This window comes from Lygodium microphyllum, chromosome 29 (genome assembly GCF_053477565.2).
Source record: "Lygodium microphyllum isolate KBCC chromosome 29, Lygodium_microphyllum_v1.1.10, whole genome shotgun sequence".
Taxonomy (NCBI): domain Eukaryota; kingdom Viridiplantae; phylum Streptophyta; class Polypodiopsida; order Schizaeales; family Lygodiaceae; genus Lygodium; species Lygodium microphyllum.
This window is the reverse complement of record NC_141163.1, coordinates 121,996,460-122,068,548: the sequence shown is the minus strand read 5'-3', so window position 1 is coordinate 122,068,548 and position 72,089 is coordinate 121,996,460. Positions and strand designations below refer to the sequence as shown.

Sequence of the window (72,089 nt, the reverse complement as noted above, 5' to 3'; positions counted from 1 at the left end):
TTAGCTCACCTTTCCAAAAACCATCCATTTGATTCAACCTTTTTTTATGCCTATCAAAGAAGATCTAACTTAGGTCCCTCTGTTCCTAGCCTACTGTACTACCAACAAATGGCTCATCGTTATGATACCTATCTTTCCCTTTATCAAACTAATTCAACATCAATTTTACCCCTTCTTTTCCAACCTCAATCTTTTCCTCAAATTCCAATATTTACATATTGCTCTTTTATCGAAGATAGAGTATTTTCCCCTTCCACACCATGCCCTTCTCCATCTATCCATGTACCTTCTACCTTTCCTATTTATCAATTGACACCCTTCCTAATTGATTCCCTAAAATTTTCAGCCACTCATTCTTTAACTTATTCCTCCTTTTATGATTTTTCCTACCCATCTCTTCATCCTCTTTTACTTATTCCACTTCCCTCTCCTGCCACTTCTATCTCTCAACCCCCTCATTTGGTTAGTGAATATGAAGGGTTTGATCAGCAGATTACCAGAAGATGAGGATAGAGCTCGACTGATTCTCTTACAGGACCTCAGATAAAGTGGCCAATAATTCTCGGAGATTGAATAACTTCCAGTCAAGCATACTAGAACTACCTTCATTTTGCTCATCAATATTCACAATCTCTAGATCCTTCAGTGAGATTGACAGCTCATTTTGCTTGGTATCTAGCATACATGCATCGCCATTCCCATAATGATCAAAAGGCCATTCCAAAACTTTGTATGAATGTCAATGTGAACATTGACTCCCACCAGTTGGATGTCCTGTATTTTCATGCCCTATGTCTCCCTAGCAGATACCTTGTTTTGCTAGAAAGGATGTGCTGCCTGCAGTTCTTTCAAAATCCTCCAAAGACATTTGTAGATGAATCCTTCTCCATGGATCGCTTTCGAAACCATCAAGCCTTCAAAAGGGATTATCTTCATTGATGCCTTTGCAATGTATCTTGGATGATTCTTAATTATAAATATCTCTTTTTGGAGGTGTCATTCATATGGTTGTGTTAGTGTTTGTGTGTGTGTTGTAATAATTGTATGTGATAAGTTCGTGCTGATTGAGAATAACTTGTTCAAGAGCTCTTTTCAAAAGATTGATGGTGGATGGAAAGCCTATGGTGGAAAGCTGAAGAAAACCTATTATATCCTTTACAAATTTGTTATGGTTTTTAAATGATTAATCAAATGAGTTAATGAATAATGGAAGTTTTCCTTTAGTAGTTTTTTCTATTAGATACAGGTAATAAGTTGGGGTCGTGGTTTTGGAGAGATTATTGAAGATCTGACGAAAGATCCAAATTGAGCTCTTTAATGAACTTATATTCTTCTTTTCCTTAGGTCGCGAGAACGCTTCCTTTCTAAGTGTGGGGATATGTTGAGAGTGGAAAAAGACTGAATTTTTTACTGATTTTTGTTGTTTTTGAGGTCTGAATGATCGATTTTTTATGGATTTAGAGTGATGTATAGTTGTTAATGGAAGTATTTGAGAATGTTTTGGATGATATTGATTATGTTTTGGAAGTTCATGATGATTCTTAGTGGAGATATGAAGCTTTGTGATGTTCTAGTAGGTTCTGTTGAGCTTCTAATTGGTTCTGTATAGCTTCTATTTTGTTCTAATTGTCTTCTGTATGAAGGAGGGATTGATGATTGATGAAGATTGAGATCTTTTGGAAGCATATTGAATAGTTTTTGATAGTTTGGAATGGTTTGAGTATGAGTTATGAGGTTCTGATGACCTTCTGTAACCCTCTCTAGACCGTCTATAGAGCCTCTGTCTCTGCTCTGTCTCTATACTGTAACTGTACTGTAGCTGCTCTAGTACTGTACTGTAACTGTTCTGTAGACCTTTTGTAAGTGTTCTGTAGAATGTATGTGTGACTTTGAAAAAGTTTTCTAACCTTTGGAAAGGATAAATCTAAGTTCAAAAGAGCTAAAACAAGTGGAAGAAGCAGTTGCTAAAGACTGAAGAGAAGACTAAGTGACAATGACAATAGTGAGCTGTGAAAAGACACTGTAGTGGCTCTGGTGACTCTTCATATCAGACATACCTCTTGGGAGGTGCATCCCCGACCTAAGAAGGATTATTGAGAGTTATTAGGAGAGCATTATAGTGAGGAGATGATGTACTATTGAGAGAGAGAGGGAGAGAGAGCCAGAGATTGTCAATTCTATCAAAACAGTGTAACTGTATATGAGAGATTGAGAGAGAGAACTATGAAGACATTGGAAGATGAATAATATGTGATTGATTTCCATTCAAAGATGGTGTATTTCTTTGTGTTCTTTGTTATGTTGATGGATTTCATGAAGATGTTGAAGATTATGGTTGATTCTATCAAATCCGTGGGAGAAATCTACTATGATACTACATGAAGAATTGTTGTTTTCTTTGTTTTGATGATCAAAAGAACGAAATAAAATCTTGTTGATGTTAAAAGATAGGTTTTCTTGGAAGAGAATTCCATTTTCCTTGGTGTTCCTCTTGGGGCACCAGGCATCCCCTAGGTAGGACCCTTGCCAACTACCAGAGATAATCTCCTTATTACCACAACTAGTCCCTTTGACCAATACATGGATAATGTGCTATATCGCCATAGCTAAGTTTTTTTCCTATTTTTGGCACTCACAATAACTCTTGCCTAGTGTAGACCACTCTAGTGTGTAATGTCTAATCCTGAGCATCTCGATCATGAAGTTTGCCAATATAGTAGGCCCAAGTCTATTGCAAGATTCTACCTTAGCTTTCAATCACAGGATTCATTCAATTAATACATCAACATTCATTGATCTACACCACTACTAAAGGAAAACAACACCTCAACTGAGTTAGAAACCTCATAGTGTGTCATTGTATAACAACATAGAACCTTGTGTGCTTGAGGAAAATATATTGTAAGTGCTAGATGACCCAAGTGTGTTTGAAAATTTGAGATCTTGTCTTAGCAATCAATCTCAATTTTTAATGAAGTGTGTTTTATTTGAGTGCACTTTGACCTTGGAACTAGTACACTATGCCTATTTAGCAAAATGTTGCGTCATCACATCCTTTTGGTAGAAACCTTGCCAACTCCTAATATAGTCTCATGATCACCACAACTGTTCCATGGACCACATGATTGATCTTCCACATCATCACACCTAAGTTTTTTACCTATTTTCGCAACTCTAAACAACTCTTGCTATAAAGACAACTCTACTGTATGATATCTATCCTACCATCTTAGACAAACTCAAATCTACTCAAAGGACCTTTCAAAAAACACATTTGCACAACTAAAGGATCAACTCTTCTTGCTTTAGGAGATTTCAAATCTATGCTAAAGAAGGGCCCACTTATCTAATAGGGATGAAAGCAAGTTTCAATGAATGGGAATATTGTGGGTGCAAATTGGCACTTGTAGAAAATCTTCTAAGTTCGCAGACTCCATTAATAATTCTTTGATGTGTCAAACACAATCATACTTTGAAACAAAGCTTTGCTACTAGCATGAGATTGAAAGATGACAACTACTATTCACACGTTTAGCACAATAAAATAATGCACCGAAGCAATCTTGTGAGGGCATCCATGAGACCTTGCCAAACATCTGCTTTAAGCATCAAAAATTGACTTGGGCCCTATGTGCAAGGAGCCATTCCAACACTCTCAAAATGGCTCCATGCACACCGTGGTGTCTGACTCCATGCATATACTTTATTAAATATGAACTTTTTTAAATATGCAAAGTTCATAGCATTCTAGGCATTGGGAAGAGAGACACCTTGCAAAACCAAAACATTACATTTCGACACCACAAGAATCCAAAATAATCTGCTTGATAATCTTTGATGTAAATCAATAAGACATTAAGAACTACGTGAAAATGATTATTTTCAATTATTCTTATGTTATGCCTATAGTTCAGTGAGCCTTCTGTATAATAAGGAGCTAATTAAGGAAGTTGTTTTCATGTGTCCTCATAGTGTGGTAGGACCATAATTCAATAAATAAAAATGTCAGGTGGATTGGGTTGAAAAGTATGTGGATAGCATCATTATGACACTGTCCTAGGAGTGGTTGGACTCGATGAAACAAGTGCTTTCTTGACGAAACTTATAGAAATGACCCAATATTTGACTTATTGAGTTATAGATCCCTATTAGCATTATTTTAGGGGGCTAGGGTGGCATTATGTCAAGGAAGAAGGGTCGATGCTCAACTCTCTCTCTATCTTTGAACAAACGTGTTGCTAGTTTGCCCTAATCATTAATCAATTGCAAACTGACCTTTCTTGACCAGGCACTAAATTGGTGGTGACAAAGATTGATAGGTCATAGATTCTAGAAGTTTGTCCTAGTGGGTTGAGGCTGTGGCATTCAATTGCAATGTAGGCTCAAAAGTCACTTGAGTAGTTAGGTTTATGAATCCTAAGGGGTCTGGATGGCACTACTCAAGAGAGGCATTTGAGTGATTATCAAACATCTCCTCCACTAGCTTGGATAGGGAGACGGTATATCACACACAATATTGGAATTAAAAAAGGATAATAACAAATCAAAGTATAATAAATTTTAGCACTTAAGGGTTGGGGAGCTAACAAAAAGTGAAATTTGTTTATTGTCATGTACCACCCTCGACCAACAATACCAATTTTCAAAGTTCATCTTGAAGCAAGTGAAATTGTTGAATTTGATGGCAATATGAAGGTCTAAATTGAGAGGCCTAGAAGGCCATTTCTCCACAATGCACTAGTATTGCAAATTACTCAATGATCGCTTGTCTTTGACCTACAAGAGAAGCATGTCTCTCATGGAAGAAATGGTGTCACGACACGACAAGGTTGTCACTAAGTCTTTCCAAACATGGGAGCAAATAAAAGCCACTATGCATGTTAGATACTTATCTCCTTCTTACTAGACTCTCAAAATAAATGAGTTCTTCAGCTTTAAGTAAAGAGGCCTACTTGTAGAGGGTTGCTGGTCCCAATTAATCACACTTCAAAAATATTCTTCTCAAATGTCTATGACATAGCAAGTAGCACACTTATGTCAAGGTCAAAATCCACCCCTCAATGCTAGCTTAAAGCAATGAGGCACATTGATGTAGAAGATGCTCTTAGTTGAGCTAAAAGCCTTGTTAGGATTTGATGGGATACAACTTGGCCTCAAAATGGAAGAGGAAGAGCAAAAATAACATCTACACTATGAAGGGGAAGAGTAACACTATCTTGATGATCTAGGAAGTCAAGTTAGTTATCATCAATGCTTTGAGTATTGTGAATTTGGACATGTGCAAAGGGGATGTCCCAATTGTTAATGCTTCTAGTTTAGTGAGTAGGGAACTTGGGAAAAGAATGACTTGAGTTTTCCTAAGAATATGGAGGGCAAGCAACCAAAAGAAGCTCTGGAAATGAAGCACACAACATGGCATGGAACTTTGCCATCCTACATAAATCAAACACTAGACCAACACTTAAAGACATAATAGATCCAAAAACCTAGAAAGGAACCTTGTGTATATTGTAAATAGATAGCGATAAAAATATAACATAACTTGAATGGAATAAGTAACCCTGTGCATCTTGTAAATAGGTAGTGAGCAAAATATAACACAACTTGAATGGAATAAAATGCGTTTCAAACTTCAATGTCCTATTTTCAATTGAGATTATATCTTGATTTCTCTAAGGGGAAGAGAATATAATACACATATCTCCCCCTCATATAAGATAATTACATGCATACAAACACGTTGACAAATTCTACAAACGCTTTCAACACATGTGAGCATCTACTCTTGAAATCATCATGGTTAATACTACAAAATATATAAATATCCGATAAAGTGAAAGCACCTCATAATGTCATATACAAGGGGCACAGACTACACATACAAACATACAAATTTAAAAGAAAGAAAAATAGAAGATTATTAAGTTAGTTAAGTTAGTTGCTAACTTAGTTTAGTTACTCAATAATATAGGTTAGTATTAGATTAGTAATATTAGTTAGCTAATTTAGTAATTAACTAAATCAATAATAGTAACAATAATTTATCTATTTATTTATAATTACTAATATCCTATGCTCCTCACATGTGAATGGGGGCTAAGGATAAAGATTAATAGTAGTAAAAATTCAAAATTCAAAAGCTTTAAATATTTTCTCTAAATTTCTTCATTGTCAACTCCTCCATGGGCTCTAAAAAAACATTGCCATGAACACAAGAACAAGAGGAGACGATTGATTGGCCACCATAAATTGAGAGATAGGACGGCATTGATTAAAAATGAGGAGCAACCAAGGGAAAGAGAACAAGAGGGAGAGGCAACTTTACACACCTCCCCATTGCAGCCTCTTGTCCTCATCACAACACTGAAAGGCAAAAAAAGCTATATAAGCAACCTTTCATGGGCCATTAAGGTTGATCCATCCATTTTTCCAAGTACACACACACATCTATGTATGTAGAGGGAGAGAGAGAGAGAGAGAGAGAGAGAGAGAGAGAGAGAGAGAGAGAGAGAGAGAGAGAGAGAGAGAGAGAGAGAGAGAGAGAGAGAGAGAGAGAGAGAGAGAGAGAGAGAGAGAGAGAGAGACATTAACTTTCATTAGGGAGAGGAGGCCTTGGCTTGTGAAGCAAGGCTACATAGGCTGATTATATCAAGCCTCCACCCACTACCATATTTTATTCCCTTCTTTTTCATCATTACCACATCATATGGACCCTTCTTTTGCCATCAATATAATTCAACCCTACTCTTGAACACCCTATAATCAGCCTCCACCCACCACCATATTTTACTCCCTTCTTTTTCAATGTCGTCACTACACCATATGGATTCTCATTTTTCCATCAACATATTTCAGCCCTACTCTTGAACACCTTGTTACATGGCTCTTACTCTACTATTGCTTAATGGGTACCCAAGTATCAAAAATACCTATGACCACCAAGGCAATAACTAGTAGTATTGATAGTATACAAGATTGAGGTCACAAACATAAAGGGAAAAGAGTATTATCAAAGGGAGCTTGCTTGGATGTGCTACTCTTGCAATTTTTGGAAGCTACCAAGATCATCCAAGGCCCTATATATGGAGTTAGCAAAGAGACAATAGCATCAAAGTAAGGAGCACAAGATGGCATGCAAATGGAAAGTTTTGGGTTTGGAGCATCCAACCACAATGGCAACCACTTCCCTAGTCACAATGCTAGACTCTCAAATACTTCTCATAAATTCGGACTTTCTTCTACTTAAGCAAATTGCTTATCCTTCTAAGAAAATGCTTAGAAGGATAAGTAACATAAAAATGAGAGATAATATATTTTTTGGCAAGGAAAATGGTTATTTTAGTTTTCCTAAAAAGTTGTTATGGTGGTTACATGCATGACTCACTTGAGTAGCCACTTAGTCATTGATTACATGATACAACTACTAGGGATGGCTTTACCTTGAAGAGAATCCCAAGAGACTAAGATTATTTACCAAACACCAACTAGTGTGAAATAAATTATGAGATCTTCTAGGGGTAAAGAGGATCAAGGACTCTAAAATAAGGCCTACTCAAGTTTCTTAAATAATTTTATTATACTTTTAGAAGAGGATTATAACATACAACCTCCTTAGAGATATGGAATAGATTGTCCATTAGAAATTGATGGTAATATCTTCCTTAAGGATATAGCTACTAGAAACTACATTCAAGTGGTATGCTTTCCTTGAAATTTTGTAAGAAGAAATTAAGAATTTGTAAAGAAATGCTAAAGGTATTGAGAGGTCATCTAAGAAGGGGAAAAAGTGAGACTAAAGAATGGGAAGAGTTATGCTCCTTTGACAATTTATTGGACAAGGGTTTGATGTAGGGGTGGATTACCTCCCTGATCACACCTTGAAGATGCCAATAAAGGTAAGAAACTTAGCAAAGTGCTACCTAATAGTAAATACATTAGCCAAAAATCAAGTGTTGATGAGAAGACCGCTACAAAAGGTAAGGTTTGCTCCTACACAGCATTTGAATCAAGAAGCCTTTGGAAACCCCACGTTGCGCCTAGGATAGAGATAGAAACCTTTGTAGCCTAATGGCTATGGACATTAGAAGGCCCTATTCTAGATAAAGGCAGATTATATGGATGGTATCTATGGGATTTTGGCAAAGATATCGAGGTCCTTTGGATATAGGTCCCAATGTAAGGGACAAAATATTGATTTGGAAGAATACCTTGGAGAAGATATAAGTACTTTGTTTGCCACTATTTCCTAGAAGACTATTTGATATTGTTTTGTGTATAGCATTCCTAATATTCTATGAAACAATGTGTATTAATGGATTCATTAAGGAAGTTGTCTTTGTATACTTAACATTATTATGATAGAATGTAATTAGTTAACTAAAGAATACATTTCAGGGAAGCGAGTGGGTGAGTCCCCAATGGAAGTTTTCTATAGGCAGGTGGTCTCTATTAGCTAAGAGGCTTTTGCAAAAGAAATAATAGATTAAGAATTCGAGAAGAGCTGAATGTTGACCATCTTGAAGAAATATGGTAGAACCCTAACTCAGTGCCATCTAAGGGGGCCAGGGTCTGCTGACTTTAGTGTTAATTGCAAAAGGAAAAGACCCATCATTTTTGGGAAAGAAGGATTGTTGTATAAATTAGTTGGATGTTTCATTGAGATCTAGTCTCACTCCCATGTGAATTATATCCAATTGAGTAGCACCATGTAGTTACCATGTGTGTTAGCCAATTTTTAGATTAAGGCTAAGATCTAGGTGCATGCAATAAGAGGGAAGACTTGTCATATAGATCCCTATGTATGATGATACCATGCGCTCAAAGGTATAACACCAAAAAATGTCATGTGAGCCATGTCTCAAAATGTCATCTAATAATTTGCCATTTCTTGCTAGATGCTCTAGTGGTGAAGAGGTTGGACTAAAATATTCATCTTTTCAAATGGGCCAAGTTGCAAGCAAAGCAACAAAAGGGATTGGGTACCCAAGGGGGATGGGAAAGCCCTAACTCTAGAATCTGTGTATAAAAGAGATGAAAAATAATAAAACAAGCTATTCATGTGTGCAGAAACTTTTCCTTCTAGCCTTCTTACATCGCTATCTTGGAGTGAGAGTGAAGGAGAGGGAGAGTGAGAGTGTCTGTGGAGTGAGGGACATGGCAATGAGAATCTCCTTGCATTCTTTCCTCTTTTTTTCCATTCCATCCTCCTTGTGAGTTGTGAATGCAAGCAAGAGTGTGAGAGAGTAAGGGATGTGGTACATGAAGCTTTCTTCTTCTCTTCATCTCCTCAAGCTCAATGTTAGAAACTCATGTTGATCATGGAGAACCACAAAAGAAAGGTTAGGATTGAGGAGTCTACATGTGGATTGTGGAATGTGGCTTATTGTGGAAAGGACTACAATGCGGTGAATGAAAAGTGCATTTTTAATGAGTATCGAGTTGTTATATTCGTTAGTGTGTGAGTAGGTTAAGTGAGAGATATCCACATGCTTCTTCGGCCAAAATCTTTGATATAATAAGAATATGTCAAATGGTCCTAATGTTGAGCTTGTAGAGTGCAACATCTTGGTTTCATCCTTGGGACCAAACACATTGGCTAGTGAAGTCATTTGCACCCTTCGTACTGTGGATTAGAAGGGGTGCACAAGTGCAGCTTTGAAACATGTACGTATAGTTAAGTGATATTGATTCTCATGTGTTGATGTAAAACTTTGATTATGTGAATCATGATATGACTTTCAAGTGTAGTTAATGGTAATTAGCAATTCATTTAAACTTTGGAAAAAATAATAATGTTGGGCACTTGAGGGCAAATAGAGAATGAAGAGAGATGCATTCAAAATATCATACATTTTTCAATGCACAATAGGTGCTTTTGCATTGGTGAGAGAGTAAAACCTCCTTTGGAGTTGGTGCATGTTAACTTGTGTGGTAAAATGCGTGCACAAGCCTTGGGAGAATCTTCTTATTTCATGTTGATCATTGACAATTACAATAGAAAGATGTGTATATACTTCCTTTCATTATACGACTCAAGCTTTTGGTAAGTTTAAAAAATGGCTAACACCGTTGAGAATGAAACATGAAAAAAGTGTGAAGAAATTTAGAACAAATGGTGGTGATGAACTCAACTCACAAAAGTTTGAAGAATTTTACTAGAGCAAAGGGATTAAGGGTCAATTGATGATGCCTTCATACACCTTAACAAGTTGGTATTGTTGATGCCCAAATTGCACAACTATGGAGATAGAAATGTGCATGATTAAATTCAAGGGATTGCCTAACAAGTTTTTGGCTAAAGCTATCGAATAATATAGTCTATATACTCAATTGGAGCTAGACAAAGCCTATCAAAGGAAATACTCCTCATGAGGCCTACACTAGAAAGAAACCATTTGTCTCACTCAGAACTTTTGGATGTGAATGTTATGCACATGGTCCAAAGGATAAGAAGAACAAGTTTAAAGGAAAAGCACCAAATGTATCTTCTTGGTTTATATTGATGGATAAAAGGCTTACAAATGTATCTTCTTGGGTTTTAGTGATGAGAAAAAGGCTTACAAATTGTATGACCAAGAGAAAAGGAAGATCATAGCAAGCCATGATGTTGGTGTTCAAGGAGTAGTAACATACAGTAGAGGAGGAAAAGAAAAGTTCTTAAACTTTATCATTAAGTGAATAAGTAGTACACTATGAACTTGTCTGAGCCAACTAACTTGGAAGAAGCACTTACTGATCCAGCATGGCAAGCAACTATGGAAGCTGAGCATGATAGGAAAATGAAGAATGACACTTGGGATCTAGTGGATTGGCCAAAGAAGAGGAAGGTCATTGGCACTAAGTGGGTCTAGATGGTAAAGTATAAGGCTAATGTCAATCTAGAAAAGTGCAAAGCTAGATTGAGTGTACATGGATTTTCACAAGCTAAACGGTTTGATTTTCAAGAATCATTTTCTCAAATTTCCAAAATGACCATTATTCATGTAATACTCATAGTGGCTCCTCAAAAGAGGTGGAGAGTCTACCAAATGGATGTTAAATCAGTATTCTTGAATGGTAGCCTCAAGGAGGAGGTGTATGTGGCTTAGCCACTAAGGTTTGAGCCCCCCCATTCTAAGACCAAAGTTTGTAAGCTAAAAAATGCATTGTATAGGTTGAAACAAGATCCTAGAGCATGGTATTAATGGATAGATAAGCTATATTTAAGATTGGACTTCAATAATCTATTAGTCTTGAAAATGCTTTGAGATTTGAGTTTAAAATGACAAACTTGGGCTTGCTGCACTAATTTTTGGGGATTGAAGTTAGGAAATTTATTTATCTCTCATATGAAGAATACATGGGAGATATTTAAACCATTTTACATGACTAAGTACAGGGAGATATAGAAGGTTGGTTTGCATTAATCTCCATAGACCACATCCAAAAGAGATGGACATCAACCAAAAGATTCAAACTCATCGCTTTCATGAGTATGGAAGTCAATTTAGTCAATTGATATGCATTCGAGGAAGTTTTGACTACACTAGAATAATTGTGTGAAAACTTATGAAGGATAAAGCATGGGTAATCATGGAAAAACAAGGATTGTAATATAAATTAGACGAAGTTACAAAGGCTTAGCAAGAGTGCTTGGGAGAAATTGAACCATAACAATGAGACCTCCATGGCCAATTGGAGACTAGGGATAAGGAGTTGGAATCCAAGGGTAAGAAGGCTTGACAAAGTTGCAAAAACAAGGGGAGGAAGCTAAGGTGCAATTTAGATGAATGCAGAGTATAAACAAAAAAATAGAAATCCAAAGTAGCAATCCCAACAAGGGAATTTGCAAACATTCAGCAAGCTCACACACACTCAGCTCTACAAACTACCTTCACTAGCCTACATATCAGACTAGAGATAAATCTTACATGAGCAATAATCAAAATGCAAGGAGAAGCTGAGTAGGCTCACACAACAACACTTCATCGCATGGCTAGAGATCTAGCCAACACCCTCTTCTAAGACAGTTAGTACAAAGAGTAGGTGGTCGTGTGCCAATATGTCATCTCTCTCCACCAAGAGATATGCAACAAAGCCATAAAAACTGCCTTGAGAGTGCAAATGTAAACGCCCTGAACAACGTAGTATGCTTAACAATTATGATATTTGCTTGTTTTCGAGATTTAATAGAAAAGAGAATGAACACTTAAAGCTGAAAATGAAAATTACTCACAAAATTACAGCCATAAAAATGTAAAAGTAATGGAGACAAGATTGAGGGTTGAAGATGGGCAACCCCCCCCGAAGGAATGTATTTCTGCTCAACCCAAGTCCCTTAGGGAAGAGCTCAGTTACAATCAACCTGAGAGTGAGAAGAAGTAATTCTCACTCTCACAAGATCATGCAAAGATGTACAAACACACATGCATTATCTATTATGCAATGATAAGAACTGATTTCTTTACAGTATGAGAGAAGAAAAAGGGGAATTCAGCCTTTCTCCATCGTTGATCAACAGTATAGGGATAGAGCTTGCTTCTTGTAGCTAAAATGGAAGAAAGAGCTCAAGAAGGAGGTGCTGTAATGAATTTACAGGCTTGCTGTCTTGTAAAACAGCAGTGATAGAAGAGGGAATATGGAGGAATTTGATAATGGAGAAGTGGGGGATGATGATGGGGATGGATGGGGCCAGTTTCTGGCTATCTGTGGGTGTTGTACATGAGTTTACAGCAAAGAAAAATGATGCTCAATGAAGAAAAACGAGCTCTTATTTATAGGAGAGGGGAGAGCTAGTACAAAAGGGGAAAGTGGAGTAGCACAAGACAAGTGTCCAGCCACATGTCATGAGATGTGACAAGTGGTGGGACACTTGGAAACTTGTGTGACAAGTGTCTTGACACTTGTCTCTTCTTTATGGCCTTCCTTTTTGGGTTGAATACTGTCAAGAATAGAAACAACCAAATTTAGTAAGCACAGTCAGAGTACAGAACTTACTATTTTTAGAATGACACCCCTATTTTTTAGGACTAGCATTTTTAGGCTAATTCGAGGCTCCTAAAATTTAGGGACCTCCTAAAATTTAGGGATCTCCTAGAATTTAGGGACCCCCCCAATATGGGTATCATATGAAAGCTTTTTCCGTGTACATCGCAAAAATGGTATCCGAATCTTCATGTGACTTTCCTATGCAAAGAAATGTGCATTTCAAGCTTTCAGCCCACACATGCACATTATACAAGCATTTCATGATCATGCCATCTTGTTGATTGTAACTGCCTGTTCTGGTGGATCTAGCCCACACTTCAAGGCATCAATCCTTTCTGTGTGCGAGTCTAACCCTGATATGCGTGAGTTCTAGTCACAGGCGCCCAATCGGGTCATATAGGTGGAAGTGTGAACTATCTTTTCTCTAACCCACCGTGTGGGTCCACCATAACCTGTGACCACTCATCAGTGGCCAACTCCAATGCACTTTTCTTTATATCTAATTAGTGCAAAGGAAATAAATTTAATAAATCATTATATAGATAAATTAATGAAAAAGGATACAAATTCTGTTTCTATAGAGTTGTGACAGCCCTCTGGCTTTTATTCAGCTGTCCTCAGCTGAAAATCTTCTTGATATTGTTGTAGAATATTTGGGTAATCCTTCATGAATTTTTCATCTACCCACTGTGCATCTGTGGTGGGTAGATTCTTGAATTTTAGCAAGAATTTTCGTGTCACAAGGCCACTTCTCGTGGTTCGATCCTTGAGAAACAAAATCTTTTCAGGTTCCAAGAGTTGCTCTGTTTCTTCAACTTCTGGGGGATCTTCAGTAATGGGTTCCTTTGGTTCTGGTCCTATGTAAGGTTTTAGCAAACTTACATGAAAAGCATTGTGTATTTTCCAATGAGTAGGAAGCTCAAGTCGATAAGAAACTTCATTTATTTTCTCAATCACTTTGAAGGGTCCAAAGTATCTACTGGAGAGCTTTGGAAAAGATGAATTTTGACCAGAACCTTGTTTGAGCCTGCTTTTATCAAACTTTAGCAAGACATATTGACCTTTTTCAAAAGCCAAAGGTCTTCTTCATTTATCTGCTTGCTTCTTTTGTCGCTCTTGCGCAACTTTGATAGTGCCTCGAACTTGATCCATTGTTGTTTTTAAATCTGAAGCAAACTCATCAGCAGCAAAAATCTTATCTTTAGTGCGAATAATTGGAGGAGGAATCACTTTACCCTGTACTATTTCATTTGGAGCTTTCCCTGTGGATGAGTGCATTGTATTGTTGTAAGCAAACTCCAATAATGGAAGATATTTCTCCCATTGTGACTTATGTTCACTAACATAAGCTTTCAACATATCCAAAAGAGTGAGATTCATCACCTCTGTTTGGCCGTCAGTTTGAGGATGAAAAGCTAAGGAGAACTTTAAAGTGGTTCCCAAATTCTCAAATAAAGCACGCCAAAAGTTACTTGTGAATTTGGAGTCTCTATCTGAAATGATCTCAGAAGGCATACCATGTAATCTGAAGATATGTTGAATGAAAAGTCTTGCAGCTTGTGCAGATTTCAATGTTTTATGACATGGAATAAAATGTGATTGTTTGCTGAATCTATCAATTATGACCCAAATCATATCATGACCTTGAGGTGTTCTTGGAATACCTGAGATGAAATCCATTGTGATAGATTCCCATAGATCTTTGGGCACTGGAAGAGGTTGCAACAATCCTGGAATCTTCTGCCTATCATATTTGGATTTTTGGCATACCAGACAAGCCTCAATGAAGTTATGTGTATCTTTTCGTAATGTTGGCCAATAAAAGTAGCGCTCAATTGCACTTAGAGTGGCTGCCCTCCCTCTATGCCCTGCATAAGGGGGTTCATGACTTTCTTTAAGCACCTTTTGTCGAACAGGAAGAGTGACACAAAGGCGATTGTTCATGAGAAGGTAACCATCTTTGATGGAATAATCTGGATGAGAACCTCCTTGCTGTAAATTTGACCAAATTGCTGCAAAATCAGTATCTTCATCATAAGTATTCTTCATCGTTTGAAAATCTTCATGATGAGCCACTGTAATAGTTGCAATGCGAGGCACTCTAGAAAGTGCATCAGCAACTACATTTTGTTTCCCTGGAGTGTACATAATTTGAAAATGAAACATAGACAAAAAATTTTCCCATCTTGCATGTTTCTCCTGCAAATGCTTTTGAGTCTTGAAATACTTCAAGCTTTGATGATCGGTTTTAATAAGGAATTCATTGCCTAAAAGCATGAACCACTACTAAGAGCTCCTTTTCATAAATGTCATACCTTTTCTCCACATCATTTAGACGGCGACTTTCAAAGGCTACGGCATGGCCTTCTTGATTTAGCACTGCACCAATACAATCACCGCAAGCATATGCTTCCACCACAAATGGTTTTACCAGATCTGGAATGATAAGAACAGGTCCAGAAGTAAGAGCTGTTTTCAACCTTGTGAAGGCTGCCTTCTCTTTTTCCTTCCATTGGAAAGAGATCTTCTTCTTTGTAAGGTCATGAAGTGGAGAAGCCATATGTGCAAAATGCTTGATGAAGCGGCGGTAATAAGAACATAAGCCAAGAAACGATCGCACCTCATGTACATCACGAAGATGAGGCCATTCTTGGATTATCCTGATCTTTTCAGGATCCATCTGAATCCCTTCAAAAGAGATGACATGCCCAAGGTAATTTATTTTATGCATGAAAAATTCACTCTTTTTACCATTTACCAAGAGTTGATTTTGTTGTAGTAATTGTAGAACAATTTCCAAGTGTTGATGATGCTCCTCTTCATTCTTGCTAAAGACAAGAATATCATCAAAGAAAGTACCGACATATTGTCGATGCTCTCTAAAGATGCGCTCCATCATTCGATTAAAGGTGGCTGGTGCATTGGTTAATCATAGGTATGGTGTCTCCAGAAACTCCAGCTTGGATCTCGTACTTCTTGCCTTTGTTGGTGAGTTCTACCTTCTTTTTCTGAGAGAAGATGGTTGAATCTATTCTATGATTCTAGGGCATGCCAAGAATCACATCGCAACCATCAAGGTCTCCGATACAGAAGGTATCTTCGTCACTGTAGCCTTGAATTTGAAACTTGAGCTTGCCAATGTAGGGTATCACAGTCTTCATTGTGTCACCTTCATCAACATTTAAAGCTTGGCGAACTTCTACCGGAGTGTCCATCTCTTCATTCTTTAATCCAAGCTCTTTAGCTAATTGCAAGGAAATAATATTTTCATTCGCCCCAAGATCTATCAAGAATAGTGCTTGCTTACCTTGCAACTGTCCCCAAGCTTTTAATAATTTGCGCGTCTCTAGAGGGTGAGTTGTGTTTGCAATTACATCACTGATAGCATTGATTTTCACTGGCGACTTAGGCTTGTTGTCAGAAACCTTGCTTTGTCCTTTGTTTGGACATTGCTTCGCTATGTGGCCTGTTTGTCCACGTTTAAAGCACTTCCCTTCTTTCATGAAGCGTTGCTTTTCTTCTTCGGAAAATTGCTTTGCTTGTGGGTATAGATTGGAGCGAAATTGAGGAGCATTAGGAGGTGCATAGGGCTTCATCTTCTTTTGATTTGATGGCTGCTTTTGCCAGTGTTTTTGTCCTTCATTTGGGGCTGAATACTCCTCATCATCAGTTACTCTCTTCTTATCATTCTTTTGGAATGATTTGTTGCCATTGTGCTCCATTTTCCATGTCTCAGCATGGTCAATGAGTTCCCTGAGACTAGAACAATGATAATGATTAAGAGCAGTACGAAGTTTAAAATGCAAACCTCCTTGAAACTTTCTAAGCTTTTCCGAACTGCTGATCTTCTTGAAATGTTGGACCTTCAAAAGTAGCTCCCAAAATCTCTTGGTATAGTCACCAAGTGACTCATTTTTCCTTTGCCAAAGCCGATCCCATTCCATTTTTACATCTCTTTTGAAATGAACAGGAAGAAATTGGCTTTGTATCAGGCGAACAAAGGATCGCCATGATTTTGGGGCAGCATGATCATATTCCAACCCCGTCCACCAAGTATGGGCTAAGTCGGTTAAATGTAAAGCTGCAAACTTAATCTTTTCTTTTAATTTATACTTGTCACGACCATACAAAATTTGAAATTGGTGAATAAACTTCAGAAGAAGATCTGGATTTCGGGAACCATCATACATACTGAACTTGATCTTCTTTTCAAGTTGAGATAGTGACTTAGTCTTCTTCTTCTTCTTATTCCTTCGTCCATGCTCGGATCTTGAGGTTGAAGATGATGAAGTGCTTGATGGGGATGAAGATGGAGACGAGGGTGAAGAATGTCGACGCCTTTGACGATGATGAGGTCTTCCACGAGAAGGGTGTGACTCTTTATTACTAGAAGAGGATCCATCAGAATAGGCGCCAGATGACTTTGAAGAAGAGGATGAGCTTCGACGCGATCTCTTTCTTTGTCTTGAAGTAGAATGGAACTGCCTCTTAGAAGTAGTTGGACTTCTTGATCGGCTCCTTTCATTGGTATGGCTTTGTCTCCTTGAAGTAGATGGGCTTCTTTCCTTGAATTCTTTGGGATTCTCAACTTTTTCTAGTTTGAGAAGTTGCTCACGAATTTGCTAATTCTCCTCTCTAAGACTTTGAATGGCTTGAAGGATAGCACTCGATTGATCCATTGAGACTAAAGAAAAAAAATATGCTCACGCACTCAATGCAAGGGCTCAAAACAAACAAACTTATAGTTGTAAGCACTACCAGTGTTGGGGGTGAGGACCGAGCCAAAGCTCTGATACCACTGTAAACGCCCCGAACAACGTAGTATGCTTAACAATTATGATATTTGCTTGTTTTCGAGATTTAATAGAAAAGAGAATGAACACTTAAAGCTGAAAATGAAAATTACTCACAAAATTACAACCATAAAAATGTAAAAGTAATGGAGACAAGATTGAAGGTTGAAGATGGGCAACCCCCCTCGAAGGAATGTATTTCTGCTCAACCCAAGTCCCTTAGGGAAGAGCTCAGTTACAATCAACCTGAGAGTGAGAAGAAGTAATTCTCACTCTCACAAGATCATGCAAAGATGTACAAACACACATGCATTATCTATTATGCAATGATAAGAACTGATTTCTTTACAGTATGAGAGAAGAAAAAGGGGAATTCAGCCTTTCTCCATCGTTGATCAACAGTACAGGGATAGAGCTTGCTTCTTGTAGCTAAAATGGAAGAAAGAGCTCAAGAAGGAGGTGCTGTAATGAATTTACAGGCTTGCTGTCTTGTAAAACAGCAGTGATAGAAGAGGGAATATGGAGGAATTTGATAATGGAGAAGTGGGGGATGATGATGGGGATGGATGGGGCCAGTTTCTGGCTATCTGTGGGTGTTGTACATGAGTTTACAGCAAAGAAAAATGATGCTCAATGAAGAAAAACGAGCTCTTATTTATAGGAGAGGGGAGAGCTAGTACAAAAGGGGAAAGTGGAGTAGCACAAGACAAGTGTCCAGCCACATGTCATGAGATGTGACAAGTGGTGGGACACTTGGAAACTTGTGTGACAAGTGTCTTGACACTTGTCTCTTCTTTATGGCCTTCCTTTTTGGGTTGAATACTGTCAAGAATAGAAACAACCAAATTTAGTAAGCACAGTCAGAGTACAGAACTTACTATTTTTAGAATGACACCCCTATTTTTTAGGACTAGCATTTTTAGGCTAATTCGAGGCTCCTAAAATTTAGGGACCTCCTAAAATTTAGGGATCTCCTAGAATTTAGGGACCCCCCCAATATGGGTATCATATGAAAGCTTTTTCCGTGTACATCGCAAAAATGGTATCCGAATCTTCATGTGACTTTCCTATGCAAAGAAATGTGCATTTCAAGCTTTCAGCCCACACATGCACATTATACAAGCATTTCATGATCATGCCATCTTGTTGATTGTAACTGCCTGTTCTGGTGGATCTAGCCCACACTTCAAGGCATCAATCCTTTCTGTGTGCGAGTCTAACCCTGATATGCGTGAGTTCTAGTCACAGGCGCCCAATCGGGTCATATAGGTGGAAGTGTGAACTATCTTTTCTCTAACCCACCGTGTGGGTCCACCATAACCTGTGACCACTCATCAGTGGCCAGCTCCAATGCACTTTTCTTTATATCTAATTAGTGCAAAGGAAATAAATTTAATAAATCATTATATAGATAAATTAATGAAAAAGGATACAAATTCTATTTCTATAGAGTTGTGACAGCAAATAATCCCATGTGGATGAATTGAAGGCTCAATTAGGAAATGACAACACTGCCTTAGAATAGATTGGCTTTGGCATCAAATTCAAGGGTGATAGCCTATGAACTAGTCAAATACAGCTTGGTGATCTGCCTTTAATATTCTAACTATGATGACTAAAATTTGAAAGAAATGGGTTTCCAATAACCCACCTCCCCTCTCTGTCATATAGTGAACATCACCAACCACTAGCAAAAATAGTTCTAGAACCACACTTAGTCATGACATCTTCAATAGATATAGCAAAGTCCCAAGATTATAATGTAGAACCTGAACAAACCACAAAAGAAGCCCTAAATATGTAGCCATGGAAATCATACTAGGGTAACAAGAGGCCTATGAAAGAATGCTTAAGATCTTAAGGGAACAAACATTCCACCAGACATACTAGTCCCAAAAGAGTAAGAAGGAAAGCCATTATACATTATATACATACAATTTCCTTCATAGGTAGCCTTAAGCCTTGTCTACTCTCAAGTCTAGTCATCTCACTTTTGCATGCTAGTAGCTTTTAGAGTTTTTGGCATGGACATGTCTAATGACATGCTAACTTGCATGTGGATATTCATGACTTGTGGGCCTTTTATGCATTTAAAACATACATATGTGGGAGATATTACAAGTTACATGCGAGTGAGCTTGGCTCTCACTTTTATAACAACTATTCTCCGTGTGAACAGACTTTGAAATACAATGTATTTGTCTCAAGAGTCGAAAATGACTAAAAGTATAATCTCACGGATTATTGCGGCCTTAAATATCTTGAAATTTTCTAGGTTCTATCTTAGTCACTATTTGTTGTTTCCAAATGTTGAGATTGTCATTTACTATTTTCTAGGTCCTTCTTCCTTAGTCAACTCTTCTTGCTATTTCCAAATTTTGAGACTATCATGTACTCTTTTCAGCATTTAGTATTTATGAAGCACTTGGAAGATGATGAACAATCACTATTTTTTATGATTGCCATTGTTAAAAAATCCTACAAGCTACATTTTAGCAAAACTTGAATGTGCTTAACCACTAACAAAATGCACTATCCCCTTTTTAATCCAAGCACATTGTGGAGAAGAAGTTCCCTAATGACAAGGGATCTAAGTAGAATGAAGAACCCGAACCCCTTTGAGATGTATTAGTATTGAGTGATGGTAGCCCTTGCCTTGAAGGTAGAGGTGGACCATCGTTTGAGCTACCTTTCTGAGGAGACCTTAGCCATGAAGTACAAGAAGAAATCATTAGCAATAGCATAAGAATAGCATCTCTCTTTTATATGCCCTAGTGAGAAGGCAAGCGCTTGAATGACCTTCTTGCTTGCATTCTACGAGGTCTTCTTCCTCCTTTAATCTCTGAGGGTTTCTTTGTTACCTTTGGTGCACCATTGCCAAACCGCATACCTCATGCAAGAATTCAGAGCTAGCCTGCTGACTATTCTCCTTTGCCAAAAACCAGCATAGCACATGTAGAACACTTTATCCATATCTTTTTCTTGCTTTGAGAGTGAAGGAAACCTGCAAACCCTTATCATGAAGGCACCCGAGGTAGTAGAAGCACTGTGGATGTCTATAAAAAGGCTACACTCTTTGTGCTAAAATGCAGTGGGCAGGAGCATGAGAGAGAGAGAGAGAGAGAGAGAGAGAGAGAGGAGTAGAAGAAAAAGTCATGTAGGTTTTCATTGACGAGCTTGGATTTGCGCATCAAGGTCCTTAGATTGGCGGTCTTGCGGGTGGTGTGATCCACTGACTTGAGAGGCGAGAGTGTTTAGAAGAATGTAATAGAGAATGGTTTTGCAATGTCATGAAAACAAAAATGCACGCATGTCTTATACGTGTGGGATACTAATATGTGTGACCTTTCCTTGGTGAGCAATTTCGAATCCCGATAGATCATTTATCGATTACCATCTCAAACACAAGAATATTTGAGGTGGGACTTTGCATCATCTTATGCTAAATATACATTGAATCTGAATTGTCAATTGTGGCCACTTTGAGTTAGAACCGTTTTTGAAGGAAATTAGTAATTTTTGAAACCCAAAGTTCCAATAGTGGTTGGGATGAGAGACAATGTGAGGTATTCGCTAGTCTCAATCCACGCGACACACCTTTTAGTAGTCTATTAGTAGGTTTTCCAAAAATGATGCCACCTGGTGCTCCCTTGGAACATCACGGGGTTTGTCAGTTAGGCCCTAATGAGTCTACTTCGCAACGGGAGAGTTTCGGTCGAACCCACTAGTATTAACTTAAATTTTCGGGTTCCTAAAATCAGATGGGTCTCCTAGCAGCCAGCTAGCGTCAGTAATTTCGAGCTCCCACTTCTACAAGATTACTTGATTTGAAGCGGACTTGCTATTACACTTGGTTCAAAGAAAATGGGAGATGGAGGGGAGTGGGGTGCGTCAATCCTCTTGCCCATAAGGCAAAATCCCATTCCGGCCCCCTAAAACTTTTTGCACTTTTTAGCTCTCTCCAATTTTCCTCTCCCTCTCTCTCTCTCTCTCTCTCTCTCTCTCTCTCTCCCAACTCTTCTTCTCTTCTCTCTATCTCTCTTTTTTAACTTTTCCTTTTTATACATTTCATCTCTCTCTCTCTCTCTCTCTCTCTCTCTCTCTCTCTCTCTCTCTCTCTCTCTCTCATTCTCATTTTCTAAGTTGTTGTACTTTATTTGTTCTTTCTTTCTTTTCTAGAGCTTTCTTCTCTCTCTATATTTTTCCCAACTCTTATTCTCTTCCTCTCTGTCTTTGTGTTCTCTCTCTATCTCTCTTTTTTAACTTTTCCTTTTTTGTACCTTTCATCTCTCTCTCTCTCTCTCAGTCTCTTTGTGTCTTTGTGTTATATATATATATATATAGAGAGAGAGAGAGAGAGAGAGGGCACATCTCTTGTGTTCTGCCCGCTTCCCACACATCCCCACCCATCCATCACTCACGCCTTGCTATGCTATTTAAGGTGTCTCTCTAGAGACATACCTTTTGTCAAGTGAGAGAAAAATAGATTTGAAAATTAAATTTGGTTTGGGGTTTGGTAGAGGCTTGGGAACATTTTGAAGGTTTGGGAATCATCAAAGCAAACAACTAAAATAATATAGTATAGATAGATTAATGTGATGAGAGAGAATGATAACTTATTAGGAGTTAGAGAAAAATATTTATGAGAAACTTGTTTTTTCGTAGAATGTAAGAGAGAGAGAGAGAGAGGGGGGGAGTCTTCACACATTCAATATCTCACAAGTGAATGCATTATTGCATGTAGACAAACAATTGTTGTTTATAATAGTGCACAAGTATATATGATTATTTACATGCTTCGATGACTAATCTCAATCAATAGCTTAATCATATTCCTAATTTTATACATTACGTGCAAATTGTCTCATATTCTGCTTGTGGAGCACCATTGCTTTCCTTTGATCTCATAAAAGTGCAAAGTGAATGAGACGAAGCCTCGTGAGCTTTGCAAGTTCGTGAATCCCTCAAACGCACAGTCAACGGGCTACACCAGTTAGACTAGCTAGTCTTTTGGGAGCTTATTCATGAAGGTGTTTCCATTTTGAAAACAATTTATTGATTGGCACGTGGTATTTGAATTCATTATAAGGTCACATGAGGGCTAGCCATCACCAATTCTTTACCTAGGGTGGTTACACACCGCCATTGCACGCCCAATCTGTGCCCTGCTTGTGGGCACAGGAAAAGTTGACTTGGGTTGCCACCTGCTTACACACTGGGCAGTGGACACTTTTTGTTATCAATAAGTGTCCGTCCATCTTCCGTCCACAATCGTTTACACACCGGCCACCACCTACCACCGGACACTTCTTGAATCGCATGCGAATGAAGGGACGCTACGGATGTTGATCATCATTCTCATAATAATTATTTTTAGAATACTTGATTAAACACTTTAAACCGACTAATAAACCTTTAAAAAATGTCACCAATAAAACTAAAAGCATGAATCTGAAGTTTTTCCTACCAAAGAACTCCAAGATTATGACCTTATTGCATCGTTGCTTTCTGCGCCAATATATTTGTTTCTATGGTGACTACTATTCATGCTTTTGGAAGCTCATTCACTTCCAAGAGAGCAGGGGAGTTGAACCCCTTCGCCATGTTATTGAGGCATGGCTCTACCGAGCTCTCTGCGGAAAGGTGGAAAGAGGGAAATTTTTTTAGCACGCCACCCCTCTTTCCACCTTTCCACCTACGCTGCAGATGCAAGGATGACTGAAAACTTTAAAAAATCATGCAAGGATGGTTGAAAATTACTTACTTGGATGTGATTGTGCTTAACAGTATGGGCTGAACAATAGGCAGAGTCGGAATGTGTTTACTCACCATTGTCTTCGTCGTCCATCTCCTCCGCAGAGTCAGAATCACCAAATATTGTTCTCACATTTTCGCTCTCCCTCTCTCGATACATGGCTTGAGCAATGTTGTCTCTTCGAGATGCCCCCCCAAGATGGATTGCCTCTTGTGTTGGCTCCGCTGCTTGAGCTCTTTGTATTGCTTGTGTGGTACCTGTGTTAGTTAGCATAGCAACCTCTGCTAATCCATTTCTCAAACTATTTTGCTTGTCCATGTCTTGATGAGCCGTATTACTTTCTCTATCAAGTTCTGTTGTCGCTTCATGTATCCATGCATCATCAAAACCATCTCCATGCACAATGCATATATTATGTAGAACAATGCATGCTGCCACCATCTTTGGGACATTTTGTAAAAGCATGTCACATCTCTTTAACAATATACGAAATCGTGCTTTAAGGATGCCAAATGCCCTTTCAACTGGCATACGAGTACTTGGTTGTATATAATTCCAATAATAACATTCCAGAGATAGCCCATCCTTACTACCCTTGAAAGGAGGAACCATCCAAAAGCGTGCAGGATAAGCACAATCGCCTAGTAGACAGTATTGTCCCAGAGCTTTGTTTGTGCATCGTTTTCCTAGGTCTGAAAGTTGAAAAACATTCCAATCGTGCATAGAACCTGCCCAACCAACGTAATAGTCCCAAACAACACAATTGGCTGCCATGCTTATCTGTAGAATAATAGAGTGGAAGCCCTTCCTATTAAAATAATCTTCGTGGTTCTCCCTTGGGGCAATGATGGGTATATGACTACCATCTATTACACCAATAACATATGGTATGCCTCGAAGGGCTTGAAATGCACCAGCATATTTTTGCATTTGTTGTGGGGAAGGCCACTTTACATACATAATATGCAATCCAGAAGCACCCAGTGCATCGCAAAAGTCCAAAACAGCCAGATGTGTAAATGAAGTTGAGACTCCGTACAAATCGGCTATTAGTCCCAAACTTGAGCCGCTTGCCAAGCAATGCAGAGCCACACAGACCCGCTTCTCCACAAGTACTGCCCTTCTATAGTTCGTATTCTTGTGTCGCATTTGTGGTGCTAATTTCGCGACGAGACATTCAAATTTACTCTTGCTAACTTGTAACCTGCTTTTAAACATTTGGTTTGTATAACTCCCCAGATGCTCCATAAAAGTTTGTGGTCTTGGATAGGCCCAACATGACCATCGATCGTGCCTTCACTGACCTATCCTGGCTTGACGTGCAATGTAACCTTGAGCCATGCACTCCATCAAAGTATGCAATAGTATGCTGTCATCGTCCCCGTCATCCAAATCACTCAACAATAGTTGAAACATTGCTATGGCAGCGACTACAACACCGATGACACACATTATCAAAAGACTTTCGTCGTCCATTCACCTGTCAAAAGATTTGACGAAACTTTATGAGACAAATGAAGAGAGATGTAAAGGCAGAATTAAAAATTTGTTTTTTAAAACGTTCCAAATTCATCTACAGTTGAATTCACCATTCATTTTTAAGACTTTTGATTACATCTAATAGACCAGATACTGAGGAGGCAAGTGTATCCATGATAACGAGCTTGCGCTCTTCAAATGTTTTTTTTTCCTGCAGGTTTGATTTTTGGTTGGCTAACATTGATCGGGCGGTGCTAGCCATGTCATTGAGAGACTCCTCTATCTTTCTACCCTTTTTATTGCGTGCTCCTTGGTTGGTTGTTTAATCATGCACAATCTTCGAAGGCTCATTGGAGCCAATGTCTTCTTGGGTGTGGTCACCCTGATCATTGGAGACTGATGTATTGTTGTCTTCTGACAAAGACAACCCACCAACAAACAAGGCATGTGCATCGCTAACAACATTGGCACGATTCCACATATATTCATCCACAATATCATACCACTGACAAATGATCTTGCGATCATTGCCTGATATGGCATTGTGGGCCTTATCCTTTCTATATGACTCATAAACACATCCCCAACTTTTTCTGCATGCCTCACCATCTTTGTCAAACTCTAGAAATAACGATGCTAGCTGGGTGGCAACCTTGGATCATATATCCACTCCTTGCTTCGGTGGCTTTGAGAACTCCACACTCATGGATCCTCGGATGTGAATGAGTTGTACTGTCCATGCATCCTTCCATTGCGCAAATGGTTTTTTTGTGGCTATTGAATGATCTTGTGTCTCAGGACCATCATTTTGATTCTTTCCTTTTCGCGCCCTCTTTGGTTTAGGAGGTTTAGGAGCATCAGACTTCGATGATGTTCGTCATGGATGTTGTTTGGTGGCATTCTCGGAAGATGGCACCATTGGTTCTTGAGCCTGAACCAAGTCAACCTCTTCACATGTGTCCTGGTTGGCATCACCAGAACTTATTGCTTGTGGTTCTTGTTGTCGTGGTGCCGAGGGACCATGTTGAGGACTATGTGCAACTAGACGAAGAATTACATTATTGTGTACTATTGTGGGTCTCTCTATACCTAATTGTCTTGGTCGTTGGAACGGTACGAATTGAGGAGGACGGGGATTGATCAAAGGAGGGCGGTTTGGAAACACATTTACAGGGATATTGCCAACAGCAGTGTGGCTTGGCATGTGGTTTGGAACACCCGCACTTTGGCTCGAAAAGTACATGAAGTCATTATTGCATATTGCATCTTGGCTCATTTGAGACACGAACTGGTGAAACTCTTCCATGGGAGTGCTCTCTTGAGAATTTATCGAGCTCCACCTTACGCATGAAAATTGATCCATCATTTACAATATGTGAATGGACAAACAGGTTTATTGTTCTTTACATAATTTATCCATTTTTATTATTTACATATCAATAATTGATTGTAAGGTGACAACTATAGGATAACTCCAATTACATTGCAAGTTATCTTACAATTAGAAAACAATATGGTTAAAGAACAATAAAGAAAAGGAAATGTTATATAGATACATTGATTCAAACAAAATGATGGGATGTATGTATAGACAAGAAGTTTTAACCATTGTCAACCTGTAATAGATGCCAAACATATATAGCGGAACTAAGAAAGGATTCATTGCAATGATGAACAATTAGAAAATAATATGGTTAAAGAACAATAAAGAAATGTTATACAGATACATTGATTCAAACAAAATGATGGGATGTATGTATAGACAAGAAGTTTTAGCCATTGTCAACCTGTAACAGCTGCCAAACATATATAGCGGAACTAAGAAAGGATTCATTGCAACGATGAACAATTAGAAAACAATATGGTTAATGAACAATAAAGAAAAGGAATACAGATACATTGATTCAAACAAAATGATGGGATGTATGTATAGACAAGAAGTTTTAGCCATTGTCAACCTGTAATAGATGCCAAACATATATAGCGGAACTAAGAAAGGATTCATTGCAACGATGAACAATTAGAAACAATATGGTTAAAGAACAATAAAGAAAAGGAAATGTTATACAGATACATTGATTCAAACAAAATGATGGGATGTATCAATAAAGAAAAGGAAATGTTATACAGATACATTGATTCAAACAAAATGATGGGATGTATCAATAAAGAAAAGGAAATGTTATACAGATACATTGATTCAAAAAAAATGATGGGATGTATGTATAGACAAGAAGTTTTACCCATTGTCAACCTGTAATAGATGCCAAACATATATAGCGGAACTAAGAAAGGATTCATTGTAACGACGAAATACTGTTAAGCAAACAAAAACCCTCCAATAAAACCTAAGTCAAATTGAAACTAGACCACCTAGCAAGAGTTTAGGATACTCAAAATTTACAATAATACATTCCTACAAATACAATTAAATAAATTAATTGGTAGAATAGCAGTTGTAATGAGGGTCCACTCAAAAAGTTTCAAGATATTGTGGTGTTCCAAAGACGTTGGTGCAGAAAGTATGAAGATAAATAAAACAGGCAGTCAGCAAGGAATTCAAAATTTCAACTAATAATAAAACAGGCAGTCAGCAAGTGTTCTACTTCAGAAAGTTTCTCAATGATATTCATTTATGTTCATACAATTCTCCATACCATTATTTTCAATTGAAGCTTGATTGATGATTCCTGCAATGATTGCTATCAGAGATGAATAGCTATCAGAAATTGCTATCAGAGATGAATAGCTCACTCATATGTATCAGAAATTGGGAGAAGCCAAAGACAGTGGGGCAGCAGCACATGGAGGTAGAAACACAGGCATTTTGAAGTGTTGCAGGCTTGAAACACATGCAACTAGGCATGCAAATGATGGAAAAATGACCTACATGAACTAACCAGACCCAGAAATGTAGCAATATGCATGCACAACAGGCAAGACACGATATGAAAACACAGCCCAATTAATGTTTCTGACTGATTAACACTTGCTGCAAACTGGTCAGTCAAGGTCAAAAATTGGGCAAATACTGCAGCGATCAGCAGCCATGAGTTGGGACATCAAACATGATGGAGACCACCACACACGTGCACACTTATTAGGAACACACTTAAGGCACACACAAGGTACAATTACACTAGTCAATTATAATCAATAGAATCACTTATTGTATCCCCAACATTCGATGGTTTATAAAACATTACATGAATTCCCCAACATTTGATGGTTTATAAAACATAACCAAGTCAATCAAAAAGAGAGAGAAAGAGAGAGAGAGCATACCTGTGAAGGCTATGATTCACAGCTCTGATAAAGACCTTTGCCTCCGAGCCAGAGCTCTGATAAAACCCTCCGTTGAAGCTTGCGAATCACGTGTGAAGCCTGCAAATTACATGCAACCAATTGGCCATGATCAAACCCTGAACCGTTTTCTGCAATAGAGAGAGACCTGGCTGGATGCATGATCATCAAAGATGCCTTCCCATCTTCATGATGTGTACATTTTCATGTGAAGAGAGGGATGATGAATCCATAAAAACACGGAGAGATGAACCTTCACGATGTGTATATTTATGCATGTGGAGAAACGGGCAACACAGGGAAGCATCCTGTGTATCAACGGCTCCCTATGTATCAACGGCCACAGGGTGCTTACACCTACCTGGAGCCCACTCATGTGGGCAGAAAATAGAGAGAGAGCAAGGCGGCCAGAGAGATACTTCATCACAGGAGGTGGAGAAATAGGAACATCGCAACGGGCTGTAGCCAAACGCCGTCTATAGCAATGGGTTTTGGAAGAAATCAGGGAAACCCTTCCGGCTTTCTCGGTTAACAATTGAAAAACCTCCCCAAAAGCTCTTTACATGAACAGCTCCTTAGTACGCTTGGTTCATTTCTGAAGCGGGCCAAGACCTCTCTCTCTCTCTCTCTCTCCCGCGCGCGCATCCCAAACCGAAAAAGAAGTTCGAACGAGCTCCAGGCTGCATTGGCGTCTAGGAATCCCGTGAGTCGTTGACACATGTCCTGACTCGGCTAGCTGTTGTTGTTACGGAATCGGCGAGCTCCTCTCATGGCAGTTCCCGGCGGGAACGTCGACAGAAAATCATTCAGGGTGAAGGACGTCTTCCTAGCAGACTTTGTTCTCTCTTCGGCGGACCTCCCCTTAGACGGCTCAGACGAGGTCCATCGGGAGCCACAAGGCAAAGAAGACGACCAAGGAGCAAGAGGCAGAGGAGAAGAAGAAGCCAAAACAGAAGAAGCAGATGAAGAAGAAGAGCGTCAGGCCTCGCGATTGGATTGGCAGGATGTCTCAGTGACACAGTTGTCTGCATTAGGGTTGCCTACTTCTTTTGCCAGTTCAAGTGCCTATAGAGACAGCAGGAGAAGCCAAAGACAGAGCGGGTTGGGAAATGGGTGTAATACCCGCAGCTTCTGGCAGTTATGTGATTACCTTGCTAGCCTTTCACAGGATGATGCCCTTCCAGTGCAAGTAGCACCTCCAGGTTCAGCAATTGTGGAGCATTATCAGAGTTCACGCTCCACACAGCCCGATGATGCAGTACTCGGCATCCCTCAGCCGGATTGTAGTGCTGCCAATATCGCCGATAGTAGTCACTTTGAGGGCTCACTGTCAGCTGGGATTGAAGTTAAAGTGTCAGATGCCTGTCAGGTTACCTTGCATAGACACAATGATGCGCATCAAGGATTAAATGTGCAATCTCCATTCGAAGAGGGTGCTTGTCAGGAAACAGCTGTGTTGCAAGCGTGGACACCCATCTGGGATGATTATTATGGAAGGTACTATTTTTACAATAACAGGACCTTGGTGTCAACATGGGATCCTCCTGACGGCTTTGAGCATTATGTTTATGCCTGTGAAAAAACTGATGTAGTGATGCAGAACGGTACAGAACTGTCTGTGCAGGTGCATATGCATGATGGACACTCGTCTTTTACTGTAGATAAAGTGCTGCCAGGTGACACAATCACTGACTTCGGGTCAGAGTCTGATCTTGCACTTGTGAACTGTTGTAATGTCCATAGTGAAGGGAAGGTGATGATGAGACATACTTCTTCAGGATTGGAATCATTACATAAGTCAGATGATAGGCACTTGCCATTCTTCAACATCTCATCAGAAAAGGAGATGACGTTTGATGAGAGGCTACTTGCCAAAAATCTGGAACCTGACAAAGAAGTGGAATCAAGTGTGATAGCTTATGACTGTCCTATTAATGATGATAATAGAATTTCTGAATCAGTTTTTATGATGGCAAACAAAGCAGCAAGCTCTATCACACCTGGAGCTAATAATTTTCTGAAAGATTTACATGATGGTGGACACTCTTCATCATGTGTAAGTTCCTTGATTTCTGAACCTGATATACCGGTAACAGATGAAGCCATCAAGGAACATCCAGATGGTAGATGTAATATGATCTGCGTGAGTGCAGGAACAGAAACTACAGGATATAGTCAGTTAAGGATAGAGGAGGCAAGTGACAAGCAGTCCAGGTTATTGAATCTTTCAGAGACAGTAGTTGAGAATGTACCCAGTGACTTGTTAGAGATGGGCCTTGGGCCAGTTGATTTACCTGCTCCTAGTGGTAGTAGTCTCAACAATAATCAAGGCACTCTGACTGGCATTGTTTCTGGAATGAGCACTGCAACTTCCACTGACACTCTGGAAGATTTGGACAGTGCATTATTAGTATGCAATGATCCAATGCAGTTAAATGTTGGGCCTTTGCAGGCTGTTGGATCCTGCACAGAATTGGTTGCCATAAACAATGCCAGCCCTAACTATAGTGGAGTTGGATCTGGCAGAGGCTGCATAGGTAAGAGAGGCAGTAGGCGCAAAAAGAAAGCTATGGCTATAAAGTTGAGGCTAGAAAATCAAGTGACCACCTCTGAAGTTACAAATGCAGGTGTTTACAAATATTGGTTACAACGCTTCCACCTTTTCTCAAAGTTTGATGCAGGAATCAAGATTGATTTGGAAGGCTGGTTTTCAGTCACTCCTGAGGCAATTGCCAAGCATCAAGCTGCTCGATGTGGCAATGGTGTTGTGGTTGACGCATTCACTGGTGTCGGTGGCAATGCTATTCAGTTTGCTCTTGCTGGACATTACGTAATTGCCATCGATAACGATCCAAATAAGATTGCTTATGCCCGCAATAATGCAAAAATCTATGGGGTTGCAGATTATATTGACTTCATTGTTGGTGATTTCTTTGTTGTTTCTGCTTCTTTACAAGCTGATGCCATTTTCCTTTCTCCTCCATGGGGGGGACCAGAGTACTTGGATGTCAAGGTTTATGACATTCAGACCATGCTTCAACCTAGGGATGGGTTGTCATTGCTCAAAGCAGCACAGAAAGTTGCATCCAACATTATGTTATTTTTGCCTCGCAATGTTAACCTGGATCAACTTGCTGAACTTTCACAAATCTCAAAGCCACACCTTGCCTGCGAGATAGAAAGAAATTTCTTGAATGGGAAGTTGAAAGCTGTGACTGCTTATTACCACAATGAAATTTCTGTTATGAACGGTACCACCAACAATTAATAATTGTGAGCTGTAATGGGTTCTACCAGCACAGGTTCAGTTTTCTATTGGAACTTCATATTCCCATATCAACTCTTTAGTAATTTGTCAACCTGCTTTAGATAAATGTACAGTCTAACATTTGAATAGTTATGTATATAATAAGGGGTGAGTTATTTACCTGTTTGAAAATTTTTACTTGCTATTTTGGATAAATGGAATTTGAAAGGCCACTTTTGGGTGCATGATGCTTCCAGAACTTTTTTGTCTGCAAGTTTCAGAGGGAATGCTTGGAGCAAAGGTGTATGAGAGTGAGAATATTCCATATAAACTAGGGGCAGGCTGTTAAAAGCTTGTTGAATTTTGCTTTGCAATCAAAGGTGCCTTAAACAAAGAAAAGACCTATTTTGCTTCTCTTGGAATGTTTCTTTGCATTGCTATATGCATGAACATGAGATTGTGGATTCTTGGAATGTTTCTTTGCATTGCTATATGCGTGAACATGAGATTGTGGATTCCAAACTCAGTATATTTCAGATCCCTTACCCTTTCACAACTTTTAAGTTCCATGGCTGCAGTTTTGAAAGAATCCATGAGCAAATATGTACATCCCAAAGCGGATCGCTAGTTTTAGGCCATTGTGAGTTTCCCAATGATGTCTAGACTAATTGAACCTTCAAGTTTGCATGCGCAAAGAGACAATCATGTAATTCTGTAGCATTTGACTTTGGGTGTCCATGGGCCTATGCATGGTACAAGCACGAAGGCCTTGGAGCACATAATCCTCCATATTAAATGACTCATCTTGAGGACAAGCTAACAAAATGAGTAGCCCTAGGCTAAACTCCATTTGCATTAGAGCACATGGCAGGTTAGATGGTGGTACAATGAGGCTAGAGTGCATTCTTTTAATCATTGATAAACCACCCATGTGATTAGTAGCCTTAATTTCCATTTGTTTTTGTTGAGACTTGCTTAAGTTCTACAACATGTGAATACTCAAAAGAGGGTGGGAGTGAAACATCCTAACATGTGTGGAAGCTTTTTGAAAGTAAGGAAAGGGTTCTCACCATGCATAAGCGAAGTTACATGAGCTGTTGCCTCCCTCCTAATTTCTTACACTATTTCTTCTCTTCTCTTGTGGCTATGCAGATTATCATCACTCTCTTTCATATATATGGAGGTCTTTTGGTTGGTTTTATTGAAACCCATAGTTAAAACTACAAACATATGATATGTATTTGGGAGATTCGCACAAGGGTCACATTGCCGAGTCTACTTTAATTTATCGTATGATTTGTATCCATCAATAAAGAGTCTCCTTACACCCAATGCATGGGTATAAGCCATAATAATGCACTCCACTAGTGCCCCATGTTTTTAGCTAATGGCTATTACAATGAAATAGTGGTTTGCACTCTACTCTGTCAAGCATATCTATTATGGATTGCTTTGGAGGAATCATCACTACACTATCATGCTGAAAATATGCCTTAGGAAGCTATAGTAAGCTACAAATCTACTACTCATTAAATGATATTATTCATGCCATGATCTCTTGTTATTAAGGCACCCTTTGTTAGTGGAAAATCGTGATGCTATAGCTAGAGTCACATTGAAGACTACTGCTTTTTCTGCTAAAAAATGATAGTTATAGAGGTGCATTCTTCTTGGTTTCTTGTTGCCTAAAATCAAGCCTAAATTTGCACTATCAAGCCTTGACAATGCAACATTGCTGTTGTTGTATATAAAATGTTTTGCTAATCTCTGAGAAGGATAAAGATCATGCCTACTGTATCCATGTGAGCTGTCAGATTGCGTGCATTTCTACTGTGTTGGCCATGAATTACTTTGAGCTAAAATGTTTGCTCTTGATGAGCTCAATAGACACATCACTACTTCTAACGAGGTGCTCTTCATTTCTCCTTTGATTTGAGCCACTCAGTTTGGTTGCTTCTACTATTTGAATAGGCAACATTATTGAAATATTATGCTCAAAAGAACTCTGATTTACTGTTGCTCATTGTGCTCACCTACTGTGAGCTACTCCTAATCTTTGAGACAATAAAATAGTTGCCTACCTCTCTCTAATATTCATGCCAAATATTCTAAATTCTAATGCCCAATATTGTTGAAATTCAATCATCTAAAGTCTACAAACATGTCATTAAGTAATGGAGAAGGAGGACCCATTAAGTTTAAAGATTATGCATTTCACACATGGCAAACAAGGATCAAATCAACCCTTATGAAGAAAGGCTAATGTAAAAAAGAAGAAAACCTAGGATGCATCCTAAATAGCCACATGGGAAGTATGATATGACAAGGCCCAAGCTATCATCAAATTGGATGATATTTACATGCATCATGTGGATGGAAGTGACACCACAAAAGACACTTGGGATCAACTCAACAAGTTGTTTGAAGCTTAGTCCAAGAGTTCCAGGTTTGACATACTAATTGAATTTTTCCATTTAGAAATGAAGTCTCAACCTTCTCTTATATCTCATTTAGATCACATAAAAGGCTTGTTAACTCAACTTGCAAGAATTAAACTTGAGGTTGAAGAAGACATTGCTATTGATGTCTTACTCAAATATTTGCATGGAGAACATGACCATGTGGTCACTACTCTTATCAACATGGCTTCTCCTAAGCTAGTTGAAGTTGAAGCCTCTCTTTTAGATGAAGTGAAAGGATTGAAGTTCAAGCAATAGATCAATGCCAAAGTATGAGGCTTTTTATATCAAATCCAAGTTCAAAGGAAATAAAAAGGTCTATCACAATGTGTTCATTGTGTGTGATGTTTGCGACCAGAAACCTAGGCACAAGGAGAAAGATTGCTTTCACAAAAATAGAGCTCGATAGTTCTTATGAAGATAGTTCAAGAGAGTGAAGAAGAAGAAGAAGAAGACAAGGAGGAAGTCAAACTAGAAGAAAAATAAAAGCATCATGAAGCCATTTCAATGACCTTCAAGAAGAAAAAGGGAGTTAGTAAGGCTCCTTTTGATGTTTCAACTCATGAAGGATTGCTTTAGAGTGTGCATTCTCTTTCGTAATTCTGTAAGTCATATCATGAAGCCCCCATAACTTTTACTTGTATCAGCCTTTGTTAAAGTCATCTTGTCTAAAAGCCAAGTCCCTAAACCATGAAAACCTCTAAGCCAAAAATGATCAAGCAAAGAATGCCTCTAATTATCTTGAGTAGAAAAGTAAATGTGCCTTTGAGTTGCTTTTAAGAGTGGACATGTCCGTGGTAAGTCATGCGGAGACCAAGCTATTGAAGAGATGTTCATTCACAAATTTGTATACAATCATGAATTTTAAGGGGGATGTTAAAACTACAAACATATGATATGTATTTGGGAGACTTGTACAAGGGTCACACTACCTAGTCTAATTTGATTTATCCTATGATTTGTATCCATCAATAAAGGGAGAGTCTCCATGCATCCACTACACTATATGAATCCACATTAGCCACCTACCTTATCCACCTAGAAACCATTAGCTGAAAGCTACCCACCAAAACCACTATCCTAAACCATTATCCTACAAAACTTTTGTGTAAGCCTATAAAAAGACAATCCATCTTCATGAATAAGCAAGTCTTTTTCATTGAAACTTCATTTTTTTTCATTCGTACTTTACTTTCTCTTCCTCTTATTCTCTCTTTTATATATCTTGTAACGTGCTTAACCAAAATCCATTCAGTGACACAATTAGTGGCCGATCAAGAGATTTTCCTAAGCAATGCCACTTGGTATTCCTTGCAATAACATAGGGTTTGTCACTTAGGTTCGCTTGATTCTACTTCACAATAAAAGGTTCCGATCATAATCCATAAAGATTGACCTAAATCCAAGTTTCTAAAGTAGTCTAAGGTCACCTATTGGCTCTCTAGTATTAGTCTCTTTGAGCCATTGCATTTGCGAGTAAGCCCAAACTAAGCAAATCAATACCAATCTTGGTTCATAGTGAGTGAGAAACGGGGGGGGGGGGGGGGAGAAGTGATATGCGTCAATCCCTCTACCCGAGTGATATGCGTCAATCCCTCTACCCGTAGGATATAGTCTCGACTCTAGTCTCCTAAAACGACATTGATCAAGGTCTAAGATGACACACTAGGTAGTCAAACATTTGACCTTTTTCTAATTTTAGTGCCATGAAGGAAAACTCTTGGCTCATTGAGATCATCCATTCATAGGAAAGATATGTCTGACGGTTTCATCCTCCCACTTTTCTCGATGACGTGTTTTAGTTATTTAATTAACCTAACACATTTATATTGACATGTAAAGACAGCTTCCTTAATTTGACTTTTAAGCCACTAGGTTAGTTCATGTAATTTATATCACAACACTCAAATAGGATAAAATAGTCCTTTGTCAAACAGTTCCAAATAGTTTCTTTATTCATCTTCTTATTACAGTTTCTTCTCCCACCCATACAGGAGTATTACAATTTCTCCTTCTGGAAACCCAAGAGGAACACCAAGGAAAAGGGGATTCTACTGCAAGAAAATCTATCTTGTAACATCAACAAGCTTTTATTTCATTCTTTTGATGATCAAAACAAAGAAAACAACAATTCTTCACGTAGCATCATAGTAGATATCTCCCACGGATTTGATAGAATCAACCATAATCTTCAACATCTTCATAGAATCCATCAATAGAACAAGGAACATAAAAGAATATACCATTTTTGAATGGAATCAATCACATAGTATTCATCTTCATTGTCTTCATAGTTCTCTCTCTTGATCTCTCATATACAGTTACATTGTTTTGATAGAATTGGCTATCTCTGGCTCTCTCTCTCTCTCTCAATAATACATCATCTCCTCACTACAATAATCTAATAATGACTCTCAATAATCCTTCTTAGTTCGTGGATGCACCTCCCAAGAGGTATGTCTGATGTGAAGAGGCACCAGAGCCACTATAGTGTCTCTTCATAGCTCATTACTGTCACTGTCACTCCAGTCTTCTCTTCAATCTTAAGCAGCTGCTTCTTCCACTTGTTTTAGATCTTTTGAACTTAGATTCATCCTTTCCAAAAGTTAGAAAACTTTACCAAAGTCACACATACATTCTACAGAACACTTATAAAAGATCTACAGAACAGTACAGAACAGGAACAGAGCAGAGACAGAACATATATAGAACAGATACAGAGGCTCTATAGAAGGTTTATAGAGGGTTACAAAAGGTCATCAGAGAACATCAAATCCTCATAAATCATACTAAAACCATTCCAAACTATCAAAAACTATTCAATAAACCTTCAAAATATTTTAATCTTCATCAATCATCAATCCATGCTTTATATAGAAGAAAATCAGAACAAAATAGAAGCTATATAGAAGGTATCAGAACCAATCAGAACCTCAACAGAATCTATTAGAACATCATAGAGCCTCATATCTCCACTAAAAATCATCAGGAGCTTCCAAAACATAATCAATATCATCCAAAACATTCTCAAACACTTCTATTATCAACCATACATCACTCTAAATCCATAAAAAATCAACCATTCAGACCTCAAAAACAACAAAAAATCAGTAAAAAATTTAGTATTTTTCCATTCTTAACATATCCCCACACTTAGAAAGGAAGCGTCATCGCGACCTAAGGAAAATAAGAATATAAGTTCACTAAAGAGCTCAATTTGATCTTCTTTAGTATCTTCAATAATCTCTCCAATACACGACCCCAACTTATCACCTGTATTTCTAGAAAAGAATACTACTAAAGGACAACTTCGTTATTCATTAATACATCTGATAATCAATAAAAAGTCATTAAAAATTTGTAAAAGATATAAGAGGTTCTTCTTTAGCGTTTCATCATAGGCTTGCCATCCACCATCACCATCAATAGTTGAAAAGAGAGCTCTTGAACAAATTATTCAACCAGCACGAACTCATCACATACAAATTATTACAACACACACACAAACACAACCATCTGAATGACACCTCAAAAAAGAGAGATATATATTATTAAGAATCATCCAAAATACATTGCAAAGGCATCAATGAAGGTGATCTCTTTTGAAGGCTTGGTGATTACGAAAATGATCCATGGAGAATGACTCATCCACAAATGTCTTGGGAGGATTTTGAAAGAATTGAAGGCAGCACATCCTTTCCGGAAAAACAAGATATCTGCTGGGTAGACATAGGGCATGAAAATATAGGACATTCAACCGTTGGGAATCAATGTTCACATTGACATTCATACAAAGCTTTGGAAAGACCTTTTGATCGTTATGTGAATGTCTATGCATATATCTAAGTACCAAGCAAAACGAGTTGTCAATCTCATTGAAGGATCTAGAGATTGTGAATATTGGTGAGAAAAATGGAGGTAATTCTGGTATGCTTGACTAGCAGTTGTCCAATCCCCTGGAATTAATGGCCAGTTAATATGTGGTCCCGTGAGAGAATCAGTTGAGCTCCAGCCTCTTCTTCTCAGAATCTGCTTATCAAATCCTTTGTACCCACTAACCAACTGAGGGGGTTGAGAAGTAGAAGTGGCAGGAGATGGAAGTGGAACAAGTAAAAGAGGATGAAGAAATGGGTAGACAAAATCATAAAAGGAGGAATAAGCTAAAAAAGGAGTGGCTGAAAATTTAAGTGAATCAGTTAGAAAAGGTGTCAATTGATAAGCAAGAAAAGTAGAAGGTATATGGATAGATGGAGAAGGGCAGGGTGGAGAAGGAAAAAAGACTTGATCTTCAATAAAAGAACAATAGGTAAATATAGGAATTTGAGGAAAACCCTGAGGTTGGAAAAGGAGAGGTAAGATAGCTGCTGAGTTGGATTGATAAAGGGAAAGATAAGCATAATAGCGATGGGCCATTTGCTAGTAGTACAATAGGCTAGGAATAGAGGGACCTAAAACAGATCGTCTATGGTAGGCATCAAAGAAGGATAAATCAAATGGATGGTTCTCGAAAAGATAAGCTAGGAGATCCACCCTCAGTTGGTTAGTGCTCTGCACATAAGTAGAAGCTGCATTTTGACGTTGATTCAGGACCACAGAATCAATCATTGAATGCCATGAAGTGTCAGGGCAAGTAGCCACTTTAGAAGAATAACTGCCATGAAGTGTTAGGGCAAGTAGCCACTTTAGAAGAATAACACTGGAACACGTCATCTATTCTCAACTCCAAATAGTTGATATATAAGACAGCTTGCAAAACCACATCCCCCACATACCAAGACAGATCTACATCATCTGAAATTAACAGATCACCTTGTAAATACATGTAAGATAGCAACATGGTATCCGTCGTTACAAAATCTTCAAAAACCATATGGACAACTTCTGTCAGCAAATCAGAAGACCAAGCCCCACTCCAACCATCCTTTGGAGGAGGAAGATCCATTGTTGAAAGCTTCATATAGAAGGCAAACTTCTGCAATTGATAGTGGGCAAAAAAGGAATTGTCTGGAGGAATATACTCCTGAAAGTGCTCAAATGTAGACCATAGCAAATCCATCCTGGACTGCAATCTTCCCACTTTATCTTGAAACAATGGACATGATGTGGCCTATCTCTGGAGAACTGCTAAGTCCTGCTGAGATATAGAAGGAATCATAGGAACATTGGGACTTGGAGGAATGGACCGTGATTGTGTCAGTTGGTCCTGCAACTGCTTAATTTGGGAAGCTTGTGATTCCAATGTATTATGAGCAGTCTGCAAAGCTGACACTTTTGTATCTAAAAGAGTCTGAAACTCTTGAGCTTCTTTGGACATTTTCTCTTTCTCTTCCGAAACTCTAGTGACCTCTGAGTGAGCTTCTGCTAACTGAATCTTCAAAGAAGATATTTCTTCTCTCTGGGTCTCAATCATTTGGGTCTATTGTTCCATATACTTAAATAGATCAGCAAGAGTGTCTTTAGTAGAGGCTAACTCTGAGGTTGCCTTTTGCAACTGGTCTTTGGACTGCATCAATTCTTCATAGAAAGAAGCATATAACTGTTGAACACAAGCTGTCACTAAGAGTTCAATCGAACTCTGGATATCATTACAAAGAAATAGAATGGCATCTCTTGATACTAAACTGTTCAGTGAAGAAACTGATATTTCCAAAGAACCTTCTCGATGTGCCCTGAATAAATTGTTGCATGTGAGGTAGGCAGGGAGTTCACTACCAGAAGTAGTAGGAACTGTGATTGAAGGAATGACTGGGGGATTTTTATCTGCCACACGCTTCAGGTGCTTCCGCTGAATGACCAATGGAGGAGGGGAATCAAGTTCCTCTATGTCAATAGGTTTTGAATCCTCTGAAGGTGGAGGGGGAGGTATTGGATCAGATGGAGGAGGAGGTAGCACACCCTTCTTAAGCCCTGAGTATGTCAAGAAAGCATATAAATAGGAACCATAAGTGACATTTGTGACATTCCCTCTAGTCACTCTGACAAAATGTTGGTCCATCTTCATAAGCAGGTAAGTACTCCAATCAATAGCAACCCCTTTTAACACCATCCTGGAAGCTGTGAAGAGCTCTTTGGACAAATAATGAGATGGTGTTTTGGCAGGCATAAACCTGTCTTGGAGAAATTGGCAGACTAACTTCCAAAGAGGATGAGTGATCATGGAAAAAGACACTCCTGAAGTGTTAATGACTTTCTTGACATCCATAACCTCTTTGGTTTGCTTCTGTAACAGCTTGAGAATATCATTGGAGAATAATTGTCTAGCCGTAACAAAGAGTTCTCCTTTGTAAGGAAGAGACAAAGCCTTCCCTAACCCTCGGAGTGTCAATACCATGGAAGCACCACAAACCAGGCCCGATTTCTTACTGTATGACACAAGAAACTCATCACACAGGGATGGATCGTCTAGAATCAAAGGGAGTGAAACAGCCACGAAAGTTGCAAGTCTTGCTTTCGCTATAGGCTCAAAAGCCAGTAGGAAAGAACAATCCCTATTGATCAACGGGACATACTGGGTAGGAGGAGGAGCGTGAGGTGCCATTTAGATAGAAAACACATACACCACAAACATAGACAATCACAAAGAATGCCTGCAAAACAACCAAACAGCGATAAAAAAGAAATCGATCAAAAGAAGTACACACACAAACGTAACTAACCAATTAACCACCCCAAACAACCCACATCCTAGAAAAAATTCGGCATGATCTCTACACATATGCGACCGAAAACTTCATGCGATGCAACAAGCAGTCACCCAAGACCTCGTATCAGGCAAAAAAGGAAAAAAAAAACCACAAACCGAACCCGTAATCGTATCACACAAGCAAACCATTATACCTTAAAAATCTAATCAAGACCTAACCATAACTTTGATCAACAATGTCAACTTAAAGGACTATACGTGTCCATCCCACGAAGCGTGGTTATTAAAAAGGGAAAAAAGTGCAATGAGGGGAAATGTTTTTAACGAAGAGTGCATTTTAAGAAATTATTAACAATGGTTGAAATTTTATTAGGTTATAAACCTTAATAAAAAAATGACGGTTCCTTTTTAAAATTTTAATTACAATTTATTAGAGTGAAACAGTGCTTTAACGAAACCCGGACTGCGATACCCAGACTGAGGTCTCTAAATGCAAATTCATTAATTAAAAATTAATGGTGATGTGGAGCACTTTTTTACAAGCGCATGCTTTTTTGTGATAGTTGGTTCATTTTTTATTAAAATTAAAGTGCCTCTGAAGCGCACGTAGCGCGTGCAAAGTGAACTGCAGGTTGATTTTAAGTTATTAGAAAAATGTGTGTTTAGTGCGAGCGCACGTGAAAAAGTGGGTGAATAAATTTCATTTTAACAATTAACTGTGGTTAAGGGATGACCAAAATGAATAAAGCTCAGAAAATAGATACTTATTAGGGGTGTGTATACAAGAGATTGAAGGCACACTGAGTAGCCCCAAATGTAAGGAATCCTGTCAAAAAAAGCAAAAACCACTGACTGGAAAAAATAAAGCACCTTAGTGTTTTTGTTTTTGCTTTATTATTTAATATTTGTTTATTTGTTTATTTTTTATTTTTATAAAAATTGTATTTTAGGTGTGTTTGTATTTTGTATGTTATGTGTTTTTTTTGTTTTTTCTTCGTTCTTTAAAAAAATGATTAAAATGGGATATATGACATATGAATATGTTGAGAAGTGTAATGGTGGAATTTCAACAATCCAACAAGTATCAACAATGTGTTGGAATTTATCCATGATTTTTCATCTAATTTTTGGAATTTAAAATGAATTTTCATGAGGTGAAGTATTAAATTTAGGGTTTTGGCTTCAAATAACACTTTAGCCATTTATGGAAGCATTTTCAATTGAGAAATTATTGTAAAAAGGGGCAAGGGGGTTTATGAAAATTTTTGAATTTTTTTTGGAAATATTTTTGAATTTTTACCAATTTTTAATAATTTTTGCTCATTTTGCATGTATTTTTGAAAGGATTTGGATCTTTTGAATTTTTTTGTAATTTATTTTCTTGAATTCGCACTTTAGAAAATAGTGTAAATGATTTTAGCAACATTGGAAAATTTTAAGGATTTTTTTTGAAATTTATTTGGATTTTAAATAAATTTTAATGAAATTTTAAAGTTTTTTGGTGTTTTATGTTTATTTTTATGTATTTTTAGAGTTTTTTGGGTTTGAAATGAAAAGTTGGTACCCGAGTTGCGTGTGAACAGTTGAGGATGACTACGTGTGAACGACTGACAGCAACACACCTCTTCACGGACAAGTCGGAGGTGCGTCCTCACGTGTGAACGACCACTCGAAAAGTCCCACGAAGGCGTGTACGAACTATGCACCCAACACGAGAGGGGCTCCCACGTGACGTCACGCGAACATGTGCACACGCAAAGGCACGAGCACAGGAACACGAGGTACGGGTGGGTTGGGTAAATAGAGGGAAGTGGGGTGAAAGTAGGTGGGGGGGGGGGGGGGGGGTTAAATTCTAGAAGGGGGTAAATTGGGCTGGGGTGGGAAAAGGGGGGCCCGAAAAGGAGGTAGGTGGGTAGGATGGTGGGGGGCCCAAGAAGGGGACGAGTAGGAGGGTAGGGGGGCCCAAGAATGAGGAAGGCGACGGGGCGGGGCGAGGAGGGAGGCAGCGGCCTGCAAAGGAGAGAGGAAGGGAGGGCAGATGTGGCAGCGTCGAGCGAGGAGGGGGCGGGTGAGGGTGGAGGGCCGATGAGGCGAGGAGGGTGAGGCGGAAACGGCGGAGGGCGAGGCGGCCGCAGGAGAGGGAGAGGAATGAGGCGAAGGGTCGAGGTGGAAACGGTGGAGGGCGAGTCAGGGTGGAGAAGAGGACGAGGGCGAGGGAGGTGGTGGAGGGTAAGTGGAAGGAGGCGTTGGGGGGAGGGAGGCAAGGAGGCGCATGGAGCAAACCGTAGGAGGAGTTGAAGAAGAGGGAAGGCGGGAGCAAGACATGGGCGCGCAGGTAAGACGGTTTGTTGTTGTTTTTTAAAAAAAATATATAACTAATTATTTTAATTATTTGTGATTTTTATTTTTATTTTTTGGGTAATTTTTTTTTCATTTTCATTTTCTTTGCTTGTCCTCTCTTTTGTTGTTCTTGTGGTGTGTTTTGTCGTTGTGTGTGTGTTTTTTTTTGTTTTTTTAATTTTTTTTAAAATTTTTGTTGTGGTGTTTTTAAACATTTTTTAAATTGTTATGATGTTTTTTTAATTTTTTGTTTTTATGTTTATTATGGTGAGGAAAAATGAGCACACCCCCGTCCCGCGCACATGTGCGGGGCGGGGGTGAAAAAATTTGCATCAGCGAGATCAAACAGGGTGGGGACAGTGACATGCGAGTCATAGAGGCGATAGGGGCATCCCGAGGAGCGTAAAACCAAAAAACAGGCGCGTTCACACGCGACACGAGAAACGCGGCCACACAATAAAAATGAAGAAAAATTAATAAAACTCAAACCATACATCGGATCGAAAAACCGTAAAAAGGAAAAATGTGCTGGGAGACGAGGGAAAGATGATAGAAAAAGGTGACACTAGTTCTGGGGCAAAATTAGGTATTCACATGGAAAAAAACGTAAAAAAATAGATCCGAAAACACATACGTATATCAATATTGAAAAATACGCTCATCGAAATGAAGTGCAGAAAGAAGAAAAAATGTGTAGAATAACGTGACCAACAACCCTATCATGACAAAACATAGTTCCGATCGAGATATGACACGTTCACATGGGAAAAACCCAAAAATCGTACCCGAAAATGGACTCGAAAATTAATATGAGAAGAATCAATTGACAGAACAAAGTGCGATAAACAGGAAAAATGTCAAAGAGAAAGGGATTCATAGGGCTAGCACATCAAAACTCAGTTTGGGGGGAATTGAGAGGGGTTCATATGGGAAAAACAAAAAAAACACATCCGAAAACACTCGAAAAAATTAATAACAAAAAATCTAGCAGTTGGAAGACGGGGGAGGAAAAAGAAAAAGGTGGGGGAAAGGCTGGCAAGACACGACTGTCAAATTGAACTCGAATTCCAGTGCAAATAGGGCATGTTGACATGGAAAAATGTAAAAAATAAGCACGAAAAGGGCTCGAAAACCTGCAAAAATTAATAGCGGACCAACCAGGCATTGGAATGACAGGGTGTAAAAAGGAAAAATATCAGGAGGAATGGGTAGGATAGGGCTGGCACATCAGATTAGAGCTTCAAAGTAATAAAGACGCGTTCACATGGAAAACCGGCCAATTTACGGGAATTGCTTCAACAATTAATAACTTTAGAATCGTCTGTCGGAATAGGAGTTGGTAAAAAGGGAAAATGGGAAGTTCGAAGGGACAAACACAGTTGTAAGGTTGGATGTGATTCTTAGTGACCGTAGGGTGCGTTCGCATGTAAAAATCACAAAACAAAGAATAAAGGCAAACGGTCAAGGAACAGCTCCGAGGACAGAATGAAAGAGAATGGAGGAGGGGGGAAGGGAAGTTAGGGCGTAGGTGCATGAACATAGTAGGGTATGTGCATGGAGGTATGCAACATAGACGCGTAGGGATGCGTCCCTGCACTTAAAACCTTAGTAGGAAGGGTAAACCGAACATCGAGGACCTAATACCACACATTAGACCAACCATGAACATCTCCACACTCAAGACATGACCGTTACTGAGAAACATAAGGTGTAGGGTTAGAAAACTTGATCCATATTGTCGAGGAGTAATGTCGACTTTGAGGTTGCATCTTGTATCGTTGTTGGCTGCAGGAGGTACCTAGATGTTTTCTCAGCACACGTCCTTCATGGCAGGGACCACGCGACATCACCCAGGGAGGTAGCTGGTGGAAGAAATCGCAGAAAATTCATCGATGTCGAGGGATATTGCATTCACTCACGATCACTCAAATGGAATGAAAGAACGGTCACTCGCCCCATTACTAACATCACTCGAGGAAATAATGATGGAACCCAGATCTCACACCCAGTTTAGGAATTGACAAAGGAATGGTGCAGAGAGAATATGTCAAGGTGCACAATGAATGGTGCATCAGTGCGTCCAACACGTCTAGCATAGATGCAAGCAGGAAGACCAGGGAGCCTTGCGGTGTAGTGTATAGAACAGAGTGACGTGTCCTGTGTTGATGGCAGAGACCCATAATGTGGGTGCATAGGGAAATAGAAATATACCCGACTCCAATGGTCGTAACGTCCCTCAATCCTCACCACTCGATAATTGATTGAAGAAACACCAGTCACACTCAGCCCACCCTTTGTCTTACGCTCTATTGAAAGATACAGAGGGCATCCCATTCCTGAAACCCATTGATGTAATCCTCGTTGTCACTTGTGCAGAGGTTGTATGCCTTGTGCGCTTTTGATGGTGCAATTGTGCATCCCGCCATGTGTTGACATACAGTGCAAGAAGGAAGGCTAGGGAGCCTTATGGTGCAGTGCACAGGAACAGATCGTGCATTATGCATTGAGAGGCCCAACCCATGCGTGCAACACTCCGTTCACACATCTCACCTCTCATTTGATTTGATGGGAAATACCAATCACTCACCCCACCCTCTACCGCACTCGCTGATAGATATAGAGGGCAACCCATACTCACGTCCCCATCCTGTTAGGATGAAAGCTTGCATCACTCAAGGGGTCGGTGAGGAAGATTATGTTGGCTGTTGTTGTCGTCATTAGGGTATTGAAGACGAGGCATACCCAGGGAGGCATCCAACAAGTCTCATACTTCAATGATTTGTAAGAAAGATCGTCTGTTAGGAAGGACAGACGGGGACTGATATTGCAGAGACAACGCACCAAGGGAGGTGGCTTCAAATGATGTGCTGAAAAGGTTCTGCTAGTGAGTCAGCTATCCTGAACTGCGGGGTGTTACCACCTTTTCCACAGTCAGCTTCCCGCCTAAGGGTGCTTCCACCTTTTCTTGGAACGAGACTTGTTATGACAGGGAATTTCTTCATTTTCTCCCATAACAGTTTTGTCGGTTTTGTTTTTTCTTTTTTTCTGTTTTCCTCTTTTTTTTGTTAAGAAAGAGAATGGTAGAAATACCATGTGTCAGGACCAACCTTGCCACCATTGTTGTATCAAATGAGAAGAGAACAAGGTCGGGTTGAGATGTATCTACGAGGGGTTAGCAGAACGAGACCGCCTCATGAGGAGAATCATAAGGGCTATCAGAAGCATGACGAGAAGGACAGTGTGATGCCCAAACAGGGGAGGGTAGGTCGACTATGATTGTCAAGATCCCCAGGGAGGGAAGTACTTCTTCAGACGATAGCCATTGATCAAGAAGGGATCATCAGAGGCATCAATGGTCTGCACCTGAATAGAGCTGTTAGGATTGACAGCAAGTACCCTATATGGGCCCATCCACCGTTGTTGAAGCTTGCCAGGAAACTTGCCAAATCTCGAATCATAGGCAAGGATAAGATCACCTTCTTTGAACTCCTTGTGCCTGATGAAACTGTCATAATAGGCCTTGCATCGCGCTTGAGTGGTTTCCATACACTGTAGGGCCATCCGCCGTATCTCATCCAAACATTCAAAGTGCAGAAGGCCGCATTGCAGTGACTCATCATCTCCCAAGTGTTCTTTAACTGCCACTTGCAAAGAGGGCAATTTCAGCTCAACAGGGAAGACGGCTTCTCTACCATGCACTAGCTGGAAAGGGGTCTGTCCTGTAGCTGCCTTATGGGAGGTTCTGTATGCCCAAAAGGCCTTTGTCAGTCAATCGTCCCAATTGCGACGATGTGCAAAAATCGTTCTTGTTAGGATTGAATAGAGGATGCGATTGGTGACTTCAACTTGGCCATTGGTTGTGGGGTAATAGGGAGTGGACTTACGATGGCAGATCTTATACAGCTCTGTTATCTCCTCCATGATTTTGTTAAGGAAATGAGTACCTCTGTCACTTACCAACTCGAGGGGATTGCCAAAACGAGTGATAATATTCTCGTACATGAATAGGGCTATGTTGTTACCATCGTCTTGCTTCAGGGCTTTAGCTTCACACCACTTTGTGACATAATCCGTACATACTAAGATGTATCTGTTCTGCTTCTGTCTGGAAGGTGGTTCAATGGGACCCACAAAATCAATTCCCCACTTCTCGAATGGCTTTAGGGGAAGAATGGGTTGCAGTGGCATGGCACTTGTTTTGGTGGGTTTCCCTGTTCGCTGACAAGCATCACATCTCTTACAATAGTCATATGCATCCTTGTGGAGGGTTGGTCACCAGTATCCTGCTAATAGAGCCTTCCTGGCTGTCGCTTCTCTTGCGAAGTATCCACCACATGGTTCGTCATGGCATGCTTTCAATACTATGCCGATTTCATCCCCTGCAACACATCTTTGTAGCACTTCATCCTTGCCTCTCTTGTACAGTGCATCGCCTAGCAAAGTGTAGGGGGATGATTCTAACAGAAGCTTCCTCTTCTCATGGCTTGAGATGCTAGGAGGATACTGTTGAGTTGCCAAGAGGTTGGCTATGTCTGCATACCAGGGAGTAACTATTTCAACTAGAAACAAAGAAGCATCAGGAAGGTTTGGATCATCCTGTTCCTCATCTGCAGTTTGAGGAATTCGCGATAGATGATCGGCTAAGACATGGGAACGGCCAGGCTTAGTGACCACTTCAAAATCAAACTCCTGAAATAAGAGCAACCATCTCATCAGTCGTCCTTTAACATATGCTTTGTTCATCAGGAAGGATAGGGCTTCATGATCCACATAGAACTTGAAATGCATTGACAGTAGATAGTGTCTAAACTTCTCTAGTGCAAACACCATTGCCAAGCACTCAAGCTCTGCCACTGTATAGTTCCATTCCCTATTAGTGACCTTCCGGCTTGCATAATATATTGGTTGATCTAATTTAGAGGGGCCCTGTTGACATAGAACAACACCTAGACCTTCAACGGGTGCATCTGTGTGCACATGGAACTCCTTTGTCCAGTTAGGAGGTTGCAAGATAGGTGCTTGGATAAGGCACTGTTTCAGGGTATTAAAGGCTTCTTCACGGTCATTAGCCCAAAGGAAATTAGCATCTTTCCTTAGGAGCTTATGCAGAGGGGCTGCCTTGGTTGCAAAGTGTGCAATAAATCTTCTGTAGTAGCCCACATGGCCAAGAAATCCTCTCAATTGCTTGAGGTTTGTTGGTGCTGTTTAAGGCAGCAATCTTTTCAATCTTCACCGGGTCTGTTGCAATCCCTTGTGCAGAGATAATATGGCCCAGAAGAAATCCTGAGGAGATGCCAAAGACACATTTTTTGAGGTTGAGAGAAATCCCATACTCTCGGCATCTATCAAAACATTGCTCTAGGTGTCCCCAGTGCTCACGGATCAAACTATAGACACATAAGTCATCAAGATACACCTCAATGAAATCATGCAAATAATTTTGAAAGGCAGCCATCATTACTTGTTGGAAGGTGGTAGGAGCATTATAGAGCCCAAATGGCATCACTCTATGGGCATAGGTCCCCCATTCTATTGTAAAGGTTGTTTTGGATTAGTCCTCTTCTGCAATTTGGACTTTGTTATATCCATTGAATCCATCTAAGAGGGAATACCGCTCATGGCTTGCCACTGTGTCCAACAATTGGTCTGTAAAAGGGATAGGGAAATGATCCTTCTTCATCTTCGAATTGAGCTTTCGAAAGTCCACACATATTTGAAGTTTCCCGTTCTTCTTGGGTACTACCACAATGGGCGAAACCCATTCATTGTTAGCCACGTGATAAATGAACTCAGCTTCAAGAAGTTTCAATAATTCAGCCTTCACCAGAGCAGAATAATTAGGATTCATATGCCTTTGTCTTTGCCTTACAAGTTTGGCATCATGCTCTAGGTCAATGTGATGCTGGCATATTGTGGGATCAATCCCCTTTAGGTCTTTGTATGACCAAGCAAACACGTCTAAGTTCTCCTTTAGTAGATCTCGTAGGACCACTGGTTCTTCTTCTAGAAGATTGAGACCCACTTTCAGATGACGTTTAGTACCATCAATATCCAGGAATGTCACTTGTTTTTCACCTTCCACTTCACGGATAAACATCCCACGGATTGCTTTTGGATAGAGGTCTGAATCTTTCAAGAGAATAGTATCATCATTTGATGTTCCATTAGAACCAGTGTCCTCCTTCTGAACATACGACTCATTTGTCTGTTGAGGTTGCTGGTAGGGTATTAGAGCTTTGTTTGCTTTTGTGTGAGTGGTAATTTCTTTTGAACTTAGGGATTCATCTTCAGAGGATGCGTCTAGGAATGTCACATAGCAGAGACCTTCTAGAAGCCGAGGCTTTGATAGTTTTGGCTTCTGTTTGGCAGGGGGTATCATCATGATCTTTCCTCCAAAATGAATGGTCAGGGCGACATGAGCCACTGGTAAACTTAATTTTTATGCCTTTAATCCATTGCTTATACAGATTCTGCATACTTTGTGGTCCATTGGCCAACCCAAATGGAACCATGGTCATTCCCTCCAACACCTGAGATCTTCGGCCTCTGATGTCTCTGTAAGGACATCAACAAGATCATTCGCTATTAGAAGAAATTCTTCATCTGCACTTTCATATCCTGCTTCATTTTCTTCCTCACCATTTCCATCCTCTTTCTTTGGAGGCTCTATCTCTGCTTCTGTAGAGGCTATGTAGGAGAAGAACAGATCTTCTGCCTCTGCTTCTGCTTCTATCTCTGTTATAGTCACTGTCTTTGTGACTGTCTCTATTCTGTATCTGCTTTGTCTCTGTTCTGTCTCTGTTACTATCTCTGCAATTGCCATGTAACAAGGAGAACAGTACATCTATGCTTCTATTTCATTGTTAGAGGCGATTTCAGAAGTTAATTCTAGTTGAGGCAGGAGGTATTCTCCCATGGACAAGGACTTTCCTTCCCTTGGTAGTTGGCTTACAGTGCCCATTGTTAGGGACTATGCCTCTATTTTCTTAGGAAAGATTTGTTTGACAGCCTCTTCATCTCCTGATGTACCATCTGTTACCTTGTTGGAGGATTCAGTTATGACTTCAATGGATGTGGATCCATTGCCTTTTTGCGATCCATACAACTTCAACACCACTTTGTTGGGTCCTCTACCACCTAGGGTTAGGGTTCCTTTGAACCAGTCTGTCTTGGCTCTCACTTCAAAAAGCCAAGGTCTTCCCAAAGGGTATGAGGTCCCATAAGAATTTGGTTTGACCATCGAATATGTCAGCCAATAATCTCTTCCTGCAAGGGTTGTTTTTACGTATGGGAGGATGCCCAACGGTTTAATTCTGCTTTGGTCTACCAATCTGATAAGTGGCTGTGCAGGTTGAATTACTTGCAACCCTAAGTCCTTCATTGTTACATTCATCATTATGTTTACTGATGAGCCTCCATCACAATCAATGCATTTGAAATAAAGTATCCTTCTATCCACACACTAATCTCTAGGGTTCTAGGATCTAGAAAGGTGTTAGCCACGTCTACTTCCTTTACAGGCTTTGGGGCCTTATTGGGGTCTAATCAACTGTCAGAAGGTTAGATTTGGTTTAAAGGTGTCTAGGTCTTTGACCAAGTCATAATCTTTAATAGGATCCACAAGCTTCTCCAGCCTGCTCGGGAATGGGGCTACACCCATTTTCATCTTTCCTTTTTCTTCTAGCAATGGCAGCATCAGCACTTCCTCTATTTCTGGAAGTACTTCTGTATCATCTATCTCCTGAACCTCTGATCCTATTTCTGGGACTGTCTCTATAACTCTCTGTGGCACTATAGTGCTTTGTACTGCACTGTTCTGTTCTGTACTGCTCTATCCCTCTGTTGGTAGGTTGAAGTTCACAGTCTTGGCAGAAGAGATGTTCTCTTCTTGCACAACTGGTCCCTTCTTCTTGGCGTGTGTGACAATGACAACTTCCAACTCTACCAAATTGGAGGCAAGCTCTAGTACCTTCTGTTGGCTATTAGTGCCATTGGCCTTTATAGGGGCTGGACTTGGACAGTCCTTTGCAGTGTGGCCTTCACCTTTGCATCTGTTGCATAAGGGCTTGTAATCCATAGATCGTCTAGGGTTTGGAAAATTTGGGGAGATATGACCCTTTTCTCCACACCTGTAACATTCCACCTCTGATCTCTAACCACGGCTAGACTGTCGTCCTCTGTAACTTTGAGAGGGAAGCCTCCTTGGACCAAAATTAGGACCAAATTCCCTAGGCTTTGGTCCAATATCTTGTGTTGTCATTTTGGACTCTAGCAAGTTAAATCTTGCATTTTCATCTTTCTGTCTTCTTTCATGCATCTCTTTCAGAGAGCAAATATCCTTTTATGGTTCTTCCTCAAACAATAGGAACAGAAGGCTCCAGGAATGGTTAGTTTTTAGGTACATTCAGTGGCTAAATGTCTCGCTTGATGACACTTTCTGCACCATGTATTAGATCGCATCACATCTCTTCCAGCTCCTCCCGTAGGGGTGGATATATTGGCGGTATTCACCTTCGAAGTTTGTAGCTGCTCTGTAATCACATCCATAAGCTATTTCTTGATACTTGCAATTGAGTTGGATAAGTAGTCCTTCAGATTTTCACCTCCTGAAGTGCTTGTAGTAGGGTTTTGGGAAGCTTCTGTAATTACTGCATACACTGGTTGGGTCGATCCATAGGGTCCTCTATTTTGATTCTGATTCAGAGCTCTTGTTGAGACTTGGGGTTATTGATTCCAGTTGGTAGGGTTCCACTGTTGTTGAGTCACCATTGGAGGAACTGTTTGAGGCCACTATTGTTGTGGTTGAACAATCATTTGAGGCACTGTTGTCTACGGTGACCATAGTGGATTAGGTGCATTATACTGCGGCACTGTTTGCATCTGGGGATAGTGGTAGGGAACTGTCCCTGGGACTGCATTTGGTGGGTATACCATTCTTGGTATAGGAGGAGGTAAGACTCCTCTTCTTGGAGTCATTGACAGCCTTGCTTCAACTTCGTCATACAATCTTGCACCTTCCACAGAGCTTGCAAATTGACTGGTCTTGTCAATTCCACAAACTTGCGAACTTTTGGTTGTAGGCCTCTAAGAAACACTTCTTCCTGAATGCCTTCGTCTAGATGATGGTTAGTCCATCTCTTCAGGATGGATTCCATTCGCAAGACATAAGCTTCTACTCTTTCTCCAGAGGATTGACTTAGGTTCATGAACTCCTCTCGCATCTGCTCTTCAAAACCTTTACGTCTGAATTTAGCGAGGAAGGCCAACTTTAGGTCGTCCCAGGTGCCAAAAGTTCCTGCTGCTTGTCTCTCATACCACTGAAATGCCGTGCCCTTGAAAGTGGCAAGGAATATTGCTAACCAATGCTCAGGGGTTCGGGCATTGTTAGCCACACATGCTACCATAAATTCTGCTATATGAAGATCATGGTTTTCATTGTACTCTCCTTTAAAAACTGGAAATGGGACTACATTTGTTGGTTTGTCATCAATATTTCCAGGACGAATCTGACTAGGAAGGGAACCTTGAGTTGCCATGGGAACTTCTATAAAGAGTGCTTTTAGGGCGTCAAAGGACGCTTTTGCTACGAGCTCGTTCTCAGCTTTGATTTTTTCCTTCTGTCTTCTCACGTATCTCTGGACTCGTTCTAGCACTTGCCTCTTGATTGCGTCATTCATCAAGGGGTTGGCTCCAACCAGTTGTTCGGTACTCAATAGAATAGAATCAGAGAGGGGCTTCAGTCTTTGAGGGATTCTCTGGCCAACATCTCTTCTACTTCTTTCTTTTCAACATCTCTGAATTCGGCTTTCAAACCATTACAGAGGGGGAGATATTCCGTTTTGAAAGTATCGAAACTTATTCTTCTTAGGATCGTTGTTGTGTCATTATAATAATGCCAGCTTCTGAGGGTTTCAACAGTGTATGTTGTGAAAAACACATTGTCCACAAACTTCCAGTGGGTTGCTAATTGGACAAATAGAAGATTGTCAGTTCACCAAGCATCCCACGTATCTTGCTATTGAGCATCCATGAACAAATTCCAACTCTTTTCCTTCTTGTTTTCGTGAACCTCTACAGATCACGACTCCTGAAGCTTCTTAAAAATATCCCACTTGATGATGTCTGGAAACTTCTCAATGAATACCAAATCTTCCATGGATGGTCATTCTCTCTACTTCAACTCTTCAGTTTGTTCCCAAACAATTTGCCACCAAGATACAAGTTTCTGCTACTTGAATAGGAAGAGGAAACAATCCATTGCATAGAGCATGCATCATGATGGTAATATGTTTCCGCCATTGTGGGATGAACTTGTTGTGAAAAGTGGCTTTGATAATGAGAATCTCCAACTCTTCAGTGGAATAAGGAACTTTGCAAACATCCATTGAATTCTCCTCTTCTTGGCAATGCCATTTCCTTCATTTTGAGCCTCTTCTGATGCTTGTTGATAGTAAATTCCCTGGCTACGCACCAAATACATGGAGCCCCAAGAGGAACACCAAGGAAAATGAGATTCTACTGCAAGAAAATCTATATTGTAACATCAACAAGATTTTATTTCATTCTTTTGATGATCAAAACAAAGAAAACATCAATTCTTCACGCAACATCATAGTAGATATCTCTCAGGGATTTGATAGAATCAACCATAATCTTCAACATCTTCATAGAATCCATCAATAGAATAAGGAAAATAAAAGAATACACCATTTTTGAATGGAATCAATCACATAGTATTCATCTTCATTGTCTTCATAGTTCTCTCTATTGATCTCTCATACACAGTTACATTGTTTTGATAGAATTGGCTATCTCTGGCTCTCTCTCTCTCTCTTTCTCTCTCTCAATAATACATCATCTCCTCACTACAATAATCTAATAATGAGTCTCAATAATCCTTCTTAGGTCGTGGATGCATCTCCCAAGAGGTATGTCAGATGTGAAGAGGCACCAGAGCCACTACAGTGTCTCTTCATAGCTCACTATTGTCACTGTCACTCCAATCTTCTCTTCAATCTTAAGCAGTTGCTTCTTCCACTTGTTTTAGATCTTTTGAACTTAGATTCATCCTTTCCAAAAGTTAGAAAACTTTACCAAAGTCGCACATATATTCTACAGAACACTTACAAAAGATCTACAGAACAGTACAGAACAGGAATAGAGCAGAGACAGAATAGATATAGAACAGATACAGAGGCTCTATAGAAGGTTTATAGAGGGTTACAGAAGGTCATCAGAGAACATCAAATCCTCATAACTCATACTAAAACCATTCCAAACTATCAAAAACTATTCAATAAACCTTCAAAATATTTCAATCTTCATCAATCATCAATCCATGCTTCATACAGAAGAAAATCAGAACAAAACAGAAGCTATACAAAAGGTATCAAAACCTCAACATAACCTATTAGAACATCACAGAGCCTCATATCTCCACTAAAAATCATCAGGAGCTTCCAAAACATAATCAATATCATCCAAAAAATTCTCAAACACTTCCATTATCAACCATATGTCACTCTAAACCCATAAAAAATCAACCATTCAGACCTAAAAAACAACAAAAAATCAGTCAAAAAATCAGTCTTTTTCCACTTTCAACACCTTCTGTTTTATAGAAGTAACAACTCGAAGGTTTAATCCTATCAAGATTCAACCCTTAACTAGTATCAAGGCTTCCCGATAATACCTTCCTCGGTCACGTAGGAGTTAGGCAATTCTTGGTTGCGTAAGGAATTTACTAGCTAGAGCACCCTAACACCCTTACTACTTTCTACCTAACATCTTTCCTACGGAGCAATCTCTCACCATCCAGGCCAGTTCAAGCTCTCCAAAGTGGTAAAACTAACCCCCTTGGTGTAGGATTTTGCAACTAGCCTTGGGGGAGGTGCAGTGTAATGTTCTTTTAACCCTTTTAGAACACACAACTAAGGAAACTAGCCTATCATCAGCTACTAGAAAAACATTTCTTTTCCATAGTATCAATCCGAGAAATCATTCTAAATATTCTTTAAGAATCAACCAACTTAACTTGTTTAGGAAGGCCAAAACAATAAAAATATTTCTTAAAAAGAGAAGTTGACATTAGAAAACAATGTACTTTGGGTAAATTGCAAAAGAAGATGCAATCCATAACAACTTATTCCTCCTAATGTGCAACCACAAAGTGCTACATGCCACTCTCTTAGTACTTAGGTCACATGTTAAAGTAACATATCTCTAGACTTTCTTTACCTCACAAGATTTTTCTTGAAATGATTCAACAATTTATCATGCACAATCCATGCACAATTTTTTTCATTCTAGTCACACAAATAACCTTTACTTTCAATGAGTGGTCATTCCTTCATGTAGTAGTCCTGAGCAATTTAATACCATTGGGATTGAACTAAATATAATAATTATTTGCATAGAAGACAACTTGCTACCTCCCCCTCTCAGGATTAAGATCATGAACAAATTTTTTCGTTTCCTATTCCATCATGATTTAGATTTGAGATTGTTAAGAACAAGAGTAGGAATGTAACAAGTACCTGGGGGTCATTTGCAAGTCATGGGTCGAATGTTGCTTTGTTTGATAAAGTAGCTAAGTTTGAGACATCATCATGCTGTCCTTGAGCTCCAAACCTCAATAATACTTCTGCAAGACTCCAAGCATATAGGTGCGGGTTGCCCTTCCAATATTTCTTGGGAGATCTCCTCTCTTCTCACTTTCTCTCTCTCTCTCTCTCTCTCTCTCTCTCTCTCTCTCTCTCTCTCTCTCTCTCCCTGTGTGTGTGTGTGTGTGTATAGAGTCTTATCTCTCTTTCTCTCTTGGGGAAACATCTTGGCCTTGTGCCCTAGCAACATCCTAGATTCAAATAGGCAATGCCAAATCCCAATGCATTTAAGGCTTTGTATAGCCTTAGAGGGGGGGGGGGGGGGATCCCTCCCTCTATCTATTATGAACAACGAATCATCGACTCTCTCTTCCATCTTCTTCAAAGGGTGGCTGCATGAAGGAATGGAATGCTAGTGAGCTATGATGTGTTTGATGTTGAGGGGAGGTGAAGCTTTTGAAGGGTGATCTAATCAATGGCATGCATGTGGCGAAACGGGAGTTGATGGTAGTAGTCTAGTTGGCGAGACGATGATGTGATGATGGAAAAAGGTAATATTTAAAGTTATCTTTTAAAAAAGAGATTTAAAAACTTTTTAATCTCCCCTTCAGGTCCCAAGTCACATGTAAGAAGGGGCATAGACCCAAGATATTACATCCTCTTCTCCTTAGAGGAATCAATATGTCTTCATCACCCACCACACTTTAGTAATTCTACTTTGATTATGCACAAGTGTCAAACTTCAAGATGACTCAATGAAATCAAAGAGAAGTATACTGCAATGTATTATAACTCAATTGTTATTGAAATAGTAGCTTATTACATATCATAAATATCTTTCTAGGAATTCTAATAATCTTCAAATATTATTAATCTTCAAATATTACAATGAGCTCTCCACCTGTCATTATTTGATTCTTGGAATACATTGAATGTTGAGCTTATGCCGATTTGCTTTGTTGCTAGTTCATCCTCTTCTTGATCCAATTCAAGAAAATCGACTTAGATATACCCTAGCTCATTGTAAAGGAAGTATCGATGCATCTCTTTTAGATGTGCCCTATCTCACTGCACTCATGACTGTTTGATCAAATCTTTGGTTCGTATGAGAGTGTCTTACAAGTCAATTGACCTTAGGGATGTTAGATGAGCGTCGAATGTCGATTCAATCCATGGCAAAATTTTGCCACTTGTTGGGTAATCTCCATAGGTAGTGCAAATTTTTGAAGTGTTAGAAATCAAGAATAATAGGCATCTAGACTTAATCCTAACTGGTGTAAGGAAATGAACTCGTTCATCTTAATAGTGCAATAGGAAGGCAACAAGTGTCTTTGTCTTACAACATTCTTGATATCTTCCTAGCTTATAAGGGTCTCGATGATAGCATTGCCTTGGTACCATTACTTCGACCATAAGTATGCCCCACCTATTAACCTAACTAGGCAATCATAGCCTTATTAACTGTGCTTATTTCTTTAAGGATTTCAACCCAAACCTTAGCATTAGTCTCAACATTGGATACTTTTGCTGTGAACTCAAGCGGCTTGATTTGCTTCAAGAGGAATTTCTTTGCTTGGAGGTCAATGTTCATGATTGTAGAAAGGACCTAGCAGCAACCAAGATCACAATATTTAGAATATCCCTTTAGGGTCTCTTTAGTTCTCTTTTTCTCGACTTCCTAAAATAAATCATTAGGTAAACATATGCCAAGTTGTTTACCTCTCTATTCATAACTTTTTTCTTTGATACCACATGTAACGTGCCTGACTAAAATCCCTTTAGTGTCATGATTTTAGTGGCCCATCAAGAGTTTTTCCAAAGTGCCATCGCCCAGTGGAAGGTTTCGGTTGTAACCCATAAGGATCAACCTAAATCTAGGTTTCTAGAATAGATTAAGGTTACCTATTAATTCTCTAGCATTGGTCTTTGAGCCCTTACATTTGCAAGTTAGGTCCAAATCAATGAGATCAATGCTACACTTGTTGATTTATAGTAAGTGAGAAATGAGGGGGAGCGATAGAACCCCTCTACCCATAGGGCATAGAGTCCCCTAAAACAACATTGATCGGGGTCTAAGACAATACACTAGGTGGTCAATCCGTCAACCTTTTCCTAATTCTAGCATCTTGAATAAAAAATCTTGACTAACCAAGACTAGCCATCCATAGGATGGACAGGTTTTGCTCCATTAGTGGGAGTTTCACATCAATTTTTTTCCTTTTGGCGACGAGAGGAGAGAGAGTGCACTCCATCAATGAGGAGAAGGCTTCCATTATGTAGCTTTTCCTCTAAAAATCAATTCTAGGGTAAATGCCTCCAAGAGGAAAATCAAAGAAGTGCATGTACAACACACTTTTATGCATAAGGAGCTTCATATTGAGCCCAACACCTTCAATATCCCTCTGTGTAGACCCAATTGTAAGTGTAATTTGGTTGAGTTTACTTTTTGGTATGAATGAAGGTAAGTGTTTCTTATCCATCGTGTAATTGATAAGATCATTTGATGTTAACATGACTTCTATCCATCAAGACTCAAGGAGTGGTAGCCAATGAAATGTATAGTAGATGTTCTGGATGTCATCCATACCTTTGTTGATGAGAAACTTTACAAGAGGAGGACCAAAGAAACATTGGTTGAGAGGGGAATATTATTTTATGATCATTTTTATGTACCACCTCCCTCCAATGAGTAATGGGAAACCTTGTCAAGCCTTCCCCTTCTAGATTTTAAGAGCAGAGAGTGTTTGTTTGCAGATTCAAGGATAAGTGAGAGTTACCTATGCAACATTTTTCACAAGGTACAGAAATAGCTAGAGCCCAACATTGCAAGTAGGAAAAGTAAAATACCTATCTTTATGCCTATAGCCATTTTTATGGACTTCTTCTTTAGCATTGAAGTCTAGACCTCAAGAACCATGTTACTGGTAAAGTACCTAGATTGTCCTAGATTTTGTGGATGTAGGCTGAGATAGAAACATGCAAGATAGAATCTCTTGTAAGATGTAACTAGATTCTGTTATTTGCAAGTATATAATTGCCACTCAAAACTTCATCATGACATTCTCGTACAGAAGATGGCACCATATTTGTGAGAAGTTGGTACCACTAGACTAAGACATGAGGGAGTTTTTTGGAGATTCAATACTAGATATTGATGTTTGGCTCAATAAACTATTGATCATTATGAAGCTAGTATCAACATGCACATTACAACAATTGAGGAGGTACTTGCACAATGGAGACAACTAGCTTCCTACTTTTTTTAACTTCTATGTTAATAATAAAAATGTGCATTGCTTGTTTTGCTTTACATATAGAGAATCAAATGTTTGCATCATATTATCTCTAATTACTCTCTCTTAATGCCTACTAGGTACCAATGAGAAAGGAAAATAGCATTACGTGCAAAGAGATACCAAGCAATGCTATGCATTTTCTTAAAAAGCCATTAGTTTAGCTTGCGCATGTGTATTAGTAGAGGCCATTACACAAGCCTTTTCCACATAGAAACACAAACATTTTAGGCATCTTTTGGACACAATAAAGACAATTTTATCAAGAAATTATAATCAACAAGTCTAGTAATATGAATGAGAGTCCCCTTTTTTGCATTTTCATTTTCTCATTATAGTGTAAAATTGTACAATGTGATCAATGGGAGAGTCATCGAAAAATTACAAGTCCCCTCAAAGGTTAGGGCCAAAAGACCAAGTGTGGGGTGATTGCATCCTCCTGTGTGGTGAGATTGTCATGGGTGGTGGGGTTGGATTTGGGATTGGTAGTGAGGTCGGTTGGCAGTTGCAAGGTTGGAGTTAGGTTTGGGCTTGGGAGGGTTCATGTGGGATGGTGTCCTCCATATCATGCCACAAAGCATCCAATCTTGACCTGCTCATCTCCACGTCCTCTAGCTACTTGTTTAGCTGTTGTGACCCACTCTCCATAGCTCGTCGGCCTCAATTGTGCCCATTTTTTGATATTTTCCATGCCAACTTCAAATTGCATTTGGCCTATTCATACACATGCACGACCACTAATGCTTATTCATTTTGGCACTGTGCCTGTGCCTGCACTCTCTCTCTATCTACTTTACTGATCACCCTCTCCCTATGGTGTGTATTAAATAAAATGAGTTGAAGGGTGGTGATCGTGAACTTTTTAACATCAAAATTGGAGTAGCTTCATATATTAATATCCTGTGCCAAAAGAAAAGTTACAAAATGTGAGCTTCGATTGGCAAAAATAATCTTCCATTGTAGAAACCACTCATAATTGGAAGTTCAAAGATAGTGTTGAGGACAAAAAATGCATTGAGGCATGTTCTTCATCCACAACTCATGTCTTGATTGGGCTGTTGTGAGACTCGCACAATCGGGTTGCTCATCGTACCCCCAAGGTCCTACTAATGAACAAAAAGGGCCTCAACGAAAACAATTGAAAGGTGAGAAGGATCAAAGCTTGCTTGGAAGAGCTATGGTGGGAGAGTGAGCAAGAGAGAGAGAGAGAGAGAGAGAGAGAGAGAGAGAGAGAGAGAGAGAGAGAGAGAGAGAGAGAGAGAGAGAGAGAGAGAGAGACCAAATGGGAACTCCAACAGTCACAATGTGTGACCAGGCCTTCCTTTATTCAAATTGTCACTAAAAGAATAAAGAATAAAGTAACGGTGATGGGCACCCGCCACCTGCAGTAGTATGCAGTGGCGGATACTGCCAGTGTAGTAATACATGGGCGGCTAGCCGGAGGCGCCTTTACCCCCAACAACCTCCCACTTAAAGGTGAATCTGTCCCAGTGAGGAGTGAAAAGAAAAAAGAAAAGACAGTACAATGTACACATGTACAACAAGATGAGGAAAAACGTCATCTCATCCAACGCCCATCAATCTCGAAGGAAGGCAAAGCATTCAATAATGAGGCTTTTTTTGAGCAGATTTGCAGGATTTTCATTAGTGGATATCTTGACAAGGTCAATAGACCTGTCGTCCACGACCCCATGTATGAAGTGATATCTCACCTCAATGTGTTTCATCTTCACATGGAAGACCGGATTCTTGGCTAGCTGAATAACACTCATAGAATCCGAATGCAGCATACGTATAGTATCAATCCCAAGGTCATGAACCAAACAGCCCCCCAACCATATGGCCTCCTTGCAATCCTTAGTGGTTGCAATATACTCGACCTCAGTGGTAGAGAGAGCCATACACTTCAGAACCCTAGACATCCAAGAGACAGCACCTCCAACATAGGTGAATACATAGCCATAAGTGGACTTCCTACTATCTGCATGTCTTGCATAATTGGAGTCTGTGTACCCCACAACTCCTATATCCTAGCTGCCATAGCAAATACTCATATATAATGTGCCTTTCAAGTATCTCATGATGCCCTTCAGGTATCTCATGATATCCTTCACGGCATCCCAATGTTTCTTGCCAGGTGTAGCCATATAGCGTGCCACAACACCAACTACAAAGGCAATATCGGGTCAAGTGGCTATCATGGCATACATCAAACTGCCCACGGCTGATGCATAAGGGATCTTGGCATAAGAATGTGATGGAAAACCAATAGGCTTCACGTCTTGCATGCAAAAACACTCAAGGACTTTATGAATGTACTCCCTCTAGGAGAGGTAGAGTAGTCCTTGATGCCTGTTGCGCTTAATGCATATACCAAGAATGTGAGAGGCCTATTCCAAATCCTTCATCTCAAAGGTCTTCTTGAATTGAGATTTAAGAGCATCCAGCTCATCATGAGCTTTCCTTGCTATCAGCATATCATTCACATAAAGTACCAAAATAAGAAATGATCCATCATAGGCTTTCTTAGTGTAAAGACACGGATCCATAGCACTCATGCTGTAGCCTGTGATTGTATAAAGGCATCAAAATTATGATACCACTCCCTAGGTGCCTGCTTTAAGCCATACAAGCTCATTTTCAACTTGCACACTAGGTGCTCCCTACCAGGTTTTGCAAAGCCCTTGGGCTGCTCCATGTATATCTCATCAAGAAAATCCCCATGCAAGAATGTAGTCTTGACATCCATATGATACATGTCCAAGTCAAGCTACACAAATAAGGCCAAAACCAAGCATAGAGTGGTCATCTTGACCACATGAGAAAAGACTTCATCAAAGTCAACTCCATGCTCCTGTTTAAAACCCTTAGCAATAAGTCTTGCCTTATAAGCTGGCTTGGGGTGTCCAGGGGTACTTTTTAGCTTATACACCAACTTGCATGGTAAATCCTTCTTGCGTGTAGGCAAGGAAACCAAATCCCAAGTTATATTCTTATATAAGGAGTCTATCTTAGACTGCATAGTCCTCTCCTAGGAGTGACTATCACCCTTGTGCATAGACTCATCGTAGGTGAGAGGCTCTCTTACATCTGTAAACCAAGACATACTCAGGTGGACGTCTATCTCTAGTAGACCCAGGCTCGGATGCCTATCCAACACCCTGGCCATATGTACCAACTACTGGTGTGCAGGCTGTCCAACTGGATGTCCAGGAGCACATGACTCTTCCTGGAATATAACTCTACATATCTCTACCACCTTCTCAGGCTGCCAATGCATCTTGTCTTCATGGAAGACTACATCATGACTGCAGATGACTTTTCGTGCTTGTGGATCCTAGAGCTGGTAACCCATCTCACCTACATCTCCATAGCCAAGGAAAATGCAATTGATACTCTTAGGATCCATCTTACTACACTTTTCCTTGGGCACATGGCAGTATGCCTTACATCCAAAGACACGTATATGCGCATAAGATAGAGGTTTCCTAGTCCATATCTCCTTTGCAACTTGGAAATACAAACCACTGGAAGGTGATCTATTTATGATATGCATAGTTGTACTGACTGCCTCAGCCCAGAAGCTCTATGGTAGGCCTGCATGGCTAAGCATATTGCATACACGCTCTTGGATGGTTCTATTCATCCGCTAAGCAAAACCATTCTGGGGTGCGGTATAGGGGGCAGTCAACTGACACTTAATACCCCTCTCATCACGTAGCTGCTCAAAGGATCATGACACATATTCTCCCCCATTGTTAATCCTAAGGCATTTCAGTCTATGCCCAGTCTGGTTCTCAACCAATGCAAGCCATTTTTGAAACATAGTCAAGACATCGGATTTAAGCTTAATGGGATAATCCTAGACTTTACGCGAAAAATCATCAATAAACATCACAAGATACTTTGCACCACCCATAGAGGGCATGGGTCCACAGGCATCCAAATGTACCAATGCCAAGGGCTCACTCATGTGTGTCCTACCAGACTTTGCATTTTCCTAGTCTGTTTTCCATAAAGACAATGCTTACATGAATCAAAACATGCATAGTCAAGGGGTGATAAGTACTGCAAACCAGAAAGCATTTTCATTCCCTTCAAGGATATATGTTCCAAATGGGCATGCCAAAGAGATACATTTGGGATGGAACCCACTAACAAAACATGGTCAATAGAGGACCCATAAACTACGAGAGGATAGAGGCTACCAGTCTTGGCACCTCTAGCAAGCAAAAGTATGCCACGTGTGATCTTCTAGACCGAATCCCCAAAAGAGACATGAAACCATATCAAGCTGTCCTGCAGACATAAGACTGCACGTAAGCGTAGGTACATGATGTACATCTTGTAATAGAAAAGTATTGCCAGTAGAGAACTACAACCATACATCCCCAATGCCAACAATAGCAAGTGACCTATCATCACCCAAGCGAATTGAACCAGAGACTGTGTGGTAGGAGTGAAACCACTCACAGCATGGTGTAAATGAAATGAAGCACCAGAATCCAAAAGCCAACACTACACATACATAGAGTGAACCTTGAACCTCGGTCAATGGCATAGCATCACAGGAACTAGCTACTACAAGTATGTACTCCCCATCGAAGTCATTAGTCTGCATGACATTTATCTCCTCGATTTTCACATTGGATTTTGTAGGTACCATGCTCCGATCAGAGAACTTTTCTTGTACTTTTTCTTTCCCCTTCTCTTTGTGCTTCTCATTGCGCAACTCATGACACTGTGGACGTATATGATCCTTCTTGCCGCAATGGTGACATGTCACATTTGCATTTCTCCCACGAGACTTGCTGCATGAGTTACCACGTGACTTAGACCTAGACTCTTACGAGTCTTTGCCACGGCCATTCCCACAGTCATTCTTTCCATTACCATTTTTGCCTCTAACAGTCAAAGCATGCAACACACAAGAGGCATCCAAGTTCTTACAATTGATCTCTTTCTGCAGAAGAGCACTCTCTATATCAGGCAAGTTCAAAATAGTAGTAGGAGCACATCAGGCAGTGTGAAGTACATCCCATGACTCATTGAGAGTCCCAAGCAAAAACAATGGAGTAACATCTTCATTGAAGGTAATGCCTTGTGAGGTCAAATTCTTGAAAATAGCATGGAACTGGCTCAAATGAGCATACATCATCATATTCTCCTTCATGCGCAGGTCCATAAGTTGCTTTAGCCAATACATCTGACTTGCTGGACTTTTCTTGTCACAGAGGTTCTTGATCTTATCCCAAAGTTTCCAAGCACTCTGTGCTTCCTCAACCACATTGTAATGCACCTGTTCAATGAGAGACAAGATGAGGGTGGACTTGCATAACTCATCAAGCTCCATCCATTCACCATCAATCATGGTTTCAGGCTGCTCTCCATGTAACCTTAGTGGTTTTATCTGCGATTTCTGCACCAATACCTACCAAACTTGGCTCTTCCAATAGGCATAATTCATACCATCAAGCTTATGATGTTGAAGATAGCATTGTCAATGGAAGAAGATACCATACTGCAGTCTAAAATAGTGCGGACAGCTCAAAATTGCTTGCTATTTTCTGCTATAAACAACCAAAATACCACCAAAACCAAGGCAAAATGACCACGAATTGATAGCTAATGATGTTTTCCACCAAATACCATCTAAGGTACATAAAATCATGATGATTCAACATGAAATTTCCATGTCAGTCCACATATAAATGCTTGCTATAATAAATTACAACGAAGTACAATGAGAGTAAACTGTAGGCAAAATGAATGCACCAAGTCAACCACTGACTGTCAAAGCATAACCAGCATCAAGCGGGCATAAATCAACATGTGACAGTCATACGGGCATCAAGCAAACACCCAAGCATGTCAAATGAATTCGTTAGTAAGCTAATACACCCCCTATGTTATAGGAAAAAGTGTACACAACATTGGCAAGACCTGACACAACTAGGTGTTTGCTCAGGAAGTGCAAAGCCCATATCATCCCAAGTACATCTTTGAGGACCACGACATATCAACCATGCAACATCCAAGTGAAGATACCAGTCTCAAGTATCCGAATACTTAAGTAGCATAAAATACATGCTCAATGTCTGTCAAGCATCCAAAGACGCTCCCATTGGCAAAAAATCCATAAATATCAAGAAAAGAAGCTCAATAAGGGCATATGAGAGCCCCAGTGCTAGAAGAGGCAAGATCAAGCATCAATAAGACCTCATGAGCATATAGGTCATATATCATTCATACATAGCATCCATAAACATCAAGTATATTCACACTGTAACTTTGGCAAGCCAAGAAATAGCTGAAGTAAGCTCCAAGAAATCAAATTTCAAGCCAAAGCAAGGCTCAATAGTAGCATCCAACTCTAGACAATGTAATGGGCATGTATAGGTGGCATAAGCCAATCATGTCAAGACCGATCAGACATAAGTAAAGTACATGTCATAAGTACATCAAAGATGAAGATCCAAATGCTATGAAAAGTGAGCTCAAGCTCAACCAATGATCTGAGAGAAAATCAAGCTCAAAGTCAATCCCCGATAATCAATACATCAAAGTACATCTCCAAAGCATGTCCCGATTCCAAGAGGCATTGGCAAACATGAAGTAATAGGCTTCAACCCCACTGTTGTACAACAGTGATTTGCTATTAAAAATTGAGATTTTTCAGCCCAAAAATTATTTCAAGATCATGGCAATACATATGCCTTGCATCCCCTGACAATCGGTCATCAATAGGCATCAAACTGCTTAATATAAGAAGCTCCAAACAAGCATAGGCATCAACTGCTAGTGTAGCATTGACATTTAGTGTTTGTAAAACTGGTTCAAAATAGTGCTATAGGATCTTAGATCAATGTTCAAGGCTTGGGAGGCATCAAAACATATCAAGCATCTTTGCCAAGGGGTGCCACAATGATCAGAGGTATGCCATGGTCATCAGCAAGTTGAAGAGGAGCTGTCCAAGGGCTGCAAGAATAGACACAAATTTACACTGATTTGCTAATGGATTTTGCTGAGTCTATATAAGGTGAAAGAGGGCTCAAACTTGAGCCAATGAAGGCCTAGTGCAAGCCTAAGAAGATAGCCTACAAAGGCTTTAGGCAAGATATGGTAGGAACAAGCTCCAATGGTGGGAGCTATGGTTGCCCCTGATCTTGCAAACCCTATTGTGCCTGTGAAATGCAATGAAGCCCTGAAGGAAGTGAATGAATACCTTTGTTGGAATGCTCTAAGGATGCCCAAGGGGGTTGAGAAGGTTCTCAGGAAGTCGGGGAGTGATGGGAGCTCGAGAGAGTTGGCTATTACTGTCGGGAAGGAGACCCAATGAGTGTAGGTAATCAATAAAAAGCTAAAGGACTCACGAACCAAGTCAAAATGCTCAACAACCATGCTCTGATACTAGTTGAAATGTGAGAAGGATTGAAGCTTTCTTGGAAGAGCTATGGCGGGAGAGCAAGAGCAAGAGAGAGAGAGAGAGAGAGAGAGAGAGAGAGAGAGAGAGAGAGAGAGAGAGAGAGAGAGAGAGAGAGAGAGAGAGAGAGAGAGAGAGAGAGAGAGAGAGAGAGAGAGAGAGAGAGAGAGAGAGAGAGAGAGAGAGAGAGAGAGAGAGAGAGAGAGAGAGAGAGAGAGATCAAATGGGAACTCCAACAGTCAAAATGTGTGACTGGGCCTTCCTTTATTCAAATTTTCACTAAAAGAATAAAGAATAAAGTGATGATGATGGGCACCTACCACCTGCAGTGTGCAGTGGCGGGTACTGTCAATATAGTAATACACGGGCAACTAGGCAGAGGTGCCTTTACCCCCAAAAACAACAAGCTTGTGCACAAACCTAGGGACATAGGCCCCCAAGTTATGCCCCAAGTTTATTCTTGATGACACCTTCAAATAATACAAACTAACCTTTAAGGAGAGACATAGATACTTACTGTCAAGCACTTTTGTGGCAACCTTTGCTAGTAGTATTGGCAAAGTAACATGTATTTATCTACAAGTTGTATAATATAAAACTTTAGTTATCCCTATTCAATCATCAAACAAGATGATAATTCCAAAAGTACTATCACCAAAACTATGATAGAAGAGGTCAATGAACATGAACAAGAAATGTTCTTGATCAAGTGTTTACTGTTCATGATAGAAAGTGAAAATGACTTGAAAACCATTGATCCTCATGATGGGAAATCTCCTCAAAATGATGGGGTATGATTGTCTATCATCGTATAGGGTCCTCGACACTAGCGGATCAACACAATGTACACAATTGTGTAGGATCGATGGTAGCAAAGATACAACATAACTATCGAAAATGGGGAGAGGGGGTGTTAAAAAAGATGATTAAAGAAACATAAGTAATAAGATCAAGGATAAAGTTATGTAGAAAATAAACGATAAGAATTATTGTCGTAGGCCAAGGATGATGGAGTCAATCAATGGCTCTAAAAGAAGATGAGAGAGTACATGAATGTCACCATGGTCAAGCTCAACCTGCACCCGATTCTCTCTCAAGGGTATAATGGTCTTTGTGGGGGCCTCCACACTTGATAGCACAACCATGTGCTTGTTGAGGATGGTGTCAAGATCTCTCTCAAGAGCACACCCCTCCTTCATTGAAAGTGGTGGCAGTTTTGGTGAGCTCTACTATGGCCAACTATAGTAAAGGTGGATGATAAAGACTATGCAAAAGAGCTGGGGGATGGTGAGTCTCAATTGGGGGAACTTGGAGCTAGGGCTAGGGATAGGGTTTGTGAGGTGGGGACACTTGGGATTGTTAGAAGATAGGAATAGGAACCCACTATAAGCAAGGGAGTATGAGGGAAAATGGGTGTGAATATCCCTAGGGACAGGTGAAACCCTAACCCTAGCTTGGTAGAGGCTATATAAACAGCCTATAGGTCACTATCAAGTGTGAGATAGAGTGTACCCAAGTTGTACCTTGAGCAACTTATTAAACACGAATTTGTTCTTGTACTTTGAGCCTCTTTTTCCCTCTTATGCACACATTCCAATGATGTAACTCTGATTTCAAACATGGTATCAGAGCCTCCTCTGATCCCCTCAGCTTCCTATACCCTCAGCCTCACTAAGTGCATAAGATAGTCCATCGTTTGGGGTTGGGGAGTTGGGACTCATGGGGTGGGGCATTTGGGGCTCCAACTGAGGCTCATGGGTTTGGGACACTTGGGCCTTGGGCTTGGGTTGGGGCTTGAGGTTGTGGTTTGGGTTGGTGTCAAGAATCGCGTGGCGGGGGGACTTGCTCAAGATGCTGTGCCGAACACACACAAAATGCACAAGGAGAAGCTCACTCAAGAGACAAGAAGAGAGATGGAGGCCAAAACGTTTTCTTGCTGGTTTCTTCTTCTTCTTCCACACTCTTTACAATGTACATAAAGTATAGATAAGATACAACATAAAGGAAAGTGGCCTACTAAGTCAAACAATGCATAACTGACTACACTAGTCGACTGGCGCTATAACTATGCCAGCTGTAAATAGGTGTAACAACCTGAATATGATAAGTAATGAGTCAGTGGCCATGTGAGAGTCATAATGACCACCGACATGCTAAGTGTAGACATGTGGACTAATCTAACCAGGCGGTCCATCATTAATGTCCGCATGTGTTGAGCTTATCATCTCAACACTCCCCCTCAAGTTCAACTGCATCTCTGCAACTCCAAGTAAGCTTTGAAACTTTTGAAACTTCACTGAACCCAATGCCTTCGTGAAGATGTCAGCTATCTGATCCTGTGTGCTGACATACACTAAGTCAATCTCACCTATTGGTACCTTCTCTCTCACAAAGTGGTAGTGTACCTCAATATGTTTTGTCCTGGTATGGAACACACAGTTCCTAGCCAACTGTATACTGCTCATGTTGTCACAATAAATGACAACTAGACCTTCCACCTACACATCTAAATCAGCCAATAACTTTTGTAGCCATACTACCTCACATGCTGCAAATGCAGCACCTCTATACTCAGTCTCTGTACTCGACAAAGCAACTGTAGATTGCTTTTTGCTGCTCCAAGCAACTGCTGCACTACCAAGAGAGAACATGTATCTGCTGGTAGATCTTCTATCAGACATACTATCAGCCCAATCTGCATCTGTGTATCCAAACACCTGTACATCTGTACCTACCTCATAGAAAAGTCCATAATGTGATGTGGACTTCACATATCTCAATATGTGTCTAACTGCATCCAAATGTGGCTTTCTAGGTACTTGCATAAACTGACTCACAAGACCAACAACGTAGCTCAAGTCTGGCCTTGTAATGGTCATGTAGATCAAAATCCCCACTATCCTCCTGAACATAGTAGGGTCTTCTATCTCATCCCCAACATCAGCACTCAACTTCACATTTTGCTCCAATGGGATTGAAAGTGGTTTGCATGCTGTCATATCATACTTGGACAACATATCCAAGCCATACTGTCTTTGGGACAGCCATATACCATCATCACATCTGATCACCTCAATGCCAAGGAAGTACCTTAGCTCACCTAAATCCTTGATCTCAAACTTCTTCTTCAAAAAGTCCTTGACTTCAGCAATCCCACTATCACTATCACCTGTAATAATCAAGTCATCCACATAGATGACTATGATGACCAAACCTGCATCTCCCTTTCTCACATAAAGTGAGTGATCAGTATCAGAAACATAAAAGCCAATATTGACAAGATACTCTCTGATCTTGTCAAACCATGCTCTAGGTGCTTGTTTGAGCCCATAGAGCACCTTCTTCAATGTGCACATATACGTGGGATGCTCTAAATCTTCATAACCTGCTAGCTGATCCATATACACTTCTTCCTGCAAATCACCATGCAAGAAGGCATTCTTCACATCCATTTGCTGCAACCTCCAACCTTTGGCTGCTGCCAAAGCAATCACACATCTGATAGTTGCCACCCTAGCAACTGGACTGAAGGTTTCTTCATAATCTATGCCATATTTTGGGCATAGCCTTTTGCAACCAACCTAGCTTTGTATCTACTAATAGAACCATCTACATTGTGCATAATCTTATAAATCCAATAGTTTTCTTGCCCTTCAGCAATGGTACTAGATCACAAGTCTTATTGGCCTCTAATGCAGCCATCTCCTCATCCATTGCTACATCCCAATGAGCATGACCAACAGCCTCCTCAAAACATGTGGGCTCAACATCCTCAATCACTTTCAACATATAAGCATAATGGTGAGCTGCATAATCTTCAAAACCAAATCTATTAACAGGGTATCTCACCCTGCTAGAGTTGTGTACCACTGAAGGAATGCCAAGCTCATCATCCAAGCTCTCTGAGCCATTGGAGTCTCCATCAAGAACTGCATTAATGCCATCTGACACTTTATTCTTTCCTTTGTCTTTACCTGTAGTGCTACTAGATGTACTTGAAGATGTAGAGCTACTCCTTAGTCTCCCAGACCAAGGACTACCAGATGATGTCTTTGGTCCACTAAGAGTCCGTGATTCTTGATTTTCAGCCTGCACATGAGTGTCATGATCATCATCATCATCCAATGCATCACCACTAGATGCATACCAAGTGCTCATTTCATCAAAGATGACATCCCTGCTCACTCTGAACTTACATGTAACAGGGTTATAACAATGATACCCTTTCTACTCTAAAGAGTATCCAATAAAGACACATTTTTCTGCCTTTGGATCAAGCTTCTTCCGTAGCTCATCTGGCACATGAACATATGCAACATAGCGAAATACTTTCAAGTGCGATACATTAGACTTCTTGCCAGTAAAGCATTCTTCAGGAGTCATCCCATGAACTGCAGCTATAGGAGTTCTGTTCATAATATAAACAGCAGTATGAACAGCCTCAGACAAAGAATGCTTAGGCATATTCTTTTCAACCATCAAGGTGTGTGCAACTTCTGCAATATGCCTGTTTTTCCTTTCTGCAACCCCATTTTGCTATGGGGTATATCTGAATGTGAACTGTCTCTTTATCCCATGAGACCTCAGAAAATCACTGAACTCATTTGATAGGTACTCTCCCCCTCCATTTGACCTCAAGCACTTTACTTTCAAGCTTGTTTCTCTTTCAACTGCAGCCTTGAAAGTTCTAAAGTGCTCAAACACTTCACTCTTTTCCTTCATAAAGTATACCCACAACTTTCTAGAACAATCATCAATGAATGTGACAAAGTATGAACTACCTCCAAGAGATACATTTTGTGTAGGCCCCCAAATGTTTGTATGCACAACATCAAGGATATTTTTACTTATATCTGTGTCATGTGAAAAGGGTTGTCTTGCTTGCTTACCAAACTGACATGCTTTACATACCTTATGAAATTCTACAACTCTAAATGTAGGCAAACCTGTAACCAACCCTTTGGACTGCATTAATTTCAGCCTTTGTACATTTGCATGTCCAATGCATTTGTGCCGAATTTCAATATCTGCAACAACACCTTTTCCTTTAGCATACATAGCAGCATTCATAGTAGGAATTCTAGCATCCAGAGTAAACATACATCCAACTCTACTTCCCTTTGCAACTAACTTGCACTTGTCATTGAAGTCTTCTACAAAGCAGTCCTTTGCATTAAATTTGACTTGCAGCCCTTGCTCTACCATCTGACCTGACTGACACCAAGTTCTTTGTAATAGATGGCACATGTAATACATCTGAAAGACTCTTTGTCTTACCATCATGTAAGGACAAGGGAACTTTTCCAATGTGTGAAATTGGGTGGCATGAATCATCACCCATTTGCACATAGCCTGCATTTTGCAAATCTTGCATCTCTCCAAACCATTCTGCATGGCTGGTCATATGATTGGATGCACCTGAATCAACATACCAAACATCATCATGTGTTCCCTTTCCTATAACATCATTTAGCATATGCTGCATAACAAACAGATGTTATTTTTGTCTTCATTCTATCGTGAAGACGATGCATAGTTTCCTTGCTGCAACTTACCACTGCGAATATCATCTTTCTTAGCATAACATTGGGCTACAATATGACCTATTTTGCCACAATAGTGACACACAATACCAGAGTTGTTAGGACCTCTGTGTTCAGCCATCCATCTCTTCCTCTAAAGCTCCCAGTGCCTCTAAAGTTACCACGACCTCTTGACACCTGCATATCGCCAAATTGCTGATTCAATCAGTTTTGCTCGTTGTCACTACCACGTCCTGTACCACG

The 72,089-nt window shown here is 39.8% G+C and overlaps 1 protein-coding gene across 1 annotated transcript; it reads left to right on the top strand.

Moving 5' to 3' along the window:
* The first annotated feature begins 28,871 nt into the window (after positions 1-28,871).
* LOC148011094 (uncharacterized) lies at positions 28,872-32,482 on the top strand. The gene has a single exon (XM_087672105.1). It carries the CDS (start codon positions 29,066-29,068, stop codon positions 31,562-31,564), a length of 2,499 nt encoding a protein of 832 aa, XP_087528231.1. The 5' UTR covers positions 28,872-29,065; the 3' UTR covers positions 31,565-32,482.
* Positions 32,483-72,089: the final 39,607 nt, after the last annotated feature.

Coding starts and splice junctions, on each gene's coding strand:
- LOC148011094 (XM_087672105.1), top strand. CDS start 29,066: ATGGCAGTTCCCGGCGGGAACGTCGACAGAAAATCATTCAGGGTGAAG.